At 39.4% G+C, this 72,089-nt stretch overlaps 1 protein-coding gene across 2 annotated transcripts; it reads left to right on the plus strand.

Annotated features, from left to right (window-relative positions):
• Positions 1 to 530: 530 nt before the first annotated feature.
• On the plus strand, positions 531 to 25,994 carry CHIC2 (cysteine rich hydrophobic domain 2). Of its 2 annotated transcripts, XM_082282360.1 has the most exons (7): positions 531 to 847; positions 7,562 to 7,616; positions 7,760 to 7,915; positions 21,315 to 21,371; positions 21,538 to 21,597; positions 24,028 to 24,082; positions 24,500 to 25,994. In XM_082282360.1, the coding sequence occupies exons 1-6, from the start codon at positions 729 to 731 to the stop codon at positions 24,079 to 24,081; spliced, it is 501 nt and encodes a 166-aa protein (XP_082138486.1). In that variant the 5' UTR covers positions 531 to 728; the 3' UTR covers position 24,082; positions 24,500 to 25,994. The 2 variants fall into 2 exon arrangements, with proteins under 2 accessions (XP_082138486.1, XP_082138487.1); XM_082282361.1 differs by lacking the exon at positions 24,028 to 24,082.
• Positions 25,995 to 72,089: the final 46,095 nt, after the last annotated feature.

A 72,089-nucleotide genomic window follows, 5' to 3' on the forward strand; every position in this document is an offset into this window, starting at 1 on the left:
AGAAGGTCCAGATAAATGACATCTGTAGCACTCCCGTTGTCCACTTTCATGAGTGGGAAGGGAACTCTGCATTCCCCTTTACTTTCCTAGTACTTCATTTATCTTAATTACAATAGCTTATTTTTCACATGAGATAATTTTTCCTTTGAAACCTGCAGTTCTTTTTTCCTGGCTTGTTTCAGTATATCACGGAATCCTGGAATGGTTGAGTCGAAAGAGAGGGTGCGGAGTCTCCCTCACTGGAGATACTCAGGAACCCTCTGAGTACAATCCTGTGCCCTCTAGGATGACCCTGCTGGAGCAGTGGATCCGATGATCCCACTGTGGTCGCTCCCAGCCGGACCCGTTTCGGGACTCTGGGAAAGCCGGGCCCGGGAATGCCGCGCTCGCGGACACCCCACGCGCCGCGGCCGCCGCGCGCCCGCCCCCGGCCCGCCCCGGTCCGCGCGGCTCCGGGCGGGGCGGGGCCGGGGCCGGATGTTGTTGTTGTTGTTCCTGCCCCGCCCCTCGCCCCCTCCCCCCGCGGAGGGTGACGGGCGCTTCCCTGCCCGGAGCCGCCGCTGCCGCAGCTTCAGCCGCTGCCGGGGCCCCGCTGCCGCCTGGCCTGGCCTGGCCCGGCCCGGCCCGGCCCCGGGGCGCCCCCGCCGGCCCCCTCCCGCCTGCCTCCCTGGCCGGCTCCCGTCGCGTCTCTCCGGCTCCTGTGGCTCAGCGGACGCCCCGGCCCGGCCATGGCGGACTTTGATGAGATCTACGAGGAGGAGGAGGATGAGGAACGGGCGCTGGAGGAGCAGCTCCTCAAGTACTCCCCCGACCCGGTGGTGGTGCGCGGCTCCGGCCATGTCACCGTGTAAGGGCCGCGCCGGGGCCTGCGCGGCCGGGGCGGGCGGTGGAGGAGGCCCGGGCGGCGGGACGGGGGCGGCCGGGAGCGCCGAGCCCGTGGGTACAACTTGGGGCAAGTCGGGGGGTAGGCGTGGGGAGCACCGGACCGGGACTGCTGCCCTTCCCCTACGTCCGTGAAGCTGCGAGAGGGCTCTTCTCGGCACCAGCGGGTAGCTGGGAGCCGCCTGGAAACTCGCAGGCGGGTGCAAACCTCTAACTGGGTGCTGAGGAGACAAGGCTGGCTTGGGCTGTTACTAGCAGAGGAATGTTAAGTATTTGTCCAAAATGATGAGCTGTCAGGAAGTAAGGTGCCTGTGTTCCTGTGTGTAACAGGTATGTGCCAGCACATGACCGGCTGGACTATTGCACAGGGTTGTTTATGTACCTGTTACCCAATCCCGTTTAACTTGTGGCTGCTAGTATAGCTCTGAGGTCTTTTACAATGAAAAGGCATGAGTTAGTCAGATAGGTACTTGTAAAATTATGTTGTGATTGGTGTGTGTTGTTTCACTGTGTTTGACATGGAAGCAACGTAGTTTTGTTTTGTGCATGTTTGGTATTTGAATCTAGCAGCAGGTGACCATGAGCTTGTGTAGTACTTCTCAGTAATGTAAGAGATGAGGGTATCTTTCCTTCCATCGATTCTGTCAGGCTCACTCTGTTGAAGTGTAGTAGTTGTCAGTTACAATGTATAGTGTCAGAAGCTGAAATACAAACCTGGAGACTAGACACAGTCGTACAAACTTTTGGGTTTTTGTATTCAGTGTTCAGTAGAACTAGACTTGTAATATAGACATAAAAGCTGAAGATACTGTGGCCTGTTGCTCTGAGTCTCATAAACTACTGATTTTCAGATACTGACCTGACAAGTTTTTTTGGGACTTGGATACATTCCTGCTTTATTGTCTGGTTGACACAAATACTAATAGCTGGGCAGTGCAGTTAGCTGTCTAGTTAAAAACAGGAAGTTAGACATGGATAGACTGAGAGAGATTTGGAAAGTTAGAAGGACATAGATGGGGCAGGAGGCCAAGGAGGCCCTGTGAAAGAATAGAAGCATGTAGTCAGTGTGTTCAACTTATGACTGTTTATTGTGAACAGAAGCTGTACCAGTGATTCACTGAAAATAAGCCAGTAACCTTAGTCTGTGCCTGAAAACCAGAGCAAAACCACAATTAGATAGTTTTCATATTAGCAAATGAAAAGTATAAAGAACTGAAACAGAGGCAGACACTGGTTTCTTCTCCAATACTTGAAGGGAAGTTGTGCAGGACAAGATGAAGGCTCGTTAGTGGAATGTTGGGGAAGCTTGTGAAGCATTGGCTGTGACTAGTAAGGGCATTGTGGTTGAAGGATGGCTACCTTGTTAATTGTTCATTAATAGTTACTAGCTCATTATTGCTTTAAGGTCTTCCTTAAAGTACTTGTTCTTAGGTTTTGGATGAGCAATTAAATACCAATGCATGCCTCCAAAATTAGGCAATTGATCTTCGTCTACTTACTTTACTGTGCCAGGTGTTAACAGCTCACTAAATAGCATCAGCCACTTTTACCTTTGTACAGCCTATAACTTTTTTGTCATTGATCCAGATGCTTATTATTAAAAATTAGATCCCTTTTAGAACATTCATTTGGTGCATCTAAGGAATAAGTCAAGTCCTGTGTACGTGATGAATTAGTCTTGCCACTATAAAAGCATGTGTGCATTTTGAAGATCTGACAAAAATGATCAGCAGTTAAGCAAATACTGGATTGATCTGTCCCTGGCTTTGCAGTTTGAAGAGTTGCTGACTGCGTCTGCTGTGTGTATATTTAAACAGAAGCTCTCTTTTCGTAGTCTGTTGTCATATCTTTTCTGATTTCAAATAGGAGTCATAATGTTGAGTTTGAAATATGTCAATTTCATGACTACATATTAACATCAGAAAGAATTTGCCATTACTTGATTTCATCCAACAGAGAATGGAATTGTGAGTATTTTCTAAGCTGAGTAGTTAAAATCAATTAAAGGAAAGCAGTTAAATATTATCCAAATAAAACATATGAAGTCTTTGTCTTTTGAGAATGTGGAGCTTTTGGTTAGCACTAAGTTTTCTCCTTAAATTCACTGTTTGAAGCATGCTGCAGACAATGCTTATATTTTTTTTGACATTGTTTTTTCAATATTCAATTAAACTGTTTTCACACCAGCAGAGTTTCAATAGCTTCGTAGACAGGAGTAACATATCACCTGGTTTCTGAGAATTTGAGGTTCTCTCTTGTAATGGCAAAAAACTTGAAAGCTGAGAAAATAGAGATCCTTACTTACAACAGAACTGAAAGTCCAAGGTGTTTCATCCTTGTTTTTAAAATCATCTTATGATAGGAAGGGAGGTACCTGACATATTTGAAATTGTGAGGAGAGTATTTATGATAGATGTCTGTGGTTTTCAGTGATTGTTTTTCCTGTTCCTTGACCAGTTGAGACATGTACTGTATCTATAGCAGACTGTATTAACTAGTAATACTGGATTTATTAGTTTCTTGCAGTAGTGGAATGATGGAGAGCCATTGTGATGTGCTGATAAATGTCTTTCTGTGCTGCTGTTACAGCACCTTATGTCTCAATGCAAGATAACTTTTTGTAGGGGAAGAAGAACTGTCAAAAGATGTATTTACTCAAGTAAGTTTCTTTAATATCAAACTGAAGTCTGCCAATATATTTTTCAACCTTACTGTATCAAGGACATGTGAGTGAAAACAGGGCTATGTGAGAATGATGGAGCATGTTAAGATTTGTGAAACATATATTTATTTTGTAAGGATCGGGAATATGTGGACCTAAAGAGTAGAGTTAAGGGCAGTGAAAAAATGGTTTAGTGTCCCCATAAGAGAGGACAAAGAGGACGAGGATAGCACGTGTCAGTTTGTTGTGTTAGGAATATCTAAGCTGCATGCTGACAAAGGTTCCAAATTGTCTGTGTCCTATACTGTAAACTTCTGTACTTCAAAGTTTCCACCTCTCACCATTTCTTTCTCCACTGTAGACAAGGGCAGGAATTTATCTGAACCTTTCAAGTGGAGTCAGGTTCAAGAAACACTTGTTCAGATCCAGGAAGGGTAAAGAAAGTATTCATGCATGAGGTGAGCGTGGATCTGTTGAAGACCTGATGTAAAGTGGGAAAGGCATAGAGCAAGCAGAGATGAGTGCGTGTCACTGGAGATCCAGTATTGTACTAAAGAAATCTAGTGCTATATTAGGACAGCTGTCTGAGGAAATGCATCTCCAGAATATTGATTTCCAGTGTTTTATTTTAAGGCTTTTTTTCTTTTTTTTTTTTTTCATAGCAGTTATGTATTTACATTGAACATGTAGTTGTGTTCTGTGGAGTTTCTAATATTTTAATTGCCAAATTGCAGCTTGTAGTCAAGAGAGTCAAGAGTGACATTTCTGAGATCACATAACTACTTACAATGTATGGAGTCAACCTTTTTTACTACTTGCATAGGGTAACAACACTCTGGTGTGTTAAGCTCAAAATTATGCCGGTAGCTGTTTGTGTTAGCTTCAGCTTTGCTACCCCACTGTGTATGAAACATTAACACAAGCCTTGAGTACAGGCTCTCAGTCTGTTTGCTTATAACTTCAGCCAAGTGTAACTGCATTGGTTGGAAGTTTCTGTGCCTTACTCTGCCTCAGTTTTTGTAATTTCGGGTAGCTGTACAGCTTTTCCAGTGGGGGTTGCTTTTGTCAGGCATGACTTTTGTGATCATCATGAATATTCGTTTGTGTTTGATGGAGCTTTCAACACCTGAATGCTTCACAAGTACTGATTTAATGAACTAATTACGTAGTAAAGTGGTGATACCTTTTAGTTTTAAGACTTGTGATGGCAGCTGTATATCTTCAGCTTGGAGTCATTCTCCAGGCTTGGCTGCTTCTGAAATGTGTGTGGATACAAGGGATTTTTTCAGTTTGGTTTCCACTTCAACTTACTAGCAATTTTAAGTAGGGCATGACACTTAACTGATAGGGCACGACTCTGACATTTACATAACTTGCCTCAGCGCTTAGTTTCACTCAGCAGTTTGAGGAAAGGGTGGATGGTCCTCCTGTCATGGAGTATTCAACAGGATTTTCAATAGTAGAGATGTTTCCAGTAATTTTTGTTCTGTGTTGAAGTAGTAAACTTGCCATATGTGTTTCTGCTTAACAATTCTCATTTGTTATTTCACCAATTTTGAGAGACTTACAGACTCGCAGAGCTACTATTCAAGTTACAAATACTGAAATACGGTAGATAACTTCTGTGGATCTTATTGTGGCCTTTCAACATACAAAGGAGGCTTATAAGAAAGATGGAGTGAGAGTTTTTGCCTGGGCCTGTAGTGACAGGACTATGGGGAATAGTTTTAAACAGAAAGAACATAGATTTAGTTTGGATGTAGGGATAAGGGTGATGAGGCACTGGAACAGGTTGCCCAGGGAAGTTGTGGATGCACCATCATTGGAAGTGTTCAGTGTTTGGTTGGATGCAGCTTTGAGCAACCTGATCTAGTGACAGGGAGCTCAGATGATCTCCACATGATCTTTGGTTCCTTCTAACACAAATCATTTTATGTTTCTATGATTCTACTGCCTGTAATCAGTGATAGCAGAATCACCTGCTTACTTGGCCTTAAGACCTTATGTAAAAATCACCTACAGCATCAAACTATCTAGCCCAGTGTGCTGCTGCAAACTTTGGGAACAGGCGCTGCTGTGTATGGTTTGCATGTAAGTCTGGCTGTTCCTGGTGTCCATTCTTCTTGTACTCTCTGGCATCTGCAGCTATGTGAGTGTTGTATCCTTCGACATTGTCTTTGCTTTAGTGTGTTTGTCAGGGAACTTGTGTAATCTCACTTCAAATCTGTTGGCACTGTTTGCATCAGTAATGTCAAGTGGAAACAAACCCTGAAGTTAGCTACTTGCACATTATTTTTAGCTGCACTTTCTTTTAACTGTTTAAACCAATTTCTGAGTAATTTCAGTGCTCTCTATTGTGGGATTTGTTGATGAATACTCCCCTTATCCGTTGCCTTCCTGAAACTTCGCACTTTAATCATATGCCCCCCTAAGCCTTCTCTTTTCCAGCTTAATGTCAGCCCTAATCTGTTGGGGCAGCTGCTTTATTCCCTTTATTATACCAGCCTTCCTTCTCTCTGCCTTTTCCTAACTCCACCAAGTCCTTCATGAAATGTGGGTGCCAGAGCTGCACTCAGTACTGAATATGTGGGTATATGAGGGTTTTATGGAGAGTCAAAATGATGTTAATCACCTTCCCAGTGGTGCCCAGTGTTTTATTGCTATTTCTGGTGGCTGCTGCTTGCATTGAGCTAATGCTTACAAGAATCATGAGTGGTGATAGAAGATCTCTCCTGTGAGATATACCTGTCAAACTTCAGTTGAGTGTCACATAAGCATAGTTCAGCAATCCCAAAATTCACCACCTTTTATTTATCTTCAAAGAAACTCATCTGCCAGCTTTTGTCCACTGGGTTTTATGAGGTTTCCACAGTAGCTTACCACGTAACTGCCCATTTGATTACTTGGACAAAGTTCTCCATTGGCATGCCGATCATTCAGTTCGGTAAGAAAAAAAACCAACAACCCCAAAACTCTGGGAAATATCTAGCTGCTCAATAGCATATTATGAAAGCAAATTATGTCTTTAAAATCTTCAGCTGTCAAGGCTCAAGTAAGCTTTTCTGTGTACAACTGAGATACGTGTTGCTTCCAATAGTTCAAATCTTGAGCAGTTTAGTTTCTGATTTTTGTTTGTAGTATCTGATAGGCTGCTCTGGTTTGTATTCAGAATTTTGTAAATTACAACTTAAATTTTACACTGGCAGCTGTTTACTGTATTAGTAGCCAGTCATATAGTGTTATTAATGACTTTATAGTTGGTATAGTCTCTACTAGAAGTTATTGCCCAGCCCAGATGCCAGAAAATATTTAGATTTTCTTTGAGGTTCATCCACTCATGAACCCAACCAAACACCCATAAGGTAGAAAACATTTTTTAATAGATAAGCTGGAACTCTTCTGATCTTTAGATCTTGTGAAACCCAGTAGATTCAATAACTCTAGCTCATTTCAAACTGCTTCACAGCTTTACATTTATACCTAGTATGTTTCTTTAAAATTAGGTATTGTTTAAGCCATGTTTTGTTACTTAGCATTCTGTGTTTTGAAACTTACTGTGTATTTCTTTTCTGAAAAACAAGCTGGTGTTGATTCCATTTTTATGCTTAGAACAGTTATTTAGCACTGGATGAGCTTTTCTTCAAATACATCTGTACTGGTGCAGGAGAGAGGTAGTTCAAACTGTGACCTCAAGTAACTTCCCCTTTCCCCTTAAGTACTTCACCTACCTCACTTGCCACTATTGCTTATAGGTTTTGCTGACTTTGAGGAAGAGTCAATAGCATCAAGAGAACCGGGAGAAGAAACTATGGGCGAGATGGATTTCAATCTATGTACAATGGTGTATTTTTGTTTGTTACCATAATTTTAAGAATTACTCTTAATAACAAGTAGTGTTTTCCTGAAATTAATGCTGTTACTGATACAGACCCTGAGAGTATTGTGAGGTACTTGCCATTTGTGGCATGGATTGGGGTTATTTATAATTTTGGTGCAATCTAAATTTTGTTTTTGCAGGTTTGGACTAAGCAACAAATTTGAAGCAGAATTTCCTTCATCTTTAACTGGAAAGGTGAGTATCTTTGAATAGAATTTTGAAATTAGAGTTCAGGTTTTATTACAAAAACAAATGTTCCAAGTGTAGACCACTGTAAAAGTAATAAATTACACTGGTGTAGTACTAGTTTGTTTCTTCTCTTTTCATTTCCCCTGTAGGTTGCACCTGAAGAATTCAAAGCCAGCATCAGTAGAGTTAACAGTTGTCTTAAGAAGAATCTTCCAGTTAATGTGCGATGGCTACTATGTGGATGCCTTTGCTGCTGCTGCACTTTAGGTTGTAGTATGTGGCCAGTTATCTGCCTCAGTAAAAGAGTAAGTTTGAATTATTAATGTAATTTTTGATAGTTAGAATGGTACTGGTTTTGTTCTCATTTTTTTTTTCTTTTTTTTTTTTTTTTCCTCCTTCACTATTAAAAACTGTATGCTAGAACTTACTTAAATCACTTCTATTTCATACATTTTGATATCAGTTGTCTGTTGTACTGGTTAAAGTTACAAGAGACATCAGTTAGGACTTTGAGTTTATAGCTCAATGAGAGGTAGTATAGTTGAATGCCTCCTAGAGACATCTATTGTAAAGCAATTATTGTTATTGAACCAACTTGCAACATACTCTTTAATAGCTGCATCTTCTCTGGGATACACTGTTTGAGATTATCAGAATTTGGCAATGAATGAGTGGTAGTTTTTGAGGAGCTTCTGATTACACTGTGGCCCCAAGGAACCACATATTTTGAGTTAAAAAGGCAGTTTTAAAAAAGAATAATTGATTTTTCTTTTTGAATTTGGAGTACAATGCTTTTTTTTACATGATGAATTTGCAAGTAGCCTTTTGTCTGTGTACGTTTGGCACTTAGTGCATTGTTCACAACAGAAGCCCATTACACACGCCTGGTTTTCACTTCCTTTTTCTTGGTGCAGTTAATTAGGCTACCCTCCCATCTCTTCTGTTTCTGTGTGTGTAAAAATTGTCTTTGGCTAATTCTATTTCACTACTTTGCAAGAAGTCTCTGTGCCTCGCCATCATCTCCTCACTATTTAGTACTGTTCGTCTTTCCATTTCCTGTTGTGGCTTGTGTATGTTCTTTCTTGTGTAATACCTCTTAATGCTACACCTTGTGTACAATTCAGTACACTGAACATCATTATGATTTTCTTTATCAAAGTCCTAATTTTTTAGCGTTAATAAATAAAGGCATTCTAAAAAATAAATTTATAGGATGAACATTGATTATAACAAAACCTGTATGCATTTTTGTAACATCTAACTATCCATGTTAAGATCTTAATACTCAGTCCCTTTAAGAGATTACTTAAGGCTAGTTTTAATTGTATACAAAATAAAGTAGAAAAGCCTCCTGGTAATGTTGGAGGCAGAGGAGAAACTAACCAAAACAAAAATGTTGGTGTCAGTGTGATTTATATCAAACCCTAAGTTTTTTATCTTCAAGTTGTCACAAACTAGTAAGTATCCTGTAGCATGACTGTATATCTGTAGCCCAAAAAGTCTGCTAGAAGAGGTTAGAATCTGGTGGTTGCTTTAACAGATAAGCAGTTGACTTAACTAGCTTTGAGAGGAGACTACCTTTACCATTTGAGGCCTAGTTCTGTAAGAAACAAACACAAGGGAAGCTTCCATTGCTACTGTCCATGTTTAACTTCTAAATGAGAATGCTTCTGATGTTATGAAGTTTGACCCATTTTTCTCACATAATGTGTTGTAGCAGGAAATAATAACAGGATGTAACTTGGTAGGGACTGATGCTGCAAGCTCTCAACTTCTAGACTGGGTCCTGTAATCAACTTTTTCTACATTGTTAAACAGTGTCAGAAAAAATACAAGGGCTTCTAGGATCTGGGGTCAGAAAACAGTTTGAAGCTGAGGAGAGATGTTTTGTGAGGGAATCTGGTGAAGCAACAGTTAGAGTTGTGTGGGATAAGGTAAAAAGGTAAGCTCCTTACAAAGGGATAAATCCGGGAAAAAACCCTCCAGCCATGGATACTTTGTTCAGAGGAGGCTGGAAAGAGGATAGCGGTGTCATTGTTGCTGTAATACAGAATTCGTAAGGAGAGAAGAGCCCTGGAAAGGGTGTGAACAGGAGGAGCATGGACACAGATTTGTGACTGAACTTCTGTAAGTCATCCTAGCATGTGGCCCAGACTATCAGTGAATGTTGCATTTTTCCTGTTAAAGTTGGTACCAGAAGACGTTTATGGACCTTTGCATCTTTTTCTGCACTTGGCTGTCCAGTGTTAGTGAAACTTAGGACTCGGATGCCTAAACAAAGTATCTTGTGCCACTGTCTATGGCACAATGGCACTAGACACTGATGACGGTTCAATTATTCCTCCACAGTAAGAGTAATTTAAATCAATCTGGAAATTTCAGGTCAGCATCGCTTGTCCATGTCAGCAGCTGGCCAAATGAATGTGTGCTTATAGGGTTGTTTCTCAGACAGAAAACTCAGAACTTGGTGTCTGTTTGGCATCTGGAGAGTATATATAGAGAAGAATTAATTAACTTGTGCTCTTAAAGACAAAGTGAAAGGGAAAAGAGTGCTTTCCTAAACTCCTGCCTCTCAATCCTGGAAATGGCTGGGAAAGAATATTTTTCTTTGGTAGAGGAGCTAAGGTGGAAAGCTGTGGAATATTTTTCAAGGACACATTTGGAAATCCTAGTATGAGAAACAAGCAGGAGGATTTTAAAGGATTCTAGTCAGGGCTACTACTTACAGAAAAATGGTGAAAATTACTGCCATTTGGGTTGCTTGTATAGGTATGGGTGGATTTAACTTTGTCTTGGTAGACCCAGAGCAGGAAAATATAAAGTGATATATATATTCCTTAAATCCCTCTTATCTGGAATTACGGGGTTTGTACCCTGTAAGATTTCAGTACTGAGTTGTATCCACAAGCTTCTGCATAAAAGAAAAATCTTAGGACTTTCCATCAGTTTATGTCAAAGTGCTGTGACAAGTGCAGGAAACTAACGATACGTGTTTTCCTAGAAGCGTGGCAAGTAAGAGACAGCGCATTGGGAATTACCTGGAGCTGCTCAGCAAAAACAGTAGTTTTAAATAACACCTGGTTACTCTAGGTTCCAGTCTGTTATTTCCTCAGTAGATTCCAGTAGAACTGTGACAAGAGGCAACTTCATACTCTTCCACTAACAAAAGAAAAAAAAAAATTCATTGACTATTTTGGTTTGCTGCTAGTGCCACAGTTTTGCTGATGCATAAGACTAATGTATTCAATGTGAACTACTCACATTTGAACTCTTAAACTGCTCGTGTCTGACTTTACCTGTGGCTTGGAAGAGGGTTGTGTTGATCAAATTATCTTCCATGCTTTGATTTCTTTAGATATCCTTTCCCTGACTGGACTCAGCCGTAAGTATAGTCACAACAGCCAGGATTCACTTTTTGAGGAAACAGAGGTCCAGGATTATGTATGCTTGTTTCTTCCCTTTAATTTTGAGATACAATGAATTATTTCCCGCTTATATTCATACTGTAAAACAAGGATAACATGATCAATAACAAATGATCAATAAATAAAAGGTTGCTTCTTTTACATTACTTGCAATTGTCTGAGAAGTGTTACCCAGAGAACTTTGCTAGTTCAGCCCTCCTAAGTGATTCCCAGTGAAAGGACAGTTACTTGGAATTGACTTGTGTTACATCCTTTGCTGCAGTGATCACAAAAGACTCCCAAGACTGTCCAATTAGAGAGTTTGATTTCTGAAAGCAGGGTGGGAGCATTCCTATCCTGAAATTTGTGCAGATCATGTTTTAATTGCACAATGAAAATATACAAGTCTTCATATTTGCCTTTTTCTACTGAAATGGAAGACTAATAAATTTGTTTTATTGAATGACATATACAGTGAACTAACAAGTGGGAGTGTTTCTCAAGGATTTTATTAAATGAAGCAACAGTTTCTACAGTACAATTGCTTACTTTTAATATAGAAGAGAAATTTTTCTCAGAATGACCAAATAAGCAATGTCCATTTTAATGAGGCTGAATCACTCTACCCTGGTCTTGAATTGCTGGTGTAGTTTGCGGATCTTTTTCAGAGAAAGATTTTTTTCTTTTTTAGGGTTCATGTAGACAAAATAACAATTGCAGCTTCAGAGTTAGAATAATTTTCTAAGTGGTTCTCTGCATTCTGTATTTTTACCTCCTTTCACTGACTTTTAAAATTCAAACACAGGAAAGTTATCACAAATGTAAGTACAATTTCTGAAATTACAGTCACTGAAAGTTTGTATGTAATGGGAATACATGCTTCTTTTTGAGCAGTGAAAAATAAGGTAATGGTTTGTCTCCTTAAACCAACAGGTGCTTCAAACTAGGAATTTATTAAGCCACAGATGTTTGTAAGTTTAATTGTTAATTATATAATTTTAATGCATTTCCATGCAGTGAAAGCTTTCCCTGCACTTAATTTTTCTTTTCAGTGCTGGTTTTGGAGTCTTTGTATAGTGTTGTTTCCTTTCTTCATTTGCACTAAGATATTTGGAAAAAGCCTGCTACTCTTCAGCAGTAAAATAAATGTTTTATTTGATTCAGTATCTTATTACCTCTCTCCTTTTATGTGGTCCTGATTCGATTTTAATGAATAAAAGCTGCAAGAAAGTTGCAGGAAGTACAGTCCCTCCTTTGCAGATCTAGATCATAAATGTCTTAAGCAGTTTTACTCATAGAATGCACCATCCTTTCTGGGACAAATTCCAGGTTGTACAAATGAACATTAAGTCTTTAAGTTGTTTTTCTTTGAATAAAAATAATGGCGTAGTGAATTATAATTCAAAAAGCACTGCAGGCTGAGGTGCCCATTTGAAGCCACTTTTTCAAATGAATTGGCACTCATTTTCAGTATTAACTAAATGCTGTAGTTCCTGATGGGTAAATAGGATATATAATTTCAACAGAAACAGTAACAATGAAAGCTATGATAGAATTGCAGTACTGCTAGATTTCTTAAAAGCTGGTATTGTACAAGTAAATTGCATGTTTCAAATGCTTCATGGGCAATCTCTTAAAATGAATAGAATTAGATATTTAACAGTGTGATCTGTACTAATACTTTCAAGAGCTACTTGTTTGTTTGTGAATTCACACAAAGCTGCTGAATGCTGCTTAAGCCTCATCATTAGTTGTCACTTTCGTAGCAGTTCACATGTTCAGAGTGCTGTATAAACATAGCTAATTACAACTTCCAAAGTATTGATTAAATTAAATATGTGGTGAAGTAGCTGGATAGTCTTGCTTGTCTATGGATGATACTGATGTTAAAAATACATTACATGAGTTTATTGAGTTTATGAATACATTACATTTATTTTCAAAACTGAAGAAAATGTATGTTTTTCTCCTATGCCTGTCTGCCAGGGACTTTGCACTGGAAGTACTCTTAATAGCATAATGCTTTTCTGAGGAGTTCCACAAGGCAATTACTTAAGACAAAAGGTACCTTGTTTTTGAAGTATCTGTTATGACAATTTACATTGTAGTTCAGTTTGGAAGAATCTTTAAAATTGTAATGTATTTATTATGTTTATCTAACCAGAGCACATATGATGTCTGTGTTGGCTCTAGTCAACTTAGTACAACTTTTTTAAAGTAGAATTTGTATGTATCAAATATGCATTCTTGACCATTGTTTACAAATTTATTCAGAGGTCCTTTTCTTTTTTTTTTTTTTTTGGTATTAATTATGAAATGAAAATTTAAAGAATCAGAAGATTCAGGACTGGTATATTTTGCTTTAGAAATCATTCAGTATAATTTGGTCAGAAGAGTCACTAAGTTCTCCGTATACTCAACTTGAAGTAGCAAAGCTTGTAGAACATATAAATGTGAAATCATCATGCGTATACCTATGTGGTTATTTTTTCCCCCCAGATTTTATTTCTTTCACAGCACCCTATAAAAGCTTATCAGGTTTTCATGTGCTTTCCTAAAGGGTATAGTAGTGAGTTGGTGCACAATGAGCTGTGGGAGCAGCTCATTTTAACATGTTTTTCAATATGCAGACTTGTTTGATGCACGACAGGGCAGTGAGATTGGCGTGAAGAATACTTACAGATATAAGTAGATCACAGAATACTAGTTTGTTTCTTTATAGATAAATGCAAACCCTTTAGTACTTCAAAAATAAGTATTCTGAAGTTAAATTTATTATTTCATTTATTCTTTATATACAGGTTTTAGATAAATCCTAAATGTAGAGTATCTCTGGGATGTATAGTGAATATTCTAAATGCTATTTAAAATTTAATTGCATTTGTAATTAGAATTACATCTCTGAAAATATTAATCAAAACAATCTGGGTAAAATTAACATTTCCATGTTACAGCCCTTTTTACATTGTGATGGCTAAGGTATATAAAGGGATCATGTAGTGGTTTGGGTTTAGTGTTGCTTTTTATATTGCTCTTCCTGTCCAGGTTGACATGTTCCTGAAAATACAAGTGTGAGTTGGGTGAAATTTGCGTAGAGCTATTTTGAAGGAACATGCTAAAAATGGTCTCGTTAGTTGTCAGATTTGGAAGTCAGTTTATTTAGGATTCTGTCTTTAGCAACTTAAAGATGATCTCAAATAGGGAACATATGCAAACACTGTTGAGGAAAGAATTAGAAGGCAAAATTACCTGAAATTTATATGATAAAATTAAACTAAGTAGGAAGCACTTGACTGAACAATAGCTTGTTAGACTGTTGCTGTAAAACAGAAAAACAGAATAAAGTTCTGGCAAGTGTGAAGTAGTGACACATTTCTGTGCCTCTTCTCCTGATTTTTCTCAAAGTAGCCTAGGTCTGGAAAGTATTCACTTTTCCACTTTATTAAAGCAAATCACAGTAAAATGTTATTTTCTGCCAAAGTGTAGCACTCTTGGTAACTCAAGCACTGTGCATAAAGAAAATAATTTAACAAAGAAAATACTAGTTCAAGAACCATTACTGCTGACAAAACAGTTGGGAAGACGAGGGGAGCAGTTCTATGAAAGAGAAGATGGAAAGAGTTAATAAATCTTGTACCATACCAAACACATAAAAAGTGTGAAGTGACCAGGTACTTCTAATTGCGTAGCTCATAAAAATATTTTTTGCTGAGTTTTGGAATAAATAACTGAATCTAGAACAATAATGATGATGGAAAATACTAAGTAACCAGATGTATTTTTTCTATATTGGTAAAGTAGCTACAGGATCAACGTGTATTTTTCTGATTCAGCCCTAGATGTACAAGGGACTGTAGAGGCTGTCCTTTTGAGAGAGATCATTCTCTTCGGCCTGCAGACTAGTGATGTGTTGGATTTTACAGTCTTCTATGGAGTTTTGTCAAGTTGTGCTGCCTTTCAGTCTTTCTGGCCATGTAGCTTCTCTTCCATTCTTGGCCACTGTCCTTAGACACTCCTAGTGGCAGGAGTCAAAGGATTCCTATATAGTAACAAAAGAAACCTGGGAGTGTTCTTCGGAATTGGTGCTTTATAGTTTGTACTTTTAGAAAGGTCCCTGGCAGTCTCTGGGGTCTGTATTGTGTAACAATTCACAGGCATTATCAGAATGCTTCAGGCGCTATGAGTGGTTCGGAGGTTATGAAAACTTACTGATAGAGATGTAAGCTGTTCCCTGCCAGCTGGCTTGAAATGAATGGGAATGTTTCTGGGCACAGTTTCATGTCTTAACAGAGATGTAACCAGAGATCCTTTAGCTTCTCATCCTATGCTGGCCTTGAACTATGTTCCATAGCATACTCCTGGTTATTGTGGAAATAAATGGCAGGGACCGAAATTAACATTTCTCTAACCTTAAAAGAGGAGATGGAGGTGGAATTTCCATTCTTGCTCAGTTTAAAATTTCCCACAGAGAATGACACCAGATGAGTTATTTGGTGGAGATTTGATCCTATTTTCATCCCTGTTACGGTCAATTCCATTTTACTTGTTCATTTTCTGTGGCCTTTTCTGTGAGAATGTCCTTCAGCAGGAGGTGGATGCTTTAGATTGTCATGGCCAGATTTGAATAATTTGCTTGGAGAGATCAGAGCTTCATGGCTTTTGTTTCCATATAATGAGGGAGAATCAGAGCTAGAATTTAATCCTAGAGTGAATGAGTTACAAATCTGTATTTAAGAGTTCAAGTAACAACATTAAGTGTAGTCGTAATGCTTCATGGATCAGTTCAACATCTGTCTGCCTGTGAAATGTGTTTTTTACCACATTTCAAGGCCTTCTCAAGGGAAGTGTGTTATTTTTGCCAAGGTCAAGACTGTTTCTTCTGCAAGGCTTCTCCATAGTATGAAGTTTTCACAAATGGTTGCCTCTAGTCAGTGTCACCTCGTTACAGAAAGTAGTTAGCAACGCTTATTTGGTGACTTAGCTCTGTAGGACAGCCAAAATATCTAGTGACTAAAATATCAGTTAGCATCTTGAATCTTTCAGGTTTTGTATATTTGAGAGGAAACTTATAGAAGAGTTTAATCAGCTTCTAGGAATTTTCTTTGATATTTTGTCTCTGCTAAGTGTTTCTACTGCGGGCCAACATTGCCTTTGGAAAATACTCAGTATCTGTCAATTGGTACATTGGTGATACTATAACATCCTCTCCATTTTATTCCTGGATAATATACATGGAGTATATGTTTCTGTACACCCTCTCTCTCCTGCACATGTTTAATGGCTTTAGTGCTTTCTTAAACACTTGAGGAATTTGACAATCAAGGCAACCAGAGTAACTGAGGAATCATCTTGAGTTTAGGTACTAAAAAATGTTACATGCAGTAGTGTCAGATAACACTGAGCTTCTCTTTATATCAGCAAAGTGTGGTGGAAGAGACCTTTCCAGAAAGTAATTGGTGTGATTTGATTCACTAAGCTTTAAATTCATCTCTTTGTGATGTACCATCCCAGGGTTGAGAGCTGTACAAATGGGGTTAGTTTATGGATCATGTGAGACAATATCCTCAGGGCTATCTTTCAGAATGGGAAGTTTCATGAAGTCATCTTGGTGTTGTCAGTTCTCTTGCTCCAGAATTCTGTTGATTGCATTTCTCTCTGTGTGATCAGGAGCTTTGATCTGTGCTTTAGGCTGGACTCACTTTCTGCACATAGTAATCGATATGGTATGGCAAGGTGCAGCAATAGTAATCTTGTTGGACAAGGCAGTTATTTCAAGATCATACAAAAAGCAACAGACTGCTACATTTATTTCCAGATATTCTTCATTCTGTTTAGTATGGGTTTCACTTGCTTTCTTGCATGGATGCTGAAGTGAATTCTGGGATGAGGACTCTTAAAATGGTCTAAAATAAGAAATGTCCTAGCTACTGATAGGAGCTAATATACCCTAGCTACTAATACTAGTAGAAGAAATTATGCAAGATCTCCACGTTCACCTATGTAGTAGAACAAACACCTTTTCAAAATACTGTGCACTAAAGCAGGTAGTCCAGGATGTCAGGATCTGAAATCAACTCAGGTTTCACCTTTATGTTCTTTTCCCTTCACAAATGGAGAATTCCTTAGCAAGATGGGAATCCTACCAATTTGCACTTTATATTGGTTCACGTGTGGTATAGTGTTAAAGATGAGGACATTCTCCGCACAGATGTACATCATTCAGTCGTGTGTTCTGAGTACAGCTTTGGCATTTTTGTGGTACCAATATGGGACTCAAAATTGGCTTGGGGGATATCCTGGCATGTTGAAAGTGAGCGTAGGTGACTCAGTTATCTTCTAACTTTGTATTTTATTGTTTGTGCTGGTAGCTAAATTACTTGGGTATAAATTTTGTAGTCAGAATGAATAGAAATTCCTGCTTCTGTCCTTTCTCTCTTGGAGTGAGCAGAGATAGTATAGTTCCGACCTCTGACAGGATCCTTTGACTTTTTTCTGTGGTGTATAATACAAATTATAGCAATGTGAGAATCTAACAAAAGTCTGCCTAGAGTTGCCTCTTTGTATTTTGAAATTTAAGCACAAAGTATGTTTGTTCAGGGCAATATTCAAAACTAATAATACTCGATTGTAGTAAAGTTTTGTATGAAGGAATTTGAAAACCTCATGCTATTTATTGGACTAATATTGCACCATGTATACATGTTTTCAGGTGAGAAGTCAAAGATCAAATGCATGTAGCGGGAGATTCTTTGGTTTTTCCCAAATAACTATGAATGCAGTTGTTAGTGGAGGATCGTGTTGTTGCTATCCATGTTGTTTCCCCACATAATAAAGACAAAGGGAGGTACTCAAATTAGCACCATTTTGGGAGTCATGTAAGATCCTTTTGTTTAATATTGTACCAGTCATTCACTGATTTACAGCAGGACTTGAGGGGGCCTTGGCCCGTTCACTAGCGCGGTTTAGTGTAGTGTGCGTGTTCCTGGTCGTGCACTGCCAGAGGGGCCCTGTTGCTGAACAGCCTTCCTGTCCAGATCAGAATTCCATCTGGAGCTAACTGGATAGACAAAGTAAAGATATAACAGAAATATCTTGCATTTGGTAATATATTCAATGCTATCCTTGTTTCTGCATGAAAAGTTCATATTTAGGCTTAGAATTTTTTTCTTCCATGTCTTAGGGAAAAACTTCATTTTACTGAATTGGGGCAATAAGCATTAGTGAAAGTGTTTTCTGTGTTTGGGGTTTTTTGGTAGTTTGATTTTTTCAAAAGGCACTATTAGACACTAATATCTTTAAGGAACCAGTTTTACAGAAATGTTTCATTAAACATTGCATCTAGACAGTTGAAGAGGTCTGTTTCACAAAATTCTGTGGATAGCATTAAAGACAATCTGCTTTTTTCATGAAATAGGTTACAAAGCATACTTTCTTGTCTTTGGTATGCTAAAGAGTGTACTTGAGTTGCAGTTTTTTTCTTTGCTCAAATATTGGACTGGTTTTTTTAAGAAAAAAAAAATTAAAAGCTGGGTAGTATTAAATCTTCCTAATAAGCAAGTCTCTCTTCCACTTAATTTGTGCTTTTGTTGTGGCTAACAAATAATTTGCTGTATGGGTTTTTCTGTACACCATTGATAGAATATACAAGCTTGTCATCCTAGTGTGCTGGAAATGCTACACTCAAATCAAGTGTTCCTTTCTGGTTTTGTATCTCCTCACCTGCTCCTCACTGTAAATCATTGAGATGTCAAGAGCAGTGATTAATTAAGCTGCACGTGCAAGTGCTTTTTTTCACCTGTCAAGTAGGAAGAAAACTTACTATAGTGAATTGTGTGATGCTGTTTAATTAATTTCTTTTTATTCCAAGCTCTGAGTTTGCAGAAATATTTTACAGTCTAATTTTCATTAACATTTCTGTATTGATAATATGGTGTTTTTGGGAGCTATGACTATCCCAGATCATTCTGTAGGAAGGGTAGTATTTAAGGCTCTGGGAAGATAAAGAAGCATGGTTTCAGGTCTGCGTTTTTATCTCATTCTAGTCAAATGACTTTAAACTGTCGTCTTGCTTAAATAAACCAATTAATAGTACCTATCAATTTCTTATTTATATGTATGTATTGTAATATAGGTGTAATTTTATTGGAATTTGAAAGGCTTGGATGTTTTTCACAGTCTTTGGGGCAAACAAATTAAATTGTGTCGTGATCTTAATCTATTATTAAAAGGTCCTGGAAAGGAAGATTACAAGGTAGATTCAGGTTTTGAATCAGTTTTGCCATTGGTTTAGCAGCGGGTGGGCAGGCAGATGCCTGCTCAGAGTAGAACCTATTGCCATTTTTCACCATTGATAGAGTAGCCTTTCAGAGTCAATGAGCTCTGTCAATGTGAGCTTGTCAAGGCTACAACTTCATAGACCTGAGAGGCGGTTTGAGAGGTCAGCCCTTTTCAGGTTTGCTGTGATGCAAATGAACTTTAATGCTTAAACAACTATTGGAATTTTTATGTCTGCTCCTTGTTCTTTTTTCTTCACAAAGTCATTGACGAGACATTCAGTGCTTTTTAAATTGGAAGTTGCATTGTGCTAAAGACCTAGTACAGATTTACGGAGGGCTGAAAGCAGTTAGATCATGTTCTTTTCATGGTGCGATTAGAATCAAATCGATTTCCCTACAGCCTTCAGCATTCAGATGGCAATTTTAACAAAGCTTGGGGGCTAGACAAGGGACAAAACGACTGAACTGAATGTTAATTACACTCTGCAGCCTTATTTTCTTTTGATTTGGAGCTGACTGGCAACTAAATTAACAAAAGTGTGACCATAACTGCTGCCCTATTTTCATTTAAAAGGAGAGCAGACTCTAAAAGGCTATCTTTACAAAGAAACAAGTGAGGTCTACTGATTATTGTTAAAGGGCACTGTCTTTAAAAACATAAGAATAAGCCCAAAAATACTCAATTTCCAATTGATGTGATAAATTAGTCACTGGTATGTCCACCTTTTGATAATTCCTTGGCTTGTGATTTTAAAATAAAACATAATAAAAATTCGCTGTAATGAATACTGATAGATAGCAGTGATCTAATTTTTAATCATGTGACCACAGTACATGCTTAAATGTGTTTCCCCACAACTGCTTCAGTATTAAACTAGAGACAAACTGATGTTTGAAAACCAAGATGCTAATATTTGGGGGGAAATGAATAATTTGCTGTCTAATTTTTATTTTACTCAGACATTCTTGTTTCTCATGACAGCATTTAGTTTGGTTTGTTAATGTTCATTTACAGTACTAGTATTTTGTAGTAATAACAGCAAGATGCTTTCTCATCCTTTCCCCTCACCCCTCTCTGCCTTGTAAGGAAGCTGCAGCTGCACTAAGTTGTATTTGGTCCTTGTCGTTGCTCCGTCCTTTTGCACCTGCAGCTCTGTTGGTCTCATCTTAACACCTGGCACCATGAATTATCCTCTTTATTCAACGTCTGTAGCAAATCCCATTTAGAGCTAAGCAATATATATTCTGGCAGTCAAATGGCCATAAATGTCAGTATGTATTTCTCAAATGTAAATATAACTGAATAATTATATTCAAAATGCTGTGAAACTTTGCAGCACAGAATGTCCTTTAATTCTAGCACGCATAATCTTAAAAAGTTGTGCAGAACAGCTTTCAGGATTCTCTATCTGAAATGTCAAGTATGGATGACACAGGCAGTAAACCTTTTCTTTAGAATCCTAAATATTGGGTTTGCTCTCTATACAGATCACAAACTTAGTAATACTTATTTGTGGCGTTTACTATAACTTTCTGCATTTGCTTTTTCACTCTCTAAAATCTGGATATAAATGCAACAAAAATGTCTCATTTATTTAGAGTATTGTGTATTTGCACTTGACCTATAGCATTGCAAAATAGTTTGCAGCATTTTTGAGTTTAAATGCTGACCTTAGAAGCAGTACATTTAGACCACTGATCCTAGGGGAGCAGTGTTCCTGCTTTTTATACTTAGATCACTTTGAAATTTCTGTGATTTTAAAGTTAAAACTGCCATAAGAACCAGAGAGCATACGTAACAACAGTTTTTGTTCCAAAGTGGTTGAAGGTACTTACTTGGCTATCATAAAAAGTTGTTTCTGTTCTAGATACTATTTAATACCCGACAAGTTTTGATGGTACTACAGACCACCCTGTACTCAGTCACTGTCCTGTACCTCTCTCCTTTTCACACAAAAGCAGCTGCAAAACAAAGTTTTTCTAAAACCAGTCAAGAGTAAAATTCTTTCTCATTTGTCTTCCAGACACGAAGATCGATTGAGAAGTTATTAGAATGGGAAAACAATAGGTTATACCACAAGGTGAGTGCCGCAGGGAGCAGCTTCGTACTGTTGGAGTTTGAATTGCACAGTATGGAAACAGATGCTTTTGTTGAACGAAAAATATGAAAGGTGGACAAATGGGCTAGTCTGTGTGCTGCAATAAAATACAGCTCATTTTTCTTCTTTTTCTTTCCTCCTTGTCTAGCTGTGCTTGCATTGGAGACTAAGCAAAAGGAAATGTGAAACGAATAACATGATGGAATATGTAAGTTAAAGGGCTGTTTTGTGAGTTTCTCTATTAAATGATCATTTATTTTGCTTCTGATCTTATTCTTTTCATGATTATTAATCAGTAAAGGTGTCAGGAGCTTAATCGCCTGAGTGCAAGGATTTTCTACGGTTCACAGATGCATGGTTTCATGTGCAGGACTGATTTATAAAGTTATGAATGACTTGAAAACAAGGCTTCACTGTGTTCTGAAAAATAATAAATTAATTGCCAAGATAAAATAGCTTGAACATGTGCTGATGGAGTGTGAAATTTTAGATGCTGTATAAAGAATAACCACAACTTTGGTTGCGCAGCAAGTCAGATATGGCTATTTTATATAATGCTAATCAAGTCCGAAAGTATGGAAGAAGACCTTTCAACTAAGCTGTTGGAGCTTAAGAAACCTTTAGCCTTTTTAGATTTTAACTGCCCCTTACCTCAACTATCTTGAAAGTATCTTTATCTCCAATTGGTGTCACTAAAATATTTTTAAATCGGTTTCTGGAGTTTTAATCTACTTCAGTCGTTGGCTGAGACTCCATAAACCCTTCTTGGAAATATACAGTGAGAAGTTATATGTGGTTTAAAATGAGTTATGTCCTGTGTAGGATTTCAGTTTGTTTAGCTTGCAACTTGTTCTTTTTTGGTGCTGTTCTTATTTCCATTTTCAATATATTTTGGAGGTACATAGGATAGGATGAAATTAAGCTGCTAAATGTAAGAAACATTAGAATTTCCGTAATTTCTTTTAATGCCTCAGTAAGTAGGCTACAGGAAGGTTAGCTTTTTAAAAATAAAGATTAGCTTCTGAGAAATATTGGCTGAGTTAGTTCTAGCTTAGTCTGTGATCTTCCATTATGCAGTACTTTGTCTGTTCTTTAAAACAACAAAGCTATAATGCACATAAAAATTCTAAAAGTGATTAAACAGTTCAAAATGATAGACAAATGATCTTTATCTTTTAGTCTTCCCCTTTTCCCAGTCTCTCCTTTAGATCTTATCTCTTGCCTGAAATACAAGGTCTTCAAAATGCTTTTTTTACAGATGGCTCTATTCAGTTCACTGAATAAGTACTTTTTGTAACATTTATTCTACAGAATTTTTTAGGTTAGATATATGAGTGTAACTGAAAATGGAATAAAACATATTTCAGAAAGTAGACTTAAGCTTTGCCTAAATTAAGTGTTTATACTTTGCTGAAAACTTTTATTTTTCTAAAGGAAACATTGTCAAACCCAACGTTCTGCAGATTCAATTGGAAAAAATATAATGTGAGTTTGTAAATACTATGGCCCAGCAACATTTACAGATAAATATTCATTCTATTAAATATAATTCCAAATCAGTTGACCTGCTTACAATAAGAATATAAGCATGGGCATATAGTTAAAAATAAAGATCAAAGATTTTATTTTCCATTTGCAAAGTGTCTGGTATTATCTCTGGATATGCTTAACGAGAAAATTTTTACAAAACTTCACTGTACCATTTTCTTCTTTCAGTGAACTGAAATTGCCAGTGTCTTTAAGAACTGCCCATTATATGATTGTGATTTAATTTTAAATAAACTCCTATCCTCAACTTTTCACAAAACAGATTATTTAAGTTAGACTCTTGTACCCAAAACTTGGTGCTTTGCTGTATGAGGTTTGAAATCCACTGTAATAGATGTTAAACTAAATAAATAATTAGTGAAATAAAGAAAGACAAGATAATCTTATACCTTCGGTGTAAACACGGTGTTCCAGCTTTACTTCTTTCTCCCCTTTTGAAACCTTGTCTGAATATTAGAAGCCCTGGTGTCTCTGCAGAATCCAGTGGTTGACTCAGGCCAGTGATCAGTGGATTTTGAGCAGTTTGCATCACTTCCGAAAATAAGTACCTTCTGAATATCTCAAAAAATAAACCGGTACACCTGGTTTCAGTATTCATTACTCCAAAATGCCTTAGAAATAAATTCGGAGACTTACTTGTTTTCTGAGGCTTGGTATGCTTGCAGAAATAGAAGTCTTAATTCTCTAAGCAGCTAAGCTGTATTCTCCTTTAGAATCAAAAGCATTGAGAAATAACTTTTAACTTCTTAGAATGGTGAGTTTCCCTTTAAAGTAAATAAAATCCTTATTTATGTTACCAGATGCATTTATTTGTTTCTGAGTCAGATCACACTGCTGTGTTACGACTGTCTCTGAAAGAAGAACATGCACAAGTGAACATTTTCTTTAAGCTTCCTATTTAAAGGAGGAAAATACTTGGATTGTGTTCTGGAGTGGATCCTATAGTGTACTTAGCTCAGAAAAACATAGTTTAGATTTGAATTGAGACCATAAGAATAATCATGCAAAAGCATTAGTCAAGTTCTTGTTAACTACTTGAACATTTGTAGATATGGGAGCTTTGCAAAAGTTGATACACTTTTTTATACAGGTATTGAACTATAAACATGATTTAGAATCCTGTATTAAGTGGCAACAATTCTGAAGTAAGTGGAAGTGCAATTGAAAATTAACTTTTCATGCATTGTGCATTCAGGAGGTTTTTGTTTTGTTTTTTTTTTAATGAATGCATTTATGTCTTTCATAATTTTTCCCAATGAATAAATTACTACATAATAATTCTCTAACATAATTAGCTTACTTCAGTTTGTTTCTGTGTCTCATATCAGTAGGCAAACTTTTCCAGTTGAATTTGATTCTTTGAGTATTGGTTTTCTACCCCAAACCAATTATCATACATGACTTTTCTAATGGTCTCCTACCTGAGACAAGTGCCGTGATTTTTGCTTTTCATCACAACTTGATATACTAAAAATAACCACCCAAAACCATGTGAATTATCATTGTGATAGATAATAGGATTGCTGCCATCTTTAACACATATTTGTTTTCTTTTTAAACAGGTCATCCTTATAGAATTTTTACCAAAGACACCGATTTTTCGACCAGATTAGCATTTGATTTATTTATAGAGACTTATTCAAGTATGTTGTCTTTCCAATGGTGCCTTGCTTGGTGCTCTCCTGGTAGTGTCATAGCATTGGTTCTACAGAATCTTGTGGTGTTTTCATTCTTTTTTTGTTTGTTTTGGTTTTTTTTGTGTTTTGTTTTGTTTTGTGTTTTGTTTTTTGTGTGTTTTTTTTTTTTGGTTGGTTGGTTAGTTGTTTTTTGTGCTTTTTAAATAAGAATGTGTTCTAAGTTGCATTTGGTCAAACTCTGCAAAGGAATTTCACACAAATGTTAATTACTACTTAAGTTATTTTTACTTTTGCTACTTCTGTTTATTAATATATCTTGGTTTTCAAAAGAGTCTTTTATATGTGTGCGCGCGCGTGTGTACATGTACATTACTATAAATACACAGCTGAAAATGATACACAAGTGAACAGGTATTTTTTTATCCCAATATGATACAACTGATTGACTGTACATTGTGTAAATCCCTTTAGTCATTCATTTACATGCTGAAGTTCCTTCTAAGATACCCCTAAACTTCTGTCAGTGGCTAGTCAATTGTAAATACTTTTATTTCTTTTTGGGATGTTGACTAGTCTCTTCCAGCAAAAGGAGGAGGCAAAGTTCTTTTTGAAACTGTGATTTTTGGAACCCAGATGTTGTTAGTAGAAATCTCTATTCTTTTCATGAAGAAGTCCTGTCAGCTGGTTCTGAAAAAATTTGGCTTTAAAAAGTTAAAAAAAAAAAAAAAGGCAGCCAAGTGGAATTATTTTACTCAGACTAGAAGAGTCACTGAGAGAATTGCATGCATCTGGTTAGTAGAACTCAAGATCACAAAAGTATATTATTATTGCATTTTATAATGTAGCTGTTTTAATTCAGTTGCCATGTGCCAGCTTTATTCATACTGTTTACCAGATCCTGTACACAGGGGTGCAGAAGGACTTGTTTTACTAAAACTTAATTGTCCAAGAAGACTTTTCGTGGGGTTTTTAATTTATTTGAAGCCACATAAGCAGAAATAAAGTTATTGAAAAATTCTTGAACAGTGCAGTTCCAGATGAAAATGCCATGTATTAAAAGTAATCAAAGCAGGGTGCACTGGGCAACAGTGTAAGTTTAAATTAGGCAGTTATTTATTGCACCCTTTTTTTTGCTCATTTTGGTTTACAAAGGTTATTTTCTGCACAAGTATAAGACATTTTTTAACTGGATATGTGATGTACGCTTGGGTCAGGCCAGTTGTATTTCATTTCTTCTGATTATGCTTTAATTGTACATATCTTCACACATAGCTTTTGGGGTTTTTTTAATTGCAACTCATATTTTAAAATTTGCTTTAGGTACCTAAAATTTCTGTACACAAAATTGATGTAAGTTAAGAACATGTTCCTTGTACAGTTGTGTTAGCAAGCAATAATGTGAATATATGAAAAAAACAGATATACTCTGCTTAATATTTGTATGAATGAAAAGTTGATAAAAGAATAGTCTTCTCTTTTTAATCTTTTAAATACAAGTTTTATTTCAAGGTAATATATTACAGGTACCTTGATGCTGTGAACTATTTTTCTATGTCTTCAAAATATTTATTCTCTGTAAAATATTCTCTAGTGAGTATTACATTCCTAAATTGTTCATTGTGGGAGTGGTCGAGAAAGTTTTTAAGTTTTCTTAAATCTAAGCCTTCTGTATCTGTTCTCAAAATCCATCCTTTGCTCAGCTTTTGTCTGTGGATTTTTGCTTTGAAAATAGCTATTCCACTTGGAAAATAGCTCAGCTATGCTTTTCATACAAGCCTACAAGTGTGTTTCTTTGACTTGACAGAATATGATTTTTAATCAAAAAATCCCAGGTTTGTGCTGGCCTCACTCTTCTGAGTGCCACCAATGGTTTCTCTACAAAGTAACTGTTTATAATTTTCTAAAAATCAATTTCAGCCTCTTCTTCAGTACAAATCTGAGTCTGCTCTACTCCTTCTCTCACCCAGTAGTAGTAATTATAACCTTGGACTAGTTTCAGCCTGTGAAAGGACAGAAGCCTAACATTGATGGCAGCAGAGACTGGGGAGGTTAGAGGTACAGAGGAGAGGTTGGAATTGAACAAAAGTAATAACTGGTGATAAATACTGATGACCAGAAAAACATGCTGGTTTCTTTTAGTGTCAGTTTTCAATAAAATGAATATTGGATCATATGAGGCTTAGATTTTATAAAAATTTTCATTTGACTATACAAATACCTTGTATCATGGATGCAGTTTTCCACTGGTGTGGAAACCTATCCTTCCACTCTAGTGGAAGATATGGCTTATGATATATTCATAGCAGCTATTTGCCTTGGTCTACTGCCCAAACTTCCCATGCTATGTTCTGTCCATGTCCACAGCTACCTTGCCAGCAGCACGCAAACCCACCGACAGTGAAGCTGCTTTGGGTGTGATGTGTGCTGAGACCAGAGCAGTGAGTAGAGTGTGGCTTACAGGTTTACAGAGTATCCCATTAGTAAAGCTTCCACGTTAATGGTAGTGATAGTTAAGATCTTGTCTACTTCTGGGTGCATCAGCAGTCATGGGCTTGGTTAGCAGGCATTTCTGTATTTTAGCTGTGACTTTCTCTTTAAGAAATAATACAAAGATCTAAAGTAGAGCTCTGAGCAATTAAAAAGTTAAATCCCTTTGTAAGGAGGCCAGACTTACTCCCTCAAAAAGTATTTTGGATATTTTATTAAAATAATGTCTCTGACTTAAAATATAATCAGGAAACTTGAGAAACTGCCTATATAGACAGATGAGTTTTATCTCAGAAGTGGTACTCTCCTGAAGAAGTAGTACACTCACCTAGTAAGAATGTTACAGAACATTTTCATACAATCTCTTTCAATTCATTAATTACAGTGATGGAAGTTGAAGACGGCAGGAGCTTTAATCAACTCTTTAATGCCTACAGCAGTTGTCAGGATTTTCTTTTGATGTTGCTTCTGAAATACTGAATCTATTTATTTTGATTGCTAGTGAGAAGACATATATTACCTTTTTTGTCCACTTGGCAAAGAATGAAATTGCACAGTTTGAGCAGACCAGAAGCTATAGCAGGACTTCCAGGACACAGCCTACTCTTTGCTAAAATAACTATTACGTTTTACTAACTTGTTCAGCTTCTTGCAACTCAGCAATTCCTACAAATAATCTTACCTAGCTCAAATTTCCTTGAACAGTTAAGTTAGGTATCAAGTTGATATTAATCATTTAGCAAATGATGCTAATTGTGCCTGTTTCATCTTTAGCCTGCTAAACTAATGGTGAAGGCATCAATGAAACCCTGTGAGAGCTAAATACTATTTTTATAGTTGCCCTTAACTGAATAAAGATTTCTTTCTTACTGTAATAGAACAGCAACAAATTCTTTTTATTTCTTAGTGATAGGTGGAAATAAGTTCTGAGGGAAAAGAACCTTCTGTCTGACCCTATGAATTCTGAAGAGCTGATCTGTTGTTAAATAGGTGTAACTTGAAGTTTATATTGGGATTGGCAAGGTTCACCAGAAATGAAAGTGTTTATGGAGATAGGTTACAGGAAGTCAGTAAATTTTTTGTGATAGGTCAATAAGAGTAACTTTAATAAACTATTTATGCAAATCCAAAATTCCCCGTGATACTTAAACCCAAGTAGAATAGATAGTAAGAATGTTTTACAGTACTTAGATGTCAATTATAATCTGTAAATCCATTTGTTAAATTATATGTTTTTGTAATTCTCAAGACCATGGTGTTTAAATGAAGTACTCTATCTCTCAGATACAGGCTTACTTAAAAGTCAGTTTTAATTTTTTTTTTTCCAAAAGCCATTGTTTAGCCCCAAAGATTGTAGGAAGAGCTTTAAAATGCAATCTGTAACTGCTTAAAATCCAGGAGCCAAGGAAAAAGAACTTGTCTTTATTCCCTTCCCTCCACCCCCTACCCTAAAGTCTTAATTTTAAATTGGTCCCCTTGTTTTGGAGCCCTAGTTTATGGGTTTTGAGCAGCTGGCAATAATGCAAATTGTCCACCAAAAACCCCATTTGAATTCTGAACAGTTGAAAAAGATCACTTTAATTGAAGAGGCAAAAGACTTGTTAAGCAAAGAAAATCCCTGGTTCTTTTAAGTTCTCCCAGCACTGCTGTTGAGTAATTGAAAGAAGGATCATGATGACCCTACATTAGGTCAAAAATCCAGATGATTTTGTGTAAAGGAAATGCTCAATTAGAGAGGTCTCAGAGCCTCAGATGTCTTGGATTCATAGTAGTGACTTATTAAGGGTACGTGGCGCTGGCTATTTTTGTATCTGTGACTAAAATAATTTATGTTGCTCTTCAGCATTCTTGCTTATGAAAAGAAAGCATTTCAGAAATCTGTATTCATCACTGCTAATTTGCTGTAGTTTCTGTGCTTCTCCCTATAGCCATGTTACATTTCCATGACAAACAGCTAAGTGTATGATCATTATAATGCCTTTAATAGCCATATTGTAGGTAGAAATATTAACTTCTCAGGGACTAATAGGAAATATGAAAATGGAGTTAATGAGCTGAATGCCTGTCTGCATGAAGGCTTACTCTGCAAATGTCACCCTAGGAACTTGATTGTAATATGCATGACCATTATGAATGTTACCAATATACAATTATGAGAGCTTCTTTTACCCTGTATTACTAGGCTGCTGAATGTCAAAGTATGTTGGATAAGGATAAATGAAGGGGGTTTTTTTCTGATTTGGATGCAGTGATTATTTCTAATGGTGCTACCTTCTTAATTCCTGTGTTTATTCTTTGTAAAGTTCCCTCTGTAGGCTGGGTGAATAAGGGGATACTGGTATACTAAGAAAACAGTATCATTCTTCTTGAGGAAGTAAAATAATTTCAAGGGGAGAAGTACGCTAGCAGAGAAAAAATTTCATTGCCGAAAACATGCATTTATTCTTCATTAGATACCCATTTGTATTGTCTTGTTGGTAACAGTACTTCGCAGTTCATTAATTTTTGAACTTTCATCTTTCTGCACATTGATGTTTCAGTCAGTGTGGGCTGAATTAAAAACTATGTTTGAAAATGTAAAACCCCCTGATTCCTTGCATGAAACTTAATATGTTGACACTTGTGCTGGTGTATGTATCCCTACCACATAATACCTGGGTAATACACATCTTTTATAAAATTACATTTTACGTTTTCATGGAAGTTGTCCTTTTAAAAAAAAGTCTTCTGGTTTATGTCATTAATATCCCATTAAGATTTATTTTCTTGCAAAAGGATTCATAAATGCTTGACTCCTCAAAATACAACAGACCGGTAGGAAAAATTTAATGAGGCAAAAGATGAAACATAGGAATTAGGAGAAGCAACACCCAAAAGATTGGATTTGGGGATTAGGTTTAGAGTTCTGTGAGTATGACAGAAAACAGTTTTGAACTGAATTAAATGGTATTGAATGATGCAAGTTAAGCAAAAGCTAGTAGTCCATTTCAGTAATTATGTAGACTGTGTTACCTTCTGTTCACTTTTTTTATTTTGATAAGTGGGTTATTAATTATGATTTATGCTCTGGTTGATAGACAATTTTGCTATCATACAGAATAATAATGCAGAAGGTAAGCATCTTTCTAAACTCAGCATCTCTTCATTTAAAATAGCCAGACCAAAATGGCATTGCTGATGAGAGCTGCACTGTGAGTGCAGAACAGACTTTTCCTAAGCTGGAGCCTGTAATGCATGGCTAATTGTTTCCAAAGGAAATTCTTGACTTGTCCAGACAGCTCCTGTCATGTGACAGTATATCGAAGGCACACAAGTAGGATCCAGTTAGTACAATTTAAGTTCAGGTAAGTAAGACTTTTGTAGTTAATTGCAGTTTTTACAGAGAAGGGAACCATTGACAACTGCTCACTTTTAGGGGACAAATAGTAGATTTTTATAATGTTTATTGAAACATGCTTTTTTGTTGTTGTTTGCTCCTCATATATAGCTTAATAATTGAAAATTACTTTGCCTCGAGTTGAAAACTAGGCTTAGTAGTCAGCTGAAGACTTTTTTTTGTTACAGTATTTTAGGTTTATAATACATTTTTTGAGTCACATTTAGAAATGTTTCAAGATACCCCGATGCAATATAACTTCATATTTTTATCAGTTTTTTGGCTGTATGTTCAAACTGGTTTCATTGTGCTGATATAAATATCTAACTCATCCACTCCAAGTGTTTATCTCTGATCCGTTTCTGCTAGCAGCAGGCTTTCTAACTTGTTAGGATATGCAGTGTACCTACTGGTTAATATTGTCAATGAACAGTTTGGTTCAGTGAGATAACATGAATGCAAGTAGTTCCTGATTTGAAAAGTGTAACCCAGATTCTTGTTTTCTTAAAGGATGGAGTATGGCAATCAGGATATGAACTCATTCCAAACATAAATTTGAAAGACAGTAGTAAAGTACAAAACAGTGCCTAAATATTGTGTGCTAAATTAGACCTGTGTAACTCATGTTGCTTTGAAAGAATTTGCAGAGAATTGCATCAGACTGTGTGTGCTTAGGAAAGACCTGTTAAATGTATGAAGAAGTAATGGTAAATAAGTCACTGAAAGGATGTTGCCATCAAGAGAGAAAACTTAAACCCCAGTATTTCAGAGTATGTTAAAAATCCATTTCAAGCGGAAAATGTGTAAGCAATAATTTAACCTAAAACTGGATATTAAAGAAGCTGCTACTTCTAGAGAGCCTTGATGTTAATTTTGCCTGTTGGGCATCTCTCCTCTCACAAAGAGGTTAGAAAGATAGGGTTGCTGCGATTTCCACTGTTGTAACATTCCTCTTCAAATATCCTAAGTCCGGGTGAGAGACTCAAAGCTTAGAAGCCAGTACTGTGTTCACAGGGTGCACAGCTTTGGGAGGACAAGCTAGGAATAAAAGGACTTTTTAAAGGCTGCACAATTGTATATATGCACCTTTAAGAATATTTAACCATGTCTGCTAAATTACTGAGGCTAATCTATTGTTGAATTATAGAATATTATTTAATACATCGACATCGGTTTTTCCTGACCTGACCCAGGATTGGAATGGACTCCAATATAACTTTTTAAAAATCATTTCTTAAGTTGTATGTATTATAAACTAATAAAATAATTGTTAACCTATCTACTAAGCCTTACCGTTTTTCATCTGTGTTGGGGGAGGGCGTGGTAGGGAGAGGAAGAAGAGGAAAAACCTGAGAAACTGCTATATTGTGCAATGGTCTCATCTTACTTCCAGTTGATACTTCTAGTCTAAATGGGTGGGGGGGGGGGGGGGGGAGGGGGGGTGAGAGGGGAGAGAAAGTGATTTAGGGTAATTTAGATGACTCTAGGACTGGAGTTAGCAAATTACAGGCATTGCCTGCGCTAAGTGTTTCAAACTATTTTTTCATTAAGTCCACATTTTGAGTTCTTTAAGCTCTAATGATTGTATTTATTAAATGGACTGTCACGGTTGAATGGTAATGTTGAAGCTGTTTCTACACTTTTATGTTTTATTCACGTGTACTCTCAAGATAGGGTTTCCATCTAGTTGAGGCAGATGCCACCTATTCAGAAAGGAATCATTCCCATCCGTGCAATTCATGTTATTTTCAGACCATCCACTATGAAATGCTGGTTAACCTGAACCTTAGGAACAAAAAGTTAAGTCTGTGCTCTCTGCCATGCCGAGAACGGCCTTGGTTCTCACCATCCGGCAGCTTTTCCTTGCATGAAACATCTTAAGCTCTTTGGTTACTCTAGTATGGAAGTCTTGACAGCCTCTTTATAATGTGTGTGTGTGTGTACAATGTCTCTAACATATATGAGGGGGTGTGTTAGACATGCTCATGTCCCAACGTGCGGGTGAGGAGGGGTGCTCCTGCCCGGCGCTGTGAAGCATTCCGGGTGTTGTAATGTGGGCTTGCAAAGCGGTATGATACAATGTTGCTGAGCAGAAAAGCGCACGATAGATTTAATGTAGCCAATTGTGTACTTCTGAAAAAAAGAGTAACTGTTCAGTGTGAGTTAATTTTGGATTTTTTCAGCATCTCTCTTTTAGGCTTTGTGCTGCATTCTTCTAGACAAATGCGTATTCCATGTGGGCCACTGTTCTGCTAAATGCTCTCAGTTCTCCTTTTGCAATCAAGATTATGTTGCTAAGGAGATTTTGCTTTTATTGGTGCCATTGATTTGTGTTAATACGTTTTGAATACCTCTCGGTATTCTTCCGTAGACAAGGCCAAAAGAAAAACTTCCCTGAGTTTCCCGATTTACATCACAAATGGAGCGGTGGTGTAATGAAGCCGATATAAAGTGGGCAGTTGAAAGAGAACTAAAGAAGGGCACTCAAGTGAGAAATGAAGAAATGTGCCGAGAGCGGTCTGCGGGCCGCCTCCGGCCCAGCTGCGGGAGCGGGAGCGGGCCGGGCCCGGCGCCGGGGCAGGGGGACAGCCCGCGCCTCCGGCCGCCCGGACCACCCACTCGCCGCGCCCCGGCCCCGCGGATTACCCGCCGCTGCCGCTGCCGCTTCCGACCGCCCGCCGCCGCGGGGCACGGCGGGCCCCTCCCGGCTCCCCGAGGCGCGGGGGACCGGCGGGGGAGCGAGCTCTAAGGAGCTGCAGGAGCGCGGCCTCGGCCTCCGCAGCGATGCCCTCACCGCCCGCTTTCCCCCCGCTCTGCGGGCCGGGCCCCGTGCGCGCTATCCCGGCTCCCCGCGGCTCTCGGATGGGGCACAGAGAAGCAGCGGGACCCGCTTTATCGATGCACCGCCACGGCCAGGCTGAGCTGAGAGTCTGCACTCGGGCAGTCGAGGGGCTGGTGGGGCTGTCTGGGCACTGCCTTATCCCTGCGAGGCTGCCTGTCCTTTGAAAAGAAACAAACAGAAAAACACCACCACCCTGAAAAAGCAACTCCACCAGAAAAACAAATAACCTCCCCTCTCCGCCCCCTCCCCCCCCAACCCCCCCCCCTTCCCCCGAACCTAAACCCATGAGTTTAAAATAAAAATAATTTTAAACCACCCAATGCCTTTTAACCTTGTGTCCATAGATGGCTCCACTGAAGACAAGCCTCAGGAGAGCATTAGATCTCCTGCCCTCATGTACGACGACATTGCCTGCTCTGGCTCTTCTGCATTACATAGATAAGCTCCTGAATGACTCAAAGACCAGGTAGTTTATTTATATGGGAAGATTTTTCAGAGAACATTCACACCAAAAAGCCAAAGAGTGTTCCCATGTTCCAGGGTTTGCAGTCACTGAAATCTGTGGTGGTCTAAAACACCTGCCCCCCTGTTTGACATCAGGGCAGCAGAGAAGGTCTGTGTCTGTCCACAAACAAGGTAAAGGAGCAATGTTTGTATGTGCAACCCACAGTGGTGGTTGCAGATATTCAGAGATGAGGATTTCTCTTACGCAGCCCCCGTGGTGTGATGGGAAGCAGTGTGAGCACCATGCTATGTGCTGGTGAATGAGCTGGGGTGGTAGCTGCTTTCAGGCACCTCATTTAGATTTTGGTTTTCACCAAGATAGAGGTGACCCAAAGTTGCAGATTCACGTGACTGCTGATCCAAAGGAGCAAATGCAATTTGTATATAGAAGGGGTTGCTCTATCTTTTAGGAGACCAGCAGTCTTCTTTACGATATATATTGCTTACTGTGAAAATGTCCCATTGCATTTATGTAGGCTCAGCTTGCTTCTTCACATTGGTCAAGCCAGAAGTCTTCATTCTTAGGCTATTGATCATGTTATATGTAGAATAAACTTTGTCTTGCATTCTTGCTCTCTGCAATATTAAGCCCCTGCCAGGAGCATGAAAATACAGGCTTGCTGAATGGATGGGAGTAGAAGAACTCAGCCTGTTTACTCATTTTTGAGGGGGCCTTTTGAGGACTCCAAGTGTTAAGTGACTTTTTCCTATTTGTGTGTCTTTGAAGATCTGGATCTTGAGTAATTGTTTAATAAAGTGAGAGAAATTAATAAGGATAACTATTCTGTCTGAATGATGCAAAAATCATTTTAGCAGGATTTTATGTTATTCTGGTTTAATTTCACAGTTCTAAGTGAAATACTTCATCATGTGTCCAGAGTGTGTGCCAAAATACAACTCTAATTCGGTTTTTTCATACCTTTTACAACACTCTCTATGGAAAGGGCCTGTTTTTATATGAGATAACGAGTTTTGAGGTTAATGAAGATAAGGCCCAGAATTCGTACTGTATTGTGTGCCATTGAGTACACAGTAAAAATAAATAGAGAAGTAGACACTGTTTTAAAATCCTCTTTCATTAAGGCATTTTGTTTAGCATTCAGAACACAGCCACATTGCGTGATTAGCTGATTTTAATGACTGTCCTCTAATCAGTTAAATGGAAGTATGTGAAAAACTTACAAAGATTGTATTTGTGGAGGCAGTCTGTTTACATTGTTACACCTCTGCTAAAAGGATACTTGGCACGTATGGTGCAGCTAGGAGAAAAATGTGGAAGGCCGAAGAAACCTTGAAGACAATTGGATCCAGCCCATTCTTTCTCTCCCCACAATGCAAGCTCTGATGACTTAGTATTTTAATTAATGTCAACCCTTACCATCAGTGCTCATATGGGAACAATCATTAAACCAACACAAAAACATTTTAAAAGGCTGGCAACCTACCAGATACTGAGCTAAGCATTCCCATGGTAGAGTGGATGGTTTCATAGCCAATTCTGCACTGGATTAAATAAGCACTCTAACAGGACTGGCTCGAAAGGCTATTATTTTCATACTAAACAGTGGAGTATGGTTTCTAAGTTCTGTTATAAAATGTTTTGTATTTACTTCCCAACACTAGTATCAATGTTATTTATATGGATATGGTTGAAGTTTACTCTTTGTTGTTACTAAAACTGTTTTTTTCTTTTTCCTTCTGTTCCCCCCTGTTTTAGTTTCCTTGCTGTTAAACCAAAACCATATCTATTTTATTTTTTTCTCTATTAAAATGCACATGATCAGATACAGCCTAAACCAATAACTGGTTTCCATTGTAGCTTGAAAAACTGCTAGCCAAGTGAATTTTAAAATTGGACAAATTGTATATTTTTGGTTTTGTGTTGTGTTATTTTTGCATGGTAGGAGCTGGGTTGTGTCTCTAACTACCTAATAGATACTCCGTTGTCCTCACTGCTACAATATTTGCTTGTCAAGTATACCAAGTAGCCTGATCTTTCTTATTCCTCGAAGGTCTTTTTCCCTCCTCCCATCCTCTGTGTTTGCTGTTTGCTCAAATTGTTTAAACGTGGAGCTCAATGACAGGCTATTAGCGCTGACTGGAGCCACACATAATGTGGCCACATGTTGTGTAAGCTTCACAACTTGTCTGCTAATTCGCCTCAGGCCTGACCTGAAATACCCTTGCTATTCTAGCTCTTAGCCCTTCCCCAGCACAGACACTCATGCTAACTCGTATGACACATTGGTGAGGTCTTTGATTTGGGGCCAAATCCTGCCTCGCTTTGTGCCAAAGGTTGTGCCGTGGCAGGCAGTGAATCTGCCTGAGGAAGAGAAGAGGACAGAGCCAGCTGTGCTCTAAGGATGGGGATGAGGATAACTCTTCCTCTTCTGGTGCAACCCATCAGGAATGAAACCCGCAGCTGAAGTGCGTTGGGCAGGCAGTGCAAGAGGCACTGCCCTCCTATGCCCATGGCTCTGTGAATTCCACTGATGGATCAATCACTAGGGAAGATACAATTTCCATAGAAAGTCCACAAGCTATGAGGAAGTGACATGGCAGGGGAAGCCCAGGCTGGCAAGCAGAGAGGGCTCTCTGTTTCATTCTTGTCATTAGGCTCTGTGATGCTGCTGTGATGGGTACAAAAAGGGGTGATATTTTAGTCAAGTTGGGGAAAAAAAAAAAAAAGAGCAGCCCATTTAGGAAGAAGATGAGGATAATGCAGTACATACTGAGGAGCTCAGAGAATGTACTCATTAGAAAAGGAGATATTGGGCAGAAAATAAATGAACCTAGAAGTATCCAAGCCATGGAGGGTGAAAAGATTAATGCAGATGTGTAGCACTGGGATCCAAAAGGGAAGTTATTTGGAGAAATGGATTTCAGGTTATGATACTAATTAGGAAGAAGAGTGTGTGGTAGATTAGGCAATAGAATTGATGGATTGATATGGCTGATAGGAGAGTGTAAATATATAGAGGCATATATATATATATATATATATATATATATATATGGCAATGGAAGCCCCAGCAACAGTATATAAACAGTGTTTAAAAGGACTGTAAAGCCAAGAACAGACTAGAAAAGGGGAATATGAAAGTTTTGGGAGTGTCGAATTTAGGAGAACGTGGAAAACTAAAGTTTAGAGAAAATTAGCTAATTATGAGCAAGGAACACAGAAAGAAAAAGAGTAAATTCAAAAGACCAGGAGAGAAAGGTGTTAGAAATGAAAATGAGGGAGTTATGTGAATTAAAATCATGGGGGGAAAAAAGCAGTGTAGTCACAGAGAGAACTGGGGGGAAAGGAGCAGGAGAAGTGTACACACAATGTGCAGTCTATGTTCATCTCTTTAGAAATACCTTTAAAACTTCTAGAATGTGGACAGCTTTGAAAACTGAAAATCCCAAGATCACCAGCTCTGTTTTTGTGTATCCATCCTCATCCTATAGGAATGCACTTTCCTACTCATGATTTTTGAGTTATAGGAAGAACTCTTGCCCCATTTATTCTTCTTCCTGTATCCTGTCACCTTGAAACATTTCCAGTGTTCAGTCCCACAAGTATCTCAGCGACTGAGACCCACAACTTGCCGTTTCAGATCCTTGTTGAGCTTTTCCTCATTCACAATCTGAACTCCCTGACTCCAGGAGATACAAGTAGCAGGGGAGGCTACATTTTACTGTTAATAAGCTGCTGCAAACATCTTTCCCCATTAAACTGTGATTTTTTTTTCCCCAAAGGTGAAGGGTTGTTTTCAAAAGCACTGTAGTGTTCTAAGAGGTTTTTTTTTTCCCCTTCAATTCAGTTTATGACCCATATTACAAATGTAGGCTGTAAAACCTTCAGTTGTTACAATGTCCAGAAAGTTTCTGGCAAAGTCATCATCTGTTTCATAAAGGTGAAATTTGCTGCAGACAGATGAATAGTTTTTCTAGCTGAGGCATATAATTAGACCAGCAGAATTTTCATGTAAATTGCTCCCTTGGGAATAATGAACAAATATACAGAATTTAGCATGCCATGCCAGACCATGGGCTAAGGACAGATGTTCAAAAGATCTCAAAAAAATTGAAGCCAGGCATATAAAAAGAATTTAAAGTTGATGTAAGCAAGTTTGTGACAAAGATTGTCCTTCCTTGAAATGTGTGTACAGAGTGTGCAGTGCTTTAATTTACATAGCAAATAGATGTTCTCATTTATATAATAAAGCTTGAAAGTTTGAATTAGAAAAGTAAGCTTGTTTCCCTTTGTGCTGTACAAATATGTGTGCTAGAGATGGACCTTATTTCAAAGAATGTTCAAGTAGTTAAACAAGAGAGGCAAACAGAGAAGCTGAATACAAGCAAAATATCTTGTTAGTTCCCTTAGAAATAATGGTGCTTCTTCATCATTTCCCCCTACTCATTTCAGCCGTGCCAAAACTAGCCCTGCCTGTCACAACTGCATACCAAGCATCCTCTGTCACTCCCACAGCAAGGATTTAGTTGGGGGGGAAGTATGTGTTAATCAACAGGATTCTTCTGTGTTTTTTTTTTTTCCCCTTCTGAGAAGCAATTGTCTTTCTCAGGTCTGGTATGAATAAAAAGAAAGAGTAAAATCAGCATAACTGACACAAAAAACCCTAGAGACAGTTTGGTTTTCTTTCCAAAATACAAGGCATCTCACCCCTGAAAAGTTTTGCTTCTGTCTAGTAGCATATAGATGTCTTGCTTTCCCCCATTCAGGTTAGTTGAATGTTAAAACTGATTTTCAAAGATTCTCTTTCTTTCACCCTAGTCAGCAGAGAACTGACTCAGCATCCCAACAACAATGCATTTAGAGCAGGCATTAGTTTTGAAAATGTTGTTTCAACTCTGTGAGAGACCATGGCAACAAAGATAGGATGAAGACCTTTGAAGAAACCTTTGAATACTGTTTAGAAGAAGGAGAATGGATAGGAAAAGAGAGGGAAAGAGAGTAGGATTCATTTGCTTCTTAGTGATACTACCATTTTAAGGGGCAGTACTAATTCCTATAATAGATTTCACTCCTGGGCAAAGAATGCTATGGAACAGCCCCGAATGAGTGCCACTTCCCATTGAGATAAAGTCTAGGGTTGTACTGAGGGTTTTTTACCCCGTGTTTGTTTTGACAAGTAGATTCTTTTGCTTTATCTCTCTTAAACAAGAGAAGTTTTAAGGCTTAAAGATTTGAGCCCTCTGAGAAATCAAAACTTCAGTCTTTGAGATTGTGCTAAGTATATTTACTCAAGATTTATGACAAATCCCACAGAAGTAAGGAGAATGCTTAATACAATTCAAATAGGCTGGAACTTACCATCTAAATAAGGACTAATCTACTGCCTGCCTGTGCTTCTCTAGGAAGGGACACCACCACTCCCAGTGTAAAACAAAAGAGGACTTTAGGGAAATAGAAAGTCTGAAAATCCTCATAGTCTATTCATGGGTTGTCTCCTTTTTACTGACATTTCAAAAGTTATGCCCGCTCATGACAAATGCACTTTTCAGGGTTTGCAAGTTTCATTCTTTTTATGATTTTCAGTCCGTGCTAAGAAAATCCTATAATTCTTTCTCTTGCTCTAGCTATAAACATGGAAGAATTTTGATCAAAGGAAACTGTTTTAACAGCTGTCTTTCAAGGCAACATGTGCAGCTCTCTTGGCAGCTTCAGCTTGTAAGGTTTGAAGAAAGCAGAAGTCTTTGCAAAGTCTTTGCATGTTTGAGTTGTCAAAAATATTGATATATTGTCTTTGCTTGGTACTTTCTGGGATCTCAAAGCCATAGGCAGGCAATAAAAAAGCCCTGCAGCAGAAACCCTTAATTAGTTCAAAGGAATTGGAATGATTGCTTTTGTGATTTGGGTTTTTTGTTTTGGTTTTGGTTTGTTTGGGGGGTTTTTAAAGTAACCATAATCTGCCTTATCCAGCTATTTGTCATCAGAAATAAAATTTTATTTTCTTGGATAAATATGGTCTGGGATTAGTTACAGAAGAAAATGAGGGACTGTTGCTCTTTTTTCTTAAACAGGGAAGAGGGACTCCCCTCCCATTACTTTTTCACAGCCAGGGAAATGAACACTTCCATTATGCTGGACAATGTGGAGCAGAAGTAGCAGGTGGTGATTGCTACTAATCAGGAAGTTAAGTAATAGCCATACTTGAACACTTTCTAAAGGATTACTGTTTATGGGACGATTTGTACCCTATCTGGGCACCACTGGAAAGAAAACAGAGTGAGAAAGATGAAAAGATGCCTATTAGTTACAGATTTTCCATCCGCTCCCCAGCTCCCCACACATTACACACACTGCCTGCTCCCTCCCTTTACTGCCCCAACCTGTGCAAATGATTCCAGCAGACTCCTAATAAACCCATACAAATAGATCCTTCACTTAATCCTGTCCCTGCTCCTCCATTCCTGCTGAAGAAAAGCCAGCCTTTGGCTCAGCACACTGGCTGGTGCCCCTGTGAGCTGTTGCTTGGCTGATCAAAAGGGGCATTGGTTCACCTGGAGTAGGCTTGTAAATTGAAGTCCTCTATTTTTAACAGCTGTTATTGTCAGGAAAGGGAAAGGAAGCTATTATTGCCATTTTTACTCTAGGAATTACTCCTTTATTGTCTGACAGATGCCAATTTGGCTTAGATTTACCAAAGAAGTGCAACCCTATGTCACTGACCCTTCCCCACAGGGTACCACAGTGTTCATCCTCCAACACAGAAAAATCACAAAATGGTTTGGATTGTAAGGGACTTTCAAAAAGCCTATGTTCCATCCCTTCTGCAGGATGGACAGGGACATGTTTTACTAGACCAGATTGCTCAAAGCCCTGTAAAATGACATAGAACAGTTCCAGTGATGGGGCATCCATGGTTTCTTAGGGCAACCTGTTCCAGGGTCTCACCACCCTCACAAAACAAATTCTTCCTTATATTTACCTTCTTTCACACTGGTCACCAAATCTTGTTGGCCTTGTTATTGAAGATAGGACAAATTTTCTGAATCCTCAGGTAGCTGACAGTTTGAGTGACATTGTTACACACCTCTAGTTTTTCTGTCTCTCACACTTTCCTCTGCTCTGACATCAACAATGACGTGTCATCCAGATACAAAAGTAGATCAAATTTGATATACAAATTCAAGCCCCAGTACCGCAGAAGTCATGAGCTTCTTCAATCTCCTAGCATCTCGCAGGTTGCCCTCAGGACCCAGGGGAGATTAGGAAGCCAAGTACTTTGCTGAGCCAGAACCCAGTAGCTGTCCCATTGAGTTCACTGCTTTTCATTCAGGGAGGACAGTAAGTGATAGACACAGAGTGATTCAGCACTACCCCACATCTTGCCAGGGGGAGGCTAACTTACATGTATTTTGTGTGCCTTCTTGAATTTGTCCACAAGTCAAAGCCACCTCAACAGTGATTTGGTGGTTCTTGGTGTTTTGGTGTTGGGTTTTCCCCCTCTTTTTTGCGGGGGGGGGGGGGGGGGGGGGGGGGCTGGGGGGGGTAGAGTGGTCTAAAAGATTGTACTAAGCAGGTCTGACATTTTAAAGTTTTTTTATCAATACAAGGATCATTCTTCTATGCTACATACTTTCAGCTCTCCCCTCTGGACTAATGCAATTTATACAAATTAGATATGACCCCTGGATTCCGTTATACTGCCAGCATATCCTGGAAGCATAAAAGAATATCCTAAAGATCACCAAGTACAGAGACCTCTGAATTTACTACAATTCCTCCAGGACAAAACCTTCTTTTAAATACTGTTTGTTCCAGTCATTTCAGTACCACTGTTTGCTTTCTTATCTGTTGACATGGAGGCTTAGCTTCCTCAGAACATTTTTGTCTGAAAGATCATTATTTTCTTTTCCAAGCATCCCATGAACAGACCAATTGTACTTCATCAATTTTAAATTTTGACTGCCTGCCAACTGCTTTCAAATCTAAAGCCAATCAAAATTTAAGGAGATTCAGAAAACACTGAAAGAGGAGTATATCCACTTCAAAAAGGTTACCCAACTGTTTGTTGTTGTTGTTACATTTTGTCTCAGGCTTTATAATGATGGCTTTCAGCATTTTGCCTCTGTTTATGTGTCCTTGTTTAAAAGTCAGGGCTGTGCCTGCCCTTCCCAAGGCTACAGACACACAGTGGGCTGCTGTGCAGTTCATCATTTGCATTCAAGCCTCTGCTGTCTCCAGAGTCCAGTCTGACAAATTATTAGCAAGAAAGATGCCTTCTGCATTTACTTGGAGGGACTTCACTTTCACAGCTGCTGTTTATCATTAATAATGTGTCTTGGAAATACGATATAATGTCAGTGGGGTTTTATGGGCATCAAATGTTGCTTGTTTTAACAGACTACAAATAAGTCTGATAGTTGCTTACAGATATAATTATGAGTAAGACTCGAACCTAGCCGTATGCCAGGGAAATAATAAATACTGTCACTATCTAGAATAACTAAGATCCAATGCTACTTACCTTCTCAGATCTGAAATAATTCATGCTGTAACACCTCTGACATCAGCATGACTCCAGAAGGATGAGTTTGCTGAAGTTTTCTCCTAAAAATTGGAAAACTCTACAGATATTATATGAAACAATGTAAAAACCTACTGCTGTATCTCAGGTTTTTTAGTGACCACAGGGTCTATATCTTCTGAGGCCATCACCTTCAGGAGTAGGCCTGCCACCCTTCATGGCCATTGGAAAACTTTCCACCAGTAGGAGACAGAGGCAGATGGCTTCCTGCTTTTTGGTAACACCTTGATTTCTGTGCTCTCCCATACTGGCATCCTACAGAGAATTTGAAAAATCAGTGCTTCCCTGCAGTGACTTGTGGTCATTTTTCATTATCCAAACTAAGACAAAAACATTTCATATGGACAGTTTTTATTTTTTCAAGACTGCTGGTCTCTGTAGTTTTGATCGCTTTGATATTTATCAAGCATTTCAGTGGTATTTACCTGAAACTGAAAGCTTTAGAAAAATACTGGGTTTTGAAGGTTTGAAGAGTTACTTTCCTCCTCCTGTCAATGTTAGGAATAGTTTGGAAGATATTTTGTCTGTGATAGAAAAACAAAGAGTAAAAAGTTATTGCAACTCATGTAAATATAAGACAGGCTTTTGCCACATTCTTCATGTTTAATAAAAGAGTTTGAGAACAGACAGAAGACTAACATTACTGGAAGTTTACTTATGAACAGTAAACAATATGAATTACTACACTAGCCAAAGGTGACAACAAATCCTTATGGGGTTTCTTTTTGGAGCCCTAGAAAATAAAAATAAAGGCAAATGTGTTCATTCTGTGCCCCATGTATTTGAGTAGTAGAAAGGCAAAAGGAGGGCTAGGAGGCAGTCTTAGATGTGGTAAATCAGGTTTTGTACACAGAAGGCAGGCATGCATGCTGGAAGAGTGGAATCAAAGTAGAATATTACTTTTCAGAAATTGGCTTAAGCCGTAAGAATGTATCTGTGTCCTTGGAGAGGAAAGAGGAGCTACAACCCACTGCTCTTCTTCTGCTAAACTTGAAATGAGAAATGTTGCCCAGGGGCCAGTGTCTTGGGGAGAATTTCTAGGCTGTGAAACTCAGCCTCAGAGAGAGGAGATTAACTCAAGCTGCAAGGAAGAGCCTGTGTCTCAGGGAGGGCTGAATTACAACCATACTTCTCTCTCTTGGTGTTCCCAGGGTGTTGCGTTCAGCTTCTCTCCAGTCACTGCGCTCAAAGTTGCAAGTCCCATTTGGGTACTCCTGACTCTCCCTTTACAATGTATTACATAATTTTCTGCAGGGACTATGGTGTCTAACTCAGGAATTTAACTGTGGAAAACATAAGCTGAAATTTATGAGTGACAGTGACAAATGCAAGTTTTGTGGTTCAGGCTGTAAGCCGATGTAGATCTGTTGTAACTGTAGACAGTTCATATTCCTAAGAAATCAGTCTAACTCTTTTCATGTTTTCTTAGTGTTGAAAAGAGAAATTGTGGAAAAGTGTAAAATACCTAGTAAGTGAAGGGTGTATGATTTTAGTTATAGGTTAATTTTTGGTATAATAAATGGAATTTGAATGACTGAAATATCTCTTAAGTATTCCTGTACTTAAGCTGATAGTTTGTAGGATGCCATTTTGAAGTGTTAAGGTGAAAAAACTACTAAATTGTAAAGTGCTTAAAATAGTGACTTATATAAGTCTAAACAACACCCAGAAGGAGAGGTTTTTTCCCATAGAATTAATGGACTTTGGTGGTAAAGAAAGCTTTCTTTCTCTTCAAGAAGCTTTGTGTAATGTGAACAGATTCTCTATAGATGAGGCAGAATGCTGGAGGAACAGAAAGGTTTGGTTTGTTTTCTTCAGAAGTCAGTTTCAGCCTGCTTCCAACAGAAAACCACCAGATTGTTTGGGCTCTTGTTTGCTTACTTCAGTGCTGGGTTTCTGTGCTCTTGTCCTCCTGGGAGATTTCTTGTTCCCTTCCGTATTGCTGTCTCTCAGAATTTTGGTAGCATCATTAAACAACATTACATGCTTTAGACAAAATAGCAGTGAAGCACCAATTGCAGGAAAAAATCACATATGACTTTGTAGTGTGCAGTGTTCTTGTCTAACTGCATTGTCAAGCTAACCAATAAGATATAAAATATAGCTTTTATTTTTTAAATGCAGGGCTGTTTTAATCAATATTCAGTACATCCTTGTTAAATGAGGTTTTGCATATCTACACTCTAAAGAGTATATTATAAACATATTAACTACATGAGAAGTCTTAGCCCAGTTTTACTTTTGTGGGAAGTACAAAATATACTTTTAGATGTGGTTTAGGTAGTTTAAGAGTACAGCATATCTGATGGTGACGTGTGACAAGGCAAGCTCTCAGTACCCACACATCACAAAAAAAATGTGAAACCCTCAACCTTAATTGAAGCAAAGGTTTGCTAGCCTGCATGGACCACCAGTATCATCTAAGGAAGAAAAAAGAAGCAAATGTTTAAGTCGTTGAGCATCCCACCCACGCTTCAGCCCATTAGTTCCACTCAGGCTGTACTAACACTGCAGTTGTGCACCAGCAGCGTGCTCCGACCATCTGGCTAACCCCAGAGACACATGTGGGCAGCTTATCTTCAAAGATGAATACCAGCTTTTAGCTACAGCACTAACAGCTGTATCAAGCCAGAGAATGGAAAATAGATCTCCTGAGTTCCTCTTCTTCCATAAAAGACCGAATGACCTTGGGTTGACAGTGTTATTTTAAATGAAGACACTCGGTCAGATTTGCCTGTACTTTCCCTGTTTCTTTGTAAAATGTGCTGTACAGCTGATTATAGTTAGAGAGCATCATCTGTGGTGGGAATCTACAGGACATATTAGCAGATTAGTATTTTTAACTTGCCTAGTGAAAATGAGCAATACTCCATGGATATAAAAAATGGGAAAATTACCCATAACAGTTCATATGATCTTTAGCATTCTCTTCTTAGTAAGTTCTACTGGGAGCTATTTGAAACTCATTAGGGAGATGTCTCCTTAACCTCTTGCAAGTGTACATTTACAACATGTTATAAAAATTTTAGGACAGAGAGGTAGAATACTTTTATTTCCAATAAAGACCATGTAGCCCATCCAGTAATGAGAAGTGTTATATTGCTTACCTGTTGTGAAACCAGTGTATACCAGAAAGGATAGAGTTACCTGAGCATCTGCATTCCTGCAAGGAGCTGACCTGCTGGCAATGGTCTTCCTGATGCACCCCAGCACACCATAATTCTCCTCATGAGAGTGTAGCATTATATATAGATGCTGAATGCATAATTACCAGTCACAAAGGGTAAGGATCACGCAGAACAGTCATACCTGAAAGAAAAGTAAAAATATTTCTCACTTTTTAAAGGGAAATCCCAGTTATCTGCATGTGTATGACTGTGGTATCATATGGTCCTGAATGGCTCATAGGACTGTGAGCTCACTGCTACCTACAGAACCACACATGCAAATATACGTGTTCTCTGTACAAATGGTATTTCCAGTAGCAAACTTGCAAATCAATCATACAGGCAAGCTCAGTCACTGCAGATAACCAAGAAAAAACAAGATGAACATTGGTAATACTTTGCTAAGTGATTCTTTTCATCTTAACCCCTTCCTATTTTTTGAAGCTCCATTACTGACCATACACATGGCAACTACAGATATATCACTGTGCACTAGGAAGATAAAGGGCAGGGAGAAAAAAATTCCTCTGATCTTTTTTTCCCTCCATCTGCAGGGTGCCCTGGAAGAAGCAGATGAAATAAACAAAATACACAGATCCACCTCCAGACTATCTTTCCTCAGTCAGGACTAGCACCAGGCTCTTACTGGTGTTTCCCAAAGAAACCATGCCTAACTCACACACCCACATTCAGTATCTCTACTCTGATAACACACTTCTTTTTTTCAAACTGAGGCTATACTCTCCCCCACTCCATCAGTAACTAACCACAAGGCCCTTTAGACAGATTGTCCAACTGTACATTGACAGCCTGTTAACTCTACACTTTCCTCCAGTATCGCTTGTTCTCCCACCACTCCCATCCCACTTCATTATATAAGACCCTCCCTCTCCTTGTTTGCTTTGTAAAGATCGGGAAGGGAACCCAGCTGCTTCTTGTTTCTGAGATAATTGCCAGCATTTCCACAGCTGCTTCAGGGATGGGCGGAAGTTCTAAATGGCTGGTGGCTGGGGCAGTTTTTCTTTTTCCCTTGTGCTTGGTTTCTGCCCTTGTATACTGGTATCTCCTGGCAAAGCAATGAGCACCTCAGAGATGATGTGAAAGTGCCTTGGCCCTAAGCAAGACTTTTCAGAAAGCAGGAAAGGATTCATCACACCTGCAGCAAAAAAGGTACAGGTTAAGGTTTTATTGTGAGGTGTATATACTAACTTGTAATCAGACACACATGCCACGTTTCTTCAGCAGGTTAACTTGCAAGTGTTTTAGCAGGCTTTTGGTCACCATCTGGAAACAGAAGAAACAATCAAACTTTGCCTGAATAACGTTGGGGAAATTGCTCCCTGGTTATCAATGTATGCTGTGTGGTTTAAGTTGCATAAAATACACTGAAAGAACTACATCAAAACTGCAAAGCCAAGCAATCCAAAGACTGACTTGAAATTGCATAATTGGGCTTCTAAGTGCATACTTGCTCTGGTGCTCTCTAATGATTTATTGTTACATACTGTTTATTTTTTCCTTTGTCTTTGCTCAGAACACTCTAAAAAAAAAACCCCAAAACTACTTTAGTCTGTTTAGCATAAAATCTTGTTTAATGTCAGAACTTTAGGGACACAATCTGGTGTTCCCAGAAATATTCAGTAGCTTTAACTGTATTACTGTCTTTGATCTTGCAGTTATCTTGCTTCTGAGAGCTGCTCTACCATGGGACTCTGTGGCACTGCTAGAAAATGCATCCATGCACTAGAGGCAGGCTAGGGTCCTGTGGATTAAAAACAAAACCTGTCAATACAGATTGACTGCAAGAGGAAGATTAAAGCTTCTAAATGATTCTGTATTAGAAATGGCTTGTGCTCTGCTGATTTAGAATATGGACAGATCTGTTGTGTGCCTCTGTACCCTTTCTCAGCAGAAATCTTGGCTAGCACAAGGGATACTGCAGGGCAGGCCATGTGAAGAATCTTTGCTTACTCAGAACTACATGTACATCTGCAGCTGCAGTTTTTGTCTGTTTAGCTTTGTAAAAATAAAGATAAGTTAACCTTCATCTGCGGAGACATGAAAGACTTTCCCTGAGTCTTTCACTCTTGAAGTCTAGATGCCAGGGTTGTCACAGAGTAAGAGCCACAGTCAGAGCTTTTGGCGGGGGTCACACAGTGCAGTCAGTGCTATTACACCTGGGTACCAGTGGAACTGACAAAACTACAAGTGTGTGCCCTGTTGAAGGTGCAGGCTGTTGTCTGCCTGCCTTGGGGCTGGGAAGTGGGAGAGCCATGAGTGCAATGCTCCCGTGGTTCAGTTGTCTGACACAGGGAGAATTAGCCATGTACCTTTGCTATTTCAATTGTGGCTCTCTTCTGTCCTTGTTATTAAAAAAAAAAAAGAAAAAAAAAGCATGGCATGTTCGATTGTTGTTGTTAACTGTAAGAGAAGCATGCCTTGAGAAATGGTTTGAGGGAGTTGTTGAATACTAAAATAAAGAGTTAACTGTGGATGGTTTCCAGGAAAACTGATATGCCATTCTCAGTCACAAATGCAAAGGCTCAGAGGAAGTCAGAAAGGTGCACTGAGGATCTGCTTGCCCCCTTTTGTGTATTAACTGAAAGGTGTTTGATATACTCAGTTTTTATGGCATTGACAGGATGAAGGTGGCCATGAGTTTAAATATCACAATAGGATCATCTGACTGCTAATTCTACCAGTTTGAGAATTAAACCCTGATAGATAAGTGCAGTGAGTTTAGTGAGAAATTCTGGTAAGAAAAGCTGGGGTTTTTTGGTTGGGTTGGGTTTTTATTTTTGTTCCTCTTTTAAAATACCTAAGTCTCTTGCCTTGTGATCTCTTTTCCCCCTCTTAATTGCTCTGTGTATTGGTTTGTCTGCTTTGGAAAACAAAAGGGTAAAATGTATGTTTGTGCATGTAGTTTATCTTAAATACTTCTATTGACTTTAAGTTATTATTACCAGTTTTCTATGTATGGATTTCTACGGCCTTAGAAAGGAATATTTTCTGCAGATTCTTTATTTCTCAGTGGTCTGTGACTGTGCAATTTTGTTGTCTTTTCACAACAGAACATGAAATTGATATTGAACTCCTGATATTTGTTGCAGTGATTTGTTGGTACCTTTTTGTACTGGAAGGTTTTCCGGGAACCGTGCTTATGTAAGCTTAAGCATTTCTGCAAATGATAGCAACTACCTGACTTTTAAAATTGATCTGGAAATGGTCTTACTGCATTGTGGGCAGGTGCCTTGCCCTCTATTATTTGAGGAAAAAAAGGATTATATACTGCTTGTTTATAGGATGGCATCTTTTTAACTTTTACAACCCTCATAGTATTTTTTTCCCTGCAGTAGCTGGGAACACAGTCTGTTAGTGTCTTAGTCACTGTCTGTGAGCTTGCTGCTTTGGGATATTTTAACAGATAAAGGAAAAGGAATTCTACAGTAGGTGAATGGTTGTGTTCTATGAAGTAAATCTGTGAAAAAATCCTTTCAATTCTAGATAATTTAAACATAACTTGGTAATTTATGTATATAATTTGGTGCAAATAAATGGAAATTTCATTTTATAGATATGTAAAAAATCTAGGTCATAGCATAATTTAGTACTCAAGTTTCTCTTCTATTTGATTATTTTTAAAGACTCCAACTACTTTAAGGTCTTAACGGTTACTTTTCAAACTCTGCTTCACCAGTCTTGTTTTACACTGTTGAAACTTTACTTAATGAGTGTCAATATTGCAAAAAGTAGTGGTTATATATTAGTCTTACCTATAAGCACAGGGTAAAGTAAATCTATAGGAATATCTAGTGCAACTTGTCACCTCCTGTCCATGCATCTGTGTGAATCACGCTGCTTGAAGTAAAAGGCTTCCTTTCTCCACACATATGCAAATTCACCCCGGGGAAAAAAGGGAATTAAACTCCAATACCAAAACATCAGTACATGTACTCTCAAGCACAGTGTGCATCTATCTACCAAGTAATTTTTAGGTAAATGCCTATTTGGGAATAGTGCAGAAAAAGGCCTTTCAAAAAAACCACTATGAACTGTGTAAATTTATTCAGACTCTCCTATTTTTGAAATAAATTACTTCCATGTGTGTTCTACCATTTCTAGGTGGACCTCCTGAAGCTATTCCAGTATAATTCACTTCCAACTTATATAATAGAGTAAAAATATCTCATCTGCTAGTATATGTCCAAACTGACCCAGAATTGCACATTCAGGACCACTTTATAAGGAAAACTTGGTTGAGCAAAGAGAAACAGATGTTTCCTGCCTAGTAGCATGAAGTGAGTTAGTGTGTTGGATGGACATCCAGGACTGCAGTTGCTATGATATTCTCTCCAAGCAGCTTCAGGACTAAAGATGTTGATTTTCAGCAACTTTAGGAGGGGCCCAGCACCCACAGCAAATGCCATTGCAAAAGCAGAATGTGAGAGGGGAGACAAGGATTACTAGGTCAGGAACCAGCAATAAGTGACTGAGTACATGGAGGTTTTGGGCTCAGTGTCAGTCCCTTGGGCTGCCCACCTCACCACAGGGTGGCATGGGCTCTCCGATGGCACCATAGCTTCAGGCACAGTGGCTCAGGTGCCTGTGCTGTTGGAACGCTGTGTTTTGGTGGCTTATCAGCTGCCAATACCCAAGTGAAGTTACTGTAGGCTGCCTTGCATGTCTCTCCCTGACTGAAGGCATTCTGTGAGTTTTTGAAAATCCAGACTAAGGCATTTTATGGCTACAGAAACAATAAAAGAAGATTAGGGTGTGTGTATGTGTGTAAATAATGCAAAGGCCTCCTGTTTCTTCAAAATGCAAGGCAGCTGAGGCCTCTTCTGTGGCTACATGTTTTTCTTGTGGATAATGGCTCCCCTTTGTAGATTTCTTTTTTCCCCTCAGGGCTACTTTTGCTTTTTCTGGACGGCTGTTAATATTCCAGTTTTCCAATTTCATTTACAAGCTAACCTAAGTGTCTGGAAACTGAGGGTCAAACCCCGTATGTATAGCACAGGTTGAAAACAGGGTGTCCCACTTGCACAGAGAGTGCTACGGATGCTTGTCTATATGCCACCCTCTATATACTCACTTGACAACATTTTAGAATATTCAGGGTTCCTCAGGCAACACAGGTAAAGTTTGTGAGGCAACAAGACATGGAGCCATGCAGTTGTCCTGGAATGTCAAAAGGCTTGTGTTTCATGCCTGCTTTTATGACTATTTCTGTATTTTGTTGCATGAATAATTTGAGAAAGGAGATCTTCTCTTTGCCATCAGATTAACTGCTTAACTTAAAGAAGCCTATGTAACTTCTTTTTTTGTCAGAGAGAAATTTTTGCTCCAGATTACTTCTATGTCAGAATAGTGCAGAGGAGGGATGGGTTCAGAAGAGGTAAATCTTGGCTTCATCAGCACTCTGTATGCAAACAGAGTGACTGATGCAGTCTGGAGCTCATTCCTGAACGCATCATGCAGGAGGCTGGTTGCTGGAAATGGAAAAATGAGTAGAAAGATAGTGGGCAGATTAGCACCCTATAATCACTGATTGAGCTGATTTTGATGAGTTTCTCAGCCTTCTGCTTCCACAAGGTTTCCAGAGACTTTACACAGTGAAACCAAAGGAGGGGGCAGGGCAGAAATCACCACCAAAAGCCTACATGTGCAAGGGCTTATATCTACTGATTAATGGTATGGGTTGTGATTACACTTTGAAAATGGTGACAAGAAAAACTGATACAGTGCTTGTATTACATGGTCTACTTCCAGAATAGTCATCTACTTTGACTTTTTACTATTATTTTGCTAGAAAAAAAATAATTTGCTTATATAGAGCATTCAGGCAATTATTATTTTCACTGATTTGTGGTCATTCCCGGTTTTAAAGAGCTGAGCAATAGGGACATTGACAGTTGTTCATTGCAACTGAGCTACATTGACATGAAGTTTGATTTAGGAATAAAACTAGGGGTTTTTTTTATTTTATCTGTGAAGATTGGAGTGCACCTGCATTAGTCATGCTACTGCATAAGGAAGAGGAGGTTGCAGTTGGGAGATTGCTTAGTGGAATTAAGGGACCGGGAAAGTTATTTTTAGACTCAAGTTTTCTGTTTTTTCAATATTTTGTCTGGGCAAGAAAACTGGAAACAAATTGAACACTAGGGATTCGTGAACAGAGAAGGATGCTTGTAACATCCTCATGGGACTGATGAAGTTTTGTGAATTGCTGCCACTCATTTTACTTGTTTGAGTTTCCAGGAAAGGTCAATAGATGTGAACGTGCTTTTAATCAGCTGCAGCTCTCCACTGCTGTTACCCCCTCTGTACCATATGACCCCAAGGTCTCCCACCCCCGTAGCAGGGAATTAGCTCCCTCTGAGTTAGCTGATCCACACAACTCCAGAACAGTGTTCTCTGGCAGATTTCTCTTTCAACTATCACAGAACATAGATGGGAGCAGATGGGGCATCTTTCAGGTTATGGATTAAGAAGAGGTTGAGGGAGCAGATGGCAGAATATAGGAACGTACAGACCTTTATTTCTAACCTTGGCTTTTCAGTAGTGCAGTGAGCAACTGGATCCAGTAGATACAGTTCTTAACTTATAACAACAACAGTAAGCTTGAAATTGTACAAATACAAAAAAACTTTTATAGCTAACTTATAGTTACAGAAAAATAGCGGAAAGAATTGTTTGTTAACTTCCATTTCCAAACCTTGAGCTATTGCTGCAATTGCACAGCCACCATTCAAAACAATCCTGTATACAATTACGGTAGATCCATCAGAGTCTGTTTTCTGCTTCTGATGTTCAAGTCAGTGACTGAACACACTGGCAGCCTCTGTTAGTGAAAGCTTGTATTTTGTTGAAATGCACTGTGCTTACTCTTACAGGGTTATTCCCAGGAGTTTCTGTAATGCATGATCTCAGTACTGATGATGTAGCTACTACCTTGACAGGTTGGTGGTGGCTCCTTTTTGAAGGCCACTCTCCAGCCACAACTGGGATAACTCTGGTGCTCTCCAGCTGTTCTCTGCTGTTGTTTCCTAGGGTGTGACAACTCTTCTGAATTTTGATTCCTGAAACTTCTTAAAGCATTTGTCACTTCTGTCTGTAAGCTGGCTGAGAAGGTATTTCTAAAATAAGGGCAGAATTAATTTATTGAATTCTTAAATATTTCAGTGACTCTTGTACTAACTTGTTTCTGTTGGCATGATAAGTATGTACACAACTGTAAGGAAGAGTCTCCACCTGAACTGTCTTGGACTGTCTGACCCCCAGTGCACACTGAGGCTTGTATAATACTTCTCAGTGGACTGTGCAGCAGCTTTGTTAGAAGTTCATTGACACTGGGCTGGATATGTGTCATCCATCTTGATGTCAGAATAGATGCTTTAGGCTGTCAGTAAAACTGCTGCTGCTGTATTTGTGGAGGTAAGGATACAAACTAATTCCACTTAAAACTGGTGGCAGCAAGCATGAGGGTCCATGGGAATGCAGTGAGGGAGCTGCTTACAACACAGCTCAGCTTCATGTGGCAGCTGCTGTCCAGCCCTTCCCACACAGGCTGGGCATATGGGGGTGGCACTAGGCATTACCTGAACCCGGCACACATAGATCCAGCAGCTTGTGAGAGTGTGCCTGTGAAGGACAAATGCAGCAGTGGGAGGAGGAAAGGGCTGTCTAGAAGAAATTTTGGTGTTAAAAAGATATTGGTGAAGGAAATGAAAGTTTTCTATTGCACAGGTTACATGAAATCATTAAGTCCTATGCACCATCTGCATTATTCTTCTCTAGAGACATCAGGGTTCTGGTCACTTAACGTGGTATTAATGCTGCTTTATTTAGGAACAGCTTAGACATAAAATAGACAGCATTATATTTATGACAGTTATGTAAGTCCTTCTACAGACTGCTGCAGTTAAATGAAAACTACTGCCACTTAATCTAGTCACAAAATTGTATAGCAATTCCTATATTTATCATAATTATGAGGACACTAAGTAATTTCTGTTTGTTCTTGTTTCTTTGCAAATGAGATTGAAGTATCATATCTTACAAAGATGGCATATCTAGCTGCATGACTTCCAGGTGCATGAATTCTGTTTGTCTGCTAATCCCTTGCTGGCTCTGGACTTTTTTGGCAGCTAAGCATTTCCTGGGGTGCACTGTAATAGCAGGCAGCTGTCCTGTGAACTCCAGGGAAAAAGGAGATAATATGGCAGACAGCATTTACTTTTTCCAAGACCCATTTCTTACAGTTCCCTAAACTGATTCAAGTAACTGCTCCTAGTCGATGATGTAGTTTGTGTAGAACCAGGACGGATTTTTTGGGAACAAACATAAAAATTATCTGCTGCAGAGAAGGGATTGTGCAGTAGTTTGCAATCAAAACACTTGTAAGGAGTTGATGTGTTTTTGTAGAGGAATGGCTATTTCAATACAGCTGAATATTCCCACTGACTTTAATCTGCTAGAAGGCTCTGTGCAATGATCCCTTCTGGATTCTGGATTTTCATCTCTGTCCCAGTCATCTTGTCAACCCAGGGGTTTAAACTAAAGAGCATATCTAAGGAGGTGTTGAGTTTTCTGGGTAACATTTGACTTAGTGTCTTGCTGAAGTCTTTGGTCTCTCCTCTGAGAGGTTGAACATCCTCAGCAACCCCTGAGAGAATCCAGTTTTTTTAGTCTGCAGTGGAAGTGAATGGCCACAGTGGCATCGAGCAGTCTGTGCTGTGACATTCTTCACCTGCCAGCATTCTGGCTTGAACTTCCCTGCTTGAAGCACCCATGTGGATTAGAAGGTGCCCAAGGATAATTCGGCTAATTAGAGCAGTTTAATGCTTTGATATGCCTAGACAATGTGTTATGAGGAGATATTTTTTAGAAAGGCTCAATACTCTGAAGATAGCCATTCTGGGATTGATGTTCCATGGAATTGGTCCTTCAGTTTGTGGGTGTTGAGTGGCTAATCCTGACTACAAAATTTCTTCCCAGGTAAATCCTTTCATTTAAAAAGCAGTCTTCCTATCTCTATTTTCACTCACAGACAAACAAGTCTTCAAAGTGAAGAAATTGTGATTTATTTGCAAAACATATTTCCACATCCCAGTCCATCTAGCTTTTATGTTTCTCTCTAGATCTAACTACATTCTTTTGCATTGAAGTTGCATTATCCATTGGGCGGGTAACCCTTGGAAAGTTATATGTGAGTCCAGTTCATCTCCAGAGCTGCAGCATAATAACTGCATTCTTAGTCCTGTACATGGGTAAACTATTGCTTTAAGTAATCTTGGAGCACTGGGATGGAAAACATGTGATGAAAGCTGCTCAGTGTTTATTCTTTTGTCAGCTCTTTTGATGCTTGCACATTTATCCATTTACTGCTCTTCTCCAAGTGTGGTGTACAAGGTGGTGTTCAGTGTTGTTGTAACCTTTAGTTGTGTGGTACCTGAAGTCTGTAAAGTAATGATGTTAGCCCTGTGGCTGTTCAGTAGGAAAGCAGTTTTATCCTTTGGAAATGAAGAACTATCTTGATATAAAACTAACTGGTGCTCAAGGTTTAAAAAATAGACACCTTGTTAGGATAGGATTCCTAGGGGGAAGAGGGCAGGATTTCAACCAGATCTGAAAAACTGTGGAGAAGGGAAGCATAGCTGACTTGTCAGCTACTGAAGTCCTTGAAGTTGATTTAATCCTGATGTCAGGCACTCTTTCCAACACGGGCAAGCAGCCCATAATGTAAACTCTGGGGATGAAACTCAATTTGGTGGTCACTTGCATGTCTTGAGGCATGAAAGCAAACTTGTGGTTAAAGCATCTGTCAGGGGATTAGGAAGGTCTAAAGTTGAAAGCAATGATTTTCTAGGAAAACACAACAAGCATCTTCTTAGTAGAAAGCGTGTATAGCTGCTCTGCTAAATGCTGGCATTGCACATAATCACCTCATGGCGGAGGAGTCACCCTCGGTGGTGGGATGTGACTCTCTGGGCTTCCATGCACCACTACCAATTGATGCCACCTAAAGGCACAGTCCATGGCCTACTAATAAACGTGAGCCTGGCATGGGCTGGGGGCAGGTTTTATTTTCCTGATAGCACTTTACCAGGCCACCCTTGCTAACAGTATCCTCATTTGATGAGAAAATGAAAGAGCATAATCCATTCTTGGATAGGAAAGGGGGTAGTGACTTCTTGTTGCTCCTGAAGCAAGGGATATATCGCCTCCTCCCATCACTCAGACAGCTTTTGAACTCTGCTTGTAATTCTGCCCAAATTGGCTCAAATGTGAAGTTGAAATTCACTTTTTTTGAGTGCTTCTTTCCATTTTGTTTTACCAAACTCTTGGAAGAACTGAAAAACAACTTAGGGAAAAATTTTACCTGAAACTGTCAGAAATTTGGTCTCTGTATGAAATGATGCCAAGGAGATTCTAGATACCTCAAACTTGCACGGATAAGTAAAAAACTTCCTTAATAACATGGGCCAAAACCTCTCAGTGCTTCAGTCTTTCTTCTGCATGAATCAGAGTACTCTGGTCTTCAAATTTACAGTTCAAGATTCTTGGAAACCTCACAGTGAAACATGGGATTCTTCTGTTACCAGCTCCAATACTTTGTGAGACAAGTAGGGTGCAGCTCAGATGAACTTCTGGGGCCTTTCTCCTCAGGAGAGTAACTGACAGCAGTGGTGGCAGTGGGTTTGAGACAGAAATACAAAATCAAGATTTCCTTGCTTTTTAATTTCTTGTGGCTATTCATGCAGAGATGCTGGTTAAAATCTACCTTGGACTTTTTGCACTTTCTTCAACTCCCCATCAAGGTTGGATATGATTGTTAAGTTGTTGATACCATGTTGTGTGGCTCTTAGGAATTCATAGAAACGTTTTACTTTGTTTGTTGATCTAGTAGTGGAATTGTTAGATCCATAAAAATTCAAATGCTCTAAAGTTCATGGATCTTGTTTCAAATATCCAAGTCAAGCTTCATTAGAAGAAATTTTCTTTTATCCATTGTGTTTTCCAGACTATCCCTTTAAAACACGTGTAATGCTGTGATTCCTCAGTGTGCTTTCCCCAGATGAAATTCAAATATTTTGATATCAGGTGGGGGTGACAGCCATAAGAGAAAACTGAGGTAAAAATAAATGGCTGCACTTACAGTGAAAATTTATTACAGAATAGAGCTTTCTGTAGTGTATCAGAATATTGCATGAGCATTGTGAACAGTTGTGATACTGCTAACATAAAATTTTCCCTTTAAATCATACTGTTGAAATTGAAATTCAGCCAGAACAGAACCTAGCTCAGAACCTTGCTCTAAAGACTGGTGTGTCACAACCTCTGACAATCAAAGGGTCAATTTTTGGTCCAAAGGCAGCACCTTCAGCAGCAGTGCCTTAAGCCATTGCACTGGGTGACTTGGTGCTACTATCAGGGAAGAATGTTTGTCCAGGGAAATGTGGTGTTTGGCGCTGCCGTGTCAAGAGCCCTGAAATTCTGGTGGGCAGCACTTGCTGCTGGTCACTCTAGAACTGGCTCCTCTGCTGTTTCCAGCTGTTGATTGCATTAGAAACAACTGAAAACTTATGGATGCCTTCCAAGTATTGCTTATCCCGTAAGACATGCTTCTAGTTGCCAAAACAATGTACTAGGATAATGAATAAATAGAGATACGGTCTGTGCAAATGGGATGGGAGAATTCCATAAAACAGGCTTTTTAATAAAGATGTTGTTTAAACAATATGTAATATTGGGGACTAGCTGTATTATGACATAAACTGGGCTTAATGGACTGTGGTGCAGGAATGGTGGTGAATAATATCTGGATTCATTTGGTTGGCCATTGGTGTTTGCTGTTACTGGTTCTCACCGATTTTAGTGATCCACTCTGTGGATTACCCAGTTACAGAACTGCTCAAAAGCCCTCTTGATTAAAAATGCTACTTCTGCCAATGTTTTCCTGAATGTACAAAGCATTTTGCATCCTTACAGTAAACAATACATTTGTATTTTTCTGTTTTCTGGGCTCTTGTGAATCATGAAGACTGCAACATATGCTGGAAGTTGCAAAATTGTCCTGTTTTGATTCAAGCCCACTTTAAAGAAAAAGAGAAAACACAGACCTGCCCCTTTCTAACAGGTTCAGGGATCCCTTAAGCCTGGCTTTAGGTTTCTGCTTTTTGGAAGGAGAGGTGTAGCCTTTAAAGGTTTTTTTGATGTGTTAGTTCTAGTGTGAGTATTCTACTGTTTTTAGAATGGTTGGCCAGGTCGTTTAAATTGCCACTATCTAAATTGCCATTTGCCAGTTGATGGAAGCCAGAAATAACACTTTGCTGAGTGAAGTTGCTGGAAAGATGCTCCACAGAAGTAACTGACAGATTTCAGTTCTCCTGCTATTCCTCTGCAATTTGCTGTTTTCAGCATCAAAAGGAGTATGAAGATGCCAAGCCAAATTTATCTGCCTGTGTGACTCCAAATACATACAGCTGTCTGGTATCTGACACTGGGACGTCTAAGCCAGCAATTTAAAAAAAGGCAGTGACAAAATGAGTATGTTGCAAGAGAATAATGGGCCTTCTAACTGATTTTAATTCCTTTAACTCTGCACTTTTCAATAAGGACAAGGGAATGCATAATAAGAAAGGTTGTCGAGTGAAGCTTTGTGCAGGATGGGTTTATTCCCTGTATTGCTCCGTAATTAACTCTCCAAATGCATGGGTTATACTGATTTAAAGTGCTCAGAGATGTTTTCCTCCATCACAGAATAGAGAAAGGACAAGCTAGATCTATGCAGTACCACATCTGATACTTGCCGATGTTCAAAATGGTTAAAAGTAGATTTTGTGTAAACCCAAGGTGCTCTATAGCAAGCTGACTGCACTATTTATCTAAACTTCCCTGCACAGATAAGGCTTGTGATCTCTGATTGCAGCTTCTGAAAGCCAAAAGCACCACAAATCAGTTTGGGCTCATCTGGCTGATGTTGATGGAGCTCTGTGTGGAGAGTTGATAAGATATGTCAGTCTCTTGTCTCCCTGCTTTACATCTGAAAGAAACATGTGGTGAAGAGTGCTTGTATGGCTATGGAGAGCATTTGATTTTCCCTGATGCTTCACAGCAAGAGTCAAAGGGTTGTAGGGGTGTTTCACACCTTCTCAGCTGTGCTGCCAAAGGCCCCCAAGAATCCATAAATAGGTGAACTTGCCTGAGACAGTCCTGGACACAGCACTGAGGTAGAAATCTTGTGTAGGTTTTTACAGGTTGGGACTGGTGTTTCAGATGAGTGTTCTGCACAGCAGTAATATTTCTGTGCCCCACAATTGCCTGAGGTTACTGACAAGTCAATTAAGGAGTATAAAAATCACATGTGTGACTTGATTATATCACTCCACCAACAGAGCAGAAGCTGAGATCTGGATCTGAATGTAGGAACTGTCATGGCTCTGTTGTTTACACCACTGATTCAGCTGAATTGCCACCTTTATTAAGTGTATGTGATATACAACTTGTGTGCATGCTTATGTTACTGAGCAGAAAGTGGAAAGAACGAAATGCGTTTCCATTGCAATTAATTTTTGTGGTAGGACTGATATTGTCTCCTGAAATTCAGGATCTAAAAAACAGTGAAGATTGTATCACCATTTAGAGTAACAGGTAATTTTGCTGCTACAACGAAATCTATTGGAATCAAGTCTCAAAATTATACTGAACTATGTACTAAATAATATCTATTCCCTAATGATGAATTCATTTTCAGTTAATAACACGTCTTTGTGAAGTATAATGAAAAATACAGTGCCATGCATAGTAAACTGGGCTCTGTTTTCTTTGACAGCATGCCAGTTCCTCAGCTGCAGCACTACTATACCATTCATCTCCATAAAGGGCTTTTTTGAAAGCATTATTAAACAGCAGGAAGGAATGGTGTATGACAGCTTCATTAGTCACTAGGAGCCAAACCTGGCCACTTTCTGCTGGGAAATATTAGCACAATCCAAAACATCCCTGGGTTGATAGCATCCAAACACTTCCCCCCCCCGATTTTTGGAGTGTGGCCAGATCTTGATTTGAAGATCCTGGAATGGCAGCTGTGCTATTAAGTCCTCTTTAGGTGAAGTTTGTCTTTATCTGTGAGGAAAACATGGACCTCTCTGTCTTAAAGTCCAGAAATATTTGCAGGAGGCTCTTTAATCTGAAACACAGAGACAAAGAAAGTTCTCTCCAAGTGCAGAATGTGAACCTTGCTGAAACTGCAAATGCCCCAGTACCATAACTGCAGGCAAGCCCCTTTGTACCAGGCACAATACTTGATCATTCTGATGTTTCTGTGCAGTGTTCACTAAAGGTGCATCCAGCTGGCAGGGTGTTCTGACATGTTAAAGATGCTCACAGTTCCATTGAGATCAGTAAATGTGAGGTTCTGAGCTCTCTGAGTATTTCAGGTCTATGTTGTTAGCCCTAGACTAACTGTATTTAAAGTGAGACCCTTCTGCATCTTGCTCAACTGAAGTCCAAGCTACAGAGTAAACATGAGGTGCAGAATCAAGTTCTTGCATGTGTCTGTTGCATGATTTATTGTTCTTTTGAAAACATAACACACAATTTGTAAAGTAAATTACATGTCTAAGAAAAGTAAAACAAGCAAAGCCTGCAAAAATCCTGCTGAATGCTTTAGCTAGCTTTGATTCCAAGAAAACACCACCTGTAAGTCAGTTCTTTGTTCAGCAAAGCCTCAGTACCAGAGAAGTCCAGGGAATTGATGGAACTCATATTAAAAACACCGTATACAAAGAAGTATTTTATGGTCCAGCTGTTCTTAATTTCCTGTATATTTGTAAAAATAAAATTAGCCCTTAATACATAGTAATTTATGCTTTTCTACCCACCTGGAACTTTCTGTGAATATTTTACAGGTAACACCATTCACAATTAACAGCAAGCCAACAAATGCCTGGTGCTTGAGTGATGACTTAATGTACACTTGCAAGCTTAGCCAAGACCCTGGTGGAGGTTGTGCAAGAGTGCCTCTGTATGCTATTGGAAATCCTGATTTTTTCTATCTCAACCGGTGTGACCACCTCATTTGGATTGCTCTGTGGGCTCGAGCCCAAGCAACAGACTTGGCTCCAGTCCCTGGAGGCTCCAGCTCTCGCTGAGCTTCTCTTGCAGTGTATACCGGGTCACTGTACTTGCACAAGCCTGGAATCTTCAGCTTTGGTGTCTCCTACTGCCAGTAACAGCTGAGACCCTTCAACGCAGAGATCACAGGAGGCAATTCTCTTCCAAACTTTCTCTTAAAACATAGAGTATTTGGTGTGAGAGTCAGTTCTCATTATTCTTGGGGGCTCTTCCTTGTTCAAGCTATCTCAGTGACAGCCTTAAGTTAATGTGCGTTGGCCCACAAGCCTTGTAAGGGGTTTACTGGTAACAATAGCCACAAAGCCGCAACTGAAAAGCTGTGTGCTTAATCTACAGGATTAACACAAACAAGATGTCCTTGAGCAGGATAGGTTTACAGCAGTCTAGCAGGAGTCATTTTCTCCCAGAACAGAAAACAAAACCTTTGTAGGCAGTGCCTGGGGAGACGGGAGCAGAGCAGACCCCCAGGGTGACTGTCAGCAATGGGCTACCGGCTCTCCCCACTGCTAATCCAAACGAGCCGCTCTCAGTTTGGGAGTGTGTGTCCCTGCCTGTGTGTGATCCTCTGATAGGGAACTTGTTTCCGGTTCTCTGCAAGCTGGAGCCATTGCTGCAGGCAGGTTTTAGTGCAGTTTGTTCTGGTGCTCTGAGGTGCTGGTGAGCAGACCTTGGGCATGAATTACAAGACACCTGAACTCACATGTGTCCGTTCTGACCTCCCTTGGGGTGTGAAAGCCAACCTGTGTTGAAAGATAGGATTTGCTGATGGTGGAAATAATCCTCTGCTACCAGGGGCTTGGAGAAAAGGGTGATGCCCACTTGTGAATGGCAGCTGGTTAACTCCATTTCCCACCGCAGCTTCCAGTTTCACTCCAGCAATAACAACATACTTCTTCCCACACCTTTGTATTCATTTCTCAGTTAATGACTCTGCAGTTCTTTTTTGTTCAGTGGACTTCTGTTTGTGAATCTATTCTCTTTGCCCACTTGTTCTTGCTGTTGGACCTCACTGAAAGCCCTCCTTAAACATAACAGGGAGCCAAAGAGAAAAAATATTTAATAATTTTCTCTTCTAAAAACTACCACTTAGAGTGAATTTATCTAAAAACTGGTTTAAAAATATTAGACCCTTTTCTAGTCCTCAATGAAAAGGATACCATCTCTTGTTGACGATATACTTTTAAGTCAGTCTCTGCCTTCAAGAAGAAGTTTCGTATGAACACTGGAAATACTTTTTTTGAGCTTAAAGAGAATCCCTAACATGCATGAACTAAAAATGAAATTCATGTTCTCAAAAAAAAAAAAAAATTACCAAAAACCCATATAAAACCTTAATTTTGCAATTATTGCAATTATTCTTCACCAGTTGGAGTAACTACGCTTACTAGGAAACACAGTATTTACTGGGATAGCATGGGTTTACAGCAGCTTCCCCGGTAGCTGATTTCTGCAAGAATACAAAGTGCACAAAGTGTAATCCTAGCCCAGAAGCTTTAGTGGACTCTGTGCTGCAGCTTTGCAGGTGTGATGGCTAAATTAAGTTTCACAGCACTCCCTTGGGACGGTGCCCAGAGTAAAAATCTAGGCCTGGAGATCTGAAGCTAAATCCCTCTGAATAATTTCAAAAGCAGATTGGTGGCACTCTAGAGAATAGTGAAGTGAAGCAGGGGGCGAAGGGAGTGTAGGGGTGCTGTTGTCCAAGCAGGGCTGCATCAGAGGGTTAAGGAAGGCATACCAATAAGGAGTGGAAAGACATAGGAGTCTGAGTTAACAGGTGACTTCTGTGATGGTAGGGAAAAGATAATTTGCTTTTGTAATGCTAGGAAAAGATTGTTTCCTAACGCTGTGTGTAAAGGCAAATGGAGCAGTGGTGGGTGAAGAAGGCAAGTGAAAAGGCAGTGGGTTACATCTTCCTCTTTCAGAAATTGTCAAATAAATCACAATTTGTACACTCTTTGGAAAATACTTCTAGCCTTCAATACAGTGAACATAGCTGCTTTGTGCAGTGAAATAGTACATTACAAAATAATTTCCATTTCCCTTATGCTTTATATTGCCCTTTCATTTACAGCTCTCTGTACAACGTAGCAGGTACTACCTACCTGTGACAGCTGGGTCTCAAGTAACAGTAGTATAAAACTCCTTGTGAAGAATGTGCTGACCCTGGACAGTATCAGAATATTTCACCAGCAAGACCTCAATAGGCATAGGTGAAGCTTTCCTTAACCTGAGAAGAAAGACCATATTTTAGATCAGTTTTAAGAAATAGCATGAGATAATGATAGAAATACTGGTCAAGAAGGATCCTGCTTCATTACAGGTATCTGGCAATAAGACTTCTGACCTGGGCTTATAGAAGATAGAAGTATTTATTCTGTGAAAGATTTTTATGATAGTTTCTGAGAGTATCTAGGTTGTTTGAATTCTTAATAATTTCTGATTAAGAATTTGCCTGATTTTGGCAGTATTGACTTATTAACATGTAATACATTACCTGACACACTGATCTACTAACAAGTCTTCTGAGATGCCATAAACACCTCTGCACTTTCATATTGCAACAGCTATGAATGATTTTGGAGCATGCTAATTACTAAAACAAGAATTTCGACTCTGAAAAAAGAGCAAACCACTTTGAAGATCTGTCACCCCCTCACTTTATTTAAGAACCACTCAACATAGACATGTCTGACAGCATTTTATCCAGGCTGTGGGTTCACTCTGCTGTGCCTGGTTTGGACACGGTTGCCTTGGAGCCAGCCTCAGGCACTATCACATCTCTTTGCACAGATGAAAATGATAGCGAGACACTGAAGTAGTTGTGTAAGAGATCAACCTCTGTCCAGCATGACCAACCCTGCTTTTGGGCTTCTAAGGCTGGATGGACTAGAGAGTGTCCTGTGTAGTCAGCTGGCAGTTTGAGTCCCTTTCCAATACCCATATTACACAGATATTTTCCAGTATGTGGAGCAGAAAAGTTGATAATCTCTGAGTGATTTCTTCTCTATCATTTGTAAAGTTAACCAAGTCTGCAACGACATATTTATTTTGGGAAGGCCTAGGAGGAGACTGAGGCCAGTACAGTAGCATTCAGTTAATAGCGTAGAAAATGGAAGTCTCGAGTGCAACACAAAGACTTTGTTTCCATTAAGCTGTGCCAGTACTTCACGTGATCTTTTTGAGTGGAGAATGATGAATACATGATTTGAAGGTTGGGCCCGGTATCTACATACAAGAGTAAGCTCTCCAAGGCAGAAATGGCTTCTTAAGCCAACATGACCTCTCACATGAGACTGCAGGGCTACTGTGCAAATGGGTGCCATCCATCTGCTACTCAGCTGGCAAATGTTGACTGTGCTTCAGGAGCTGAATGTTCCCCCCATGCAGTTAATTTCTTCCCTGGCAGAAAATGCTAATGTAGAGTTTGATTTTAAACAATGAGAAGAATAATGGGAACTACAAAACAAATGGTCCAAGGAACTCAGTTTCTTTCACTTAGCTCAGTTCCTATCCTCAGATGTTGCACTGCAAGAAAAAAGCCATCCTGATAAAGCTCAGGAGATACCTTGCCTGATGGTTTTTCAGAGGCTGTCTGAGAGGTAGCTTGTGGCTGCACCAAACCAGTGCTGCAAAGAAAGCAATCTTTCCCTGAAATGGGAATAAGCTGCTCTGCTTGTAAGAGGTTTCTTCCCTTCTGGCCTTGGAATCACTGGTCAGTGACTGAAGGGATGAGGTGGTGAGGTCTGTATGATCAGCTAAGGACTTGGGGCAGCCCTGAGCAGCTCCAGGATGGCTGAAGACACAGTGGTTCCCATTGCAGTCTTGCTGACCAGAGGGCTTTCCTGAGCTCCACGTGTCCAAAGTATTGAGTCACTAAAATGCACATGATCTATGCAAGGGCTTTTTAATCTTTTTTTTGACAATGATACCTACCTTTGTGTCTATCTCCCAAATCTTATGCTTTACATTCTGGATATTTATTGTACAGTTTAAGTATTTGCTTTAAAGAAAATGTAATTCAATGTCTCCCCAAAGATTTGCTGTTCCCCATAAACATTGCCTGGAAACATCTGTTTCCCTCATATGGATCTCATAATTTGTGCTTTGGATTTCATCCAGTGCTCTGTGGAAAAGTGATGCCTTCCAGAGACAGAAACCTGATTATGAGAAACCTCATGGGCAAGAGTGAGTGCCTTTGTTGCAACTGATTTTGAAGACACAGAGAAACAGAGATGGGAGAAGCGGTTTTTATGAAACATTTTTCTTTACAGGGACATGCCGTGCACTCTTGTAGTTCTTTCAGGCAGATGTGGAGTAGCCTCTGCCTGAGTCTGCCTCTCTGTGTTTTTGACCCTTTAGCCAACTCCTCCTGTACCTGACAGACATGGGGGTCTTGAAGATAACAATGTTCTTGAAGTCTCACCAAAGTAGGTTAGTGGAAAAGGAGCATTTTCTCTGAGTGCTCTGACTGCAGCATTATGTTGTTAGGCAGCAGAAAATCTATGCAGGGAGAATTTGCAAAGAATACAAGAATTATATAAGCTTTAACTAATCAGAAAACACAAGTAAATAGACCAGACTTTCAGTATTGATGAAAATGAAAATAAAGCACCTAGAGACCCCAAACATCTTGAAGAACAACCTGTGCTGTGTCCTGTACTGAACGGGAGCTGTGCAGACAGAAAGACACAGGACTGGATCTCTTCATCTTCCTCCTTCCCTCCATGGCAGTGGAAGATGGTCCCTTCTACAGAACAGCAGTCCAAGAAGGAAGTGGAAAAAGCCTTGCTCTTTGACCTGCCTTCCTTGCACCAACTGATTGTATAAAGGAAGGATAATGTGTTCATTACCAGCCTGTGCACTTCTTGGGGTTCAAATGTTCTTTGGCATTTCTTAGGGCTTTTCCTTGTGGATAATAATAACAACTTAGCTTAAGATAAAACAGATGGAGAATAAGTAGTGGCAAAAAATGGTGATGGGAGAAACTTGCCAGAAGAGGCAGGAATTCAAAATTCCTTTTCTGTGTTCAGTGTATGAATCCTGTCCACCTAGCCATTTGTCTTTGAGAACAAGCCTGAGGAGGATGTGGCAGTTGTTATATACAGATCTAATGATCAGAGAGGTTGCCCAGGGATGCAGAGTTCAGATATATCCTCAGTCTGAAGTGCCCACAATCCCTCCCCTCCTACTTCCCCCCATCCCCAGGACAGTGCCGTTAAGCATTTGTGTCTGAATGGAACCATTTTGCACTACTGTGATTAAAATCTGCATGACAAAGTCTGATGGGCCAAGTTTGCAGTCAGTCAAAAATTTTATTGGATTCAGCTCTACATTTAGTTTTGCTCCGAGCTACTCATGGAATTCTGGATAAGTAACCAATGTGTGCTGTATTGTATTGACCTCCTAAACATGTCACAAGACTTAAGAGTTCAGCCTGTGGGAGCAGGAACTTCACTCATGTTTCATACAGTGCCAAATCCTTTGACTAACATTAAGAAATGGTCCAAGATTACCATTGTCTCTGTGCAAGAAAGGTTTTACCTCTGCTTGGAAAAGCGCTGTGCGTCCACCAGGCTGTACATTTGCTTGTGACATACTACACTTCTTGGCTTTTGGTAGCTGCCCACGCCCTTCCCTTGTGTTTGTTGTAATCGGTTACATCTGTCAGTTTGTTTTTGTGTGCACACTGACCTCAAATAGGAACAAGAAAATCTCTCTTTGGGAATAGCCGTGATGAGGTACATATCCTTTGTATCGGTGCTCATGATCCCTGGTTGTTTGCTTTGGGCTCACCTCTCTGTATGCATATTTTGGTTTTGCCAGGCTCCTGGAATTTTATTCTATTTTGCCCAAAGTGACTCTTAAGGAGAGCCTTCCTTCTTGAGCAATGCATTTGGGATGCTCCCATGTGCCACTATGTCCAAATTGCATTACACACATTCTACTACATGAATTGTTCACTTAAAATTGCTGGGACTGGGGCTGTGGTACTGTGCAGATCAGGACCCTGGTGAATGTATCCATTGCATCTTGATTAAGTGAAAGCAACAGCTTTGTTATTCCAGCACCTTAAAATATTTGCTTTTATTGTAGTGCCTTCTTTCTAATTCTTCATCCTTTGGTCTCCTTACAGCTGAGAAAACCTCTACCTTCTTGCCCTGTGCCACCCTCCAAGAATCCTAATGCAAAAGGGTGATTAAATGCTAAACTGAGTGCTGCTCTCTTGCTCTATCTCTCAGAGATGCCCCAGAAGAGTGAGCCTGGGTTTGGGCCACTGAGCAGTCCCCACATGAACAATGTAACCCTGCAAGCATGAGTTGCTCAAGGTTCTCCTGGCTCTGACTTTGCTCCGGAGGAATGGAGCTGCCAAGTCACATTCAGTGTGGAGAGAGGTCAGTATTTATGGGATCTGAGCATTATTTATGCCACAGGAAGAAAATTAGAGTAGATTATGGTCACCAGTCCACTTCTGCTGCACAGACACACAAGAGGCACCATTAGAGTCCAGGAAAGACCTCGTTTGTTTACAGCGTAGCTTGATGTTTTTCATTCCTGGGGAATAGGTGTCTCTTGGTTTTCTTCCACTTAGGAAGGAAAGGAAAAAACTGAAAACCAGAAAATATGAGTACAGCTTGCAATCTGCCTCTTCAAAATACAAGCTGTGCTGAGGTAAAACACTTCCCGGGACAGCAGCCATCTCTGGGTGGGGTTGTTTTGGAGGAGGGAGTTCAAGTAGGCACAGACAAGGGTGAGGAAACTGCTGCAGTTTTCCTGAAACTGGAATAATGTTTTTAAAATTCCTGTTCACCCTCAGAACTTGGGGTTTGCTGTCTGTCTCTGTTAGGCGAGCACGTCTCAAATCCTAGCACGAAGTTCATGTTCAAATGGCCTGCTGGCTCTAGTGAACATCAGCAAAATGCTGGGTTTGGACCTCACATCTGTTTCTTCAAGAGCCTGATCCTTTCCTCATTGCAATCCAGCCTGAAGTCTGTTGCTGGGAGGGAGGGGGCTCTGTGCTTGTGATTGAGTGGTGTGGCTGGGTTTGGGAAAGCCCAGTGTGTGATCCCTCAGACCCTTCCAAGCCTTCTGCTTGCTCACCAACCCTGCCTATCCTTCATTTGTTTACTGTATTCTTTATATTTCTTACCATCTTTCCCAGACCTGAAGAGGAGCCGGGGGGGGGAGATGTGGGGTATCGCTGCTCCCGCTCTGCCCTCTCTTGGGTAGCAGCGGTGGTGTTGCACCTTCCCAAAGGCAGCAGCAGACACTCGCCAGAAGGGTTTTAACCAAGGTCTGGCACACCAGCGATGCTGAGCAGTGCCTGAACTCGTCCTGTCCCCGTGGGATGCTGCGGACGCCTGAACCTTGGTGCTGGCCGGCTGGCCGGGTAGGGGACGTGCTGCCGTGGCTCGCTTAGGGAGCACATGGAGCATCTGAGCCCCAGGCAACAGAACTGCTGAAGCACCAGGGCTCCAGCAGGTCCAGCTGCCCTGCTTGCAATTCCATCTTTAATGGTGTAGTGGACCTGCTGCTCTGAGACCAGGGAAGGTAAAGCTTGGGAACTGCAGTCGTGCAACAATGCAATGCAGCAGAAACATGTTAATCTTTTGGCTGGCCAATCCCGGGATGTTCAGGGAAAATGAGAGCCTTTAGGTTTCTTCATTTTTTGTAATGAAGCCTTATAGAAGATTTTTTTGTTTGCTTTTGTTTAGGTTTGGGTTGTGAGGATTTTTTGTTTGATTGTTTGCCTTTTCTGGTTGGTTTTTTTTGTTGTTGTTGTTTTGTTTTTTGTAACAACATTGCTCAATATTTAATCTTCTGCTGAACAAATAATTTCTGTTTCCTGTGTTACGAAATCCTAGAAACGGCTTTGAATTATAAGGAAAGTAATGCACATTTCTGCAGAGAAGCTGCAGCAAAAGAGCTCCCTCTTTTGTCCATTATAGGTTTTGGCCAGTTTGCTGCAACGTAGAAGTATCAGGCTAAAACTGGAAAGAAACTGGTGTTAAATTGTGTTGAATTGAGGTTATATCTGCACTTTTCTGCTTTATATCAATTTAATTCAAATGTTTGGAAAAAGCTGAGTAGCAAGTGTTGGCATTCAACACCCAGGTGAAAAAAGTGAAACCAAAACCAATGAAATATCCAACTGTTTTTGATAAAGCACTGAAATGCTGCTTCTGAAATAAGTTCTTAAAAACACAGTGGGAGATATGTCTTTCATGATATCTATAAAATACTCAGCAAAACTTGGTTTTGATTACATTTTTCACACCAGTTTTAGTTACCAGTAAAACTTCATTGGATAAAAATAAGAATCTCTTTAACCCTCACTTTCAGAGTCAGGTCAGCTGGGCTTAATCCAGTTGTGGTGTAAATCCAAGGAAAAGATGTTTTAACAGCAGCTGTTGAGCTGCATGCATTTCTAATTGTTAATTACTGTGGAAAGCTAGAAGCAAATAACTAGTGAAGTGTCACTTTTTCAAGGTAGTTCTAATAATCCTGTATATATAAAATGTGACTTTCTGGGTACCACTGTAATAAGAGTTGCATGTTCAGTGTTAAATGCTCCATTTAATTTGTGCCATACCTTGTAAAGTCAAGTTACTGTATTTGTGTCCTCGGTTTTCCAAACAAAATCTTTCATTTAATGGGAAAATGGCTATAACCAAGAGGGCTTCCTAATGATACAGTGCTTCTTCTAAACTGTAAGTTTTGCTGTATTTGGAATATGTTTTCTTTTATGAAACACAGTCTCATTGAGATTTAATATCATGATTAACTGCATTACCAGTTTTATGACTTTAGTAAATTTTTTTTCCTACTGAAATAAATAAATAACTTTCTTACAAGCTTGCATCTGAACACTTCGCAGAAAATCACTCTGATGCCTTAGGAGTAGTCAACTGCTTTTGATAATTCATCTGAGGTGACAAAGCAATTGCAGAGTTGCAACAGCTCTGCAAATTCTGCCCTGCAAGAAGATAGAAACCAAGCAGTGTGTAAATCTGCTCCAATATTTTTTAAGCTCCATGCTATCCTACACAAAAGTTCCTACAGATTTCCCTTCACTTAAGGCCAGACTGATGTTTGTGAAGACATTTAACAGTGATAGTTTGGACTGAAGTCTGCCAGTCTTATCAAGGGTGGATACTGACTTCGCAGAAGGGGTTGAATGACTGTGAACACCACTAAATGGATCCCTAGTACTCAAGATAAATTATGTTGCTTTAAAACAGTGGGCAGAAGGGTCTTCAAAGCTTGAGACAGGGATTAATTAAAGAGGGAAAACAGATCTTCCACACAGCTTGGTTTCTTGCTTTTCTTAAAGAAACATTTCACTTAAAAAAAAAAGCTCATGATTCAATGGAAAGCTAATTTCATTGCCTTCTTTAAAAAAGTTACTTCAGAAATTTCAGATTTCTTGTTACTTCAATGGGATTTTTTTCTGTATATTAAATATTTTGCTCAGTGTTTTCATCATATAATCACACTTTTTTTTTTGATGGCACTTTCACAGTGTTTTCAAATCACTTGGTGAGTATAGTTACCTTGATTTTAAGTGTTTTGCAGACTCTTCTGCCTGGAGACAGAGAAGTACAACTTGGGAAACTGTATGTATGCTAAGAGAAAAATTCATACTTTAGCAAACACAGAGTTTGCAGAGGTAGCAAAAGCAAGTCTTTCATAGAAAGGAAAACACTTCAGCCTTGTAAAGGAAATAGTTGGAATCTCTTGGTATGTTGTTGTTTTCAAAAGTTCTTAAAAGAATTTAATTTGATTTTTTTCTAATTAAGGCCTCAAAATTTTTCTGTATATCTTAGGTGGGCTGTAACATAATGGAGATATATTCTACAGCAGACTAGAAATAAATTACAGAAAACAGTCTAATTAATTTAATGGGCTAGGTCCTCCAAGGAGGAAACAAATCTTCAGCTGAAACAGGATGCATGCCCCTCCCCTCAGTGATGTGTGCTGCTGTGAGCCATCCCTGCCAGAGGTGGTTAGGGGAGATAGGTCCTTGCCAGACCCATTCTGCCTGTCCTCTCCATCCCATCTTCCCCTCTGTGACTGTTTGGCTACATCTCAGCCCTAGCAGGGCATGGCTGCTACAAACCTCAATTACTACCTCCTGGAAAGAGCAAGAGATGGCTGGGAAGTGTGGCTTACTACCAGGAAACTCAGTTTTACTTCAACAGTACGGTATTTATTTTGAAAGTGACCCCTAGCACGTTGAAGGTGGCCTTGTCAGACTGCCAGCTACTATTTTCTATAGGCTTTGACACCTGGGTAGCCTGCTGGTAAATCAAGTGAAAAATAATAACAAAACTAGGACAGATGCCTAATTTAAAAACTGGAAAAAAAAGAAACTTTCTTAGCTGATCTTCACACAGAAATCCAGAATCCAGGAAGCGTTAACTAATCAGTCTTTGTTGACACCAGAACACTTTTGGTGGCATTGGGCTCCCGAAGCTTTCTTTTTTCATTTAAATCTCCATGATTTAAATTAAAATAAATAAGACATATAAGGCTGCACTGTCCCTTTCCAGAGCATTCCATGGTGCCGTGCATGGGGCCAACACACCAGTTATCAACCATGTCTCCCAGCAGACTCCCACCCCATCTGACAAAACAGGTCTCCCAGAGACCTGCCATTGAACTTAATGTCAACAGACAGAAAAGTATGGGGAAAGGGCTCTGTGGGGTGGAGACCCCTATCCCCTGCCAGGCTTTGCTGTGTATTTTCCAGCAAACCATGGCTAATAGCAAAGGAACTTTCTGAAAATGTTACACAGGTTTCAAACTATCATGATGTTGATTTCCAGCATGGTGCTTTTTCAGTTTCTTCCATACTTGTTTGGTCTCAAACAATTTGGGGAGAAGCTGAGAAGTAAATAAGTGGCAGGATGCTGGCAGGAAGATCTCAGGGTCACGCTAGTTGTAAGTCAACTCAAAAATAGCTGAGACAATGGCCTTTCTTTTTTTCTTTTTCTAAATCTAAAGAAAGCCAGCTCACAACTTTGAAGGCTGTAATCCATATAATAAAACACAGAGCAGGAGAGACAGATTCAGCAGCATCTGCTGAAAAGTCCCACAGCATCCAGAATGTACAATAATGGATGCTATCAGGCAGTGAACTCTCATTTACGGGGCCATATGCTTTACAAGGAATGTTGATAGGTTACCCTTATCTCTGTTTGTCATCACTTGTTCATTTCACTGCTTCCAAAGGAAAACACTCCAAATTGTCAGCATCTTCCACTGAACCACTGCCATCTCTTATGTTGGCCCATCCACCTCAGAGCTTTCTGCCCCCGTAGCGCAGCTTCTTTGTCATTTCAGTTTAAAGATGAGCAAGAGGTTAATGCCACCCTGCATAGTGGTGCTCACACAGTTGTCTCTTTATAACTGGCTAGAGAGCTTGTCACCTGCTCCCAACATCTGAAGACAGGAGCTTAGG

Source organism: Coloeus monedula (genome assembly GCF_965178545.1).
Source record: "Coloeus monedula genome assembly, chromosome: 5".
Classification (NCBI taxonomy): domain Eukaryota; kingdom Metazoa; phylum Chordata; class Aves; order Passeriformes; family Corvidae; genus Coloeus; species Coloeus monedula.

What these genes read in the sequence shown, in the direction of transcription:
- CHIC2 (XM_082282360.1), top strand. Translation starts at nt 729, where the DNA reads ATGGCGGACTTTGATGAGATCTACGAGGAGGAGGAGGATGAGGAACGG. An exon ending in GGCTCCGGCCATGTCACCGT is followed by an intron (nt 848 to 7,561) that starts GTAAGGGCCGCG and finishes TTGTTTTTGCAG; the next exon opens with GTTTGGACTAAGCAACAAAT. An exon ending in CGAATAACATGATGGAATAT is followed by an intron (nt 21,598 to 24,027) that starts GTAAGTTAAAGG and finishes TTTTTTATACAG; the next exon opens with GTATTGAACTATAAACATGA.